Source organism: Coffea arabica, chromosome 9c (assembly GCF_036785885.1).
Source record: "Coffea arabica cultivar ET-39 chromosome 9c, Coffea Arabica ET-39 HiFi, whole genome shotgun sequence".
Classification (NCBI taxonomy): Eukaryota; Viridiplantae; Streptophyta; class Magnoliopsida; order Gentianales; family Rubiaceae; genus Coffea; species Coffea arabica.
The window spans coordinates 3,907,713-3,973,640 of record NC_092326.1 but is presented as its reverse complement, the minus strand read 5'-3'; the positions used below and the strand labels follow the sequence as shown (position 1 = coordinate 3,973,640).

General features: G+C 34.4%; 2 protein-coding genes across 2 annotated transcripts; one reads left to right on the top strand and one right to left on the bottom strand.

Annotated features, from left to right (window-relative positions):
• Positions 1-5,395: 5,395 nt before the first annotated feature.
• LOC113708797 (uncharacterized) lies at positions 5,396-12,833 on the bottom strand. Its single transcript, XM_027231397.2, has 4 exons — positions 12,337-12,833; positions 10,911-11,890; positions 10,707-10,804; positions 5,396-5,764 (listed from the first exon to the last, which is right to left on the bottom strand). Exons 1-3 carry the CDS (start codon positions 12,455-12,457, stop codon positions 10,712-10,714), a joined length of 1,194 nt encoding a protein of 397 aa, XP_027087198.2. The 5' UTR covers positions 12,458-12,833; the 3' UTR covers positions 5,396-5,764; positions 10,707-10,711.
• A 29,973-nt stretch (positions 12,834-42,806) lies between these two features.
• Positions 42,807-50,909, top strand: LOC113709093 (SH3 domain-containing protein 3). The gene is made up of 10 exons (XM_027231833.2): positions 42,807-42,987; positions 43,265-43,387; positions 44,530-44,599; positions 44,766-44,911; positions 46,650-46,751; positions 46,904-47,101; positions 47,176-47,238; positions 47,320-47,409; positions 47,495-47,569; positions 50,514-50,909. The coding sequence occupies exons 1-10, from the start codon at positions 42,928-42,930 to the stop codon at positions 50,631-50,633; spliced, it is 1,047 nt and encodes a 348-aa protein (XP_027087634.1). The 5' UTR covers positions 42,807-42,927; the 3' UTR covers positions 50,634-50,909.
• The last annotated feature ends 15,019 nt before the right edge of the window (positions 50,910-65,928 follow it).

Here is a 65,928-nt window from a genome sequence, read left to right as displayed (position 1 = left end):
AAATCAAGTTCGAAGATCCAGATGCAATGTTTGAAGGCTCGTCGAGTCTTATTGAGATTTTTAATTTTAATTTTTTAATATATTATTATTATTATGAAATTACCCTTATGTCCAAAACAGTGATTGAATTTACGAAATGTTTTAGCTCGTATGAAAATTTTTAAAAGGTAATAATGTCTTTTCGCTAAAAATTGTCAAGAAAATGAAATTTTCTGACTCGAGCTCAATAAGGCTCGCATTGACTTGAGCCAATGCGAGTCGAGCTCGAGTTTTTGTGAGCAATGCATCGAGCTCAAACTCGAGTTCTAATAATAATACTCGCTCGAGTTCGAACTCGAGCTCGACTCTAATAATAATACTTGCTCGAGTTCGAACTCGAGCTCGAACATCCTTCTTGTATGTCGAGTCGAGCTCGAGTATGAGGATACTCAAGTTCGACTCGACTCAATTACATCCCTAGTTACAGGATATGATCATCCCTAGTTGTAGGATAGGATCTGCGCAACCGAATGTAGAAAGGATGGATCATCAGTTCCCATCATCAATACTTCATTGACACTAGAGTCACATCTAAGATGACCACTGATCGCCGATCAGTCTCATCCTCCTTGTAATCAATTTCCAGAATTGTTCCTTCAATCAATTCTCTAATTGATTCATCCAATTAGTTCGGACCATCTCAGTTCGTCAATTTCCCTTTTTTTCTGCACTTGGTATCCGTCTAGCACTAGCACTAGTACTTTCGAAATAAATGAACCCAAGGTTGATTCACGATTGAGCCCAAAAAAAAAAAAAGAAAGATTCAACAAGATTTTTGTGTAGTTACAGCAAGAATCTAACCTAGGTATAAACCCAAAAAATACAACAAGTGTTTATAATTTCAATAAAATTGTCAAAAGCTGTAAAATAAGCCTAGGAATGCCTATTTATATGCCACAAGTAATCTAAATTGAAAAGGAAAGAAAATACAATGAAAATAGAAAAAATGACTAAAATCGTGAAGTGCACCAACCATTGGATCCACAGACGAATCCGAGCCAGCAAGCCCTCGGATCCTGTTTGACAATTTGCTGACGGATTTGAAGGCCGTATTGCATCCAGAATGTAGGTCGAAACCTTTCATCCACTATTTCTTCGGGCGATTCGTTATTGACCATGGTTCGAAGACAATTCTAGACGAGATCGCAACGAATCGATATCGAAATACGTGACTCACCGAAACGTGAAGGGTTGAAACGGTCGGGTCACATCGAATCACTCTGAATCATCTCGAGTTATCCCGAGTCAACTCGAATTTTAATTATTTTTACTAATTTTTTTAATTATTTTTGTTTATCATATTTTTTATAATTTTTAGAATATTAAATATTTCAAAAATTCGCGTCTCACCGAGACCACGACTGATATGCTGAGATCGATGTGGAACGGTCCAGATCACGACCGTAACCGCGACCGCGACTTTGAACCATGTTATTGACTTGTTACAACCAATAATAATAATAATAATAATAATAATAAACTAACTAGAGTAAAGTAATAAAAACACTACTAAAAAAAATCTACCTTAATTAAGAGATACAGATGATGGGTTTCTGAACCCGGCTTTTCGTGTTTCGTATCAGACTTCCCCACCTAAAAAAGAAAACATCCTGAAATTTCATGGAAAGCTTGATGCAGAAACCATGAGAAGAAGCAGCCACGACCCTCCCCACAAATCTTCTAGGACCTATGCTTGCATACGAATCTCTTCACCTAATGACTAATACTCTTCTCCATTTTCCACGGTCACAACAAATTTTGACCATGCATGTGGGGATGATGTAAAATTCAACTTTCTTAGACTTCATAGGAAATGTTTTAGCTGCGAAAAATTCATCAGATATAATTCCTGCATCAAGTGTGGTATTTTCTTGACCCGGAAAAACAACTACAGCCATTGAATTATCCGACAATAAATCTATTAGGGCTGGATATGTTGGTGAAAAATCATGAAAATTTTCGTCAACTTCCAAAGCCTGAAATTCTTCCAACCCATCAGATTCCAAGATTGAAGAATCAAGAACTCCATCAATCATCAAAGAGTAAAAAATATTGTCAGTTTCTTCCTCCTCAATCTCGGGCTCACAAATATACTCCTCCTCATTCACCTCAAGTTCACAAATAACTTCTTGCACCTCCTTGCTCCTGGGCTTTTTTTCAACGGGTTCATATATTATTACATCAACTGGAGATGTAATCTCATGGATCAGATGGCTATTTTTGTTTGATCTGGCTATTATTCTCATAGATCTGATAACTGTGAGAGCATGGAAGGACGACCAAAGCAATGCGTTCATCAAGAGCCACTCTCCCAACTGCATACCTATCCATAAACGAGTCACCTATGACCTATCTCTCGCTGCTGCATACTCATTTTGAATACATCACTTGAAATAGCCTTGTGCTTCAAACCCATCAAGTGCTCACCAAATCTTGTTGCACGTCAGCATAAAGAGATCAAGCCAAGGATCCTAGCGTAGTGTGACAACGGTCATCGCAAGAGAAGCCTACTCTGGTAGTAGCTGACTGTTGACACGGTTGTGGAAGTGCGGAAACGGGAATAGTTACATGAACGAATATGAATAAATAAACCAAGAATCGATTCACGGTCGAATCCCAAAATAAAAACACTAAGATTCAACAAGAACTTTCTCTAAATTTAACAAGAATCTAACCTAGGTACAAACCCAAACATACAACAAGTGTTTATGATTTTAACAAAATTGTCAAAAGTTGTAAAATAAACCCTAGGAACGTTTATTTATAGGTTACAAGTAGTCTAAACACGAAAAGAGAGAAAATACAACAAAAATAGGAAAAACAATGAAAAATTGCAAAGTGCACTGACCAAAGGATTCGCAAACAGATCCAAGTTAGCATGGCGTACGTGGATCCATGTGTTACTACTTACTGCCCTTCACAAAATATTACATTTATCTATCTCTCTTGAGGTTTGATCAAATTACAAAAACCCTAAAATTTGACCAGTTGAATAACCAAATATTGGTCAAAATCTCTTAATGTGATCCACAAATGAAACACAAACTAAAAGAAAACAATCATTACTAACTACTACAAAATGGTAAACAAAACAAAACCAAAAAAAATGAGAAAACCTATTCCTTTCTCTTGCTAATGCCTACTTATTTTCCCGTTTGCTACCACACTTTCTCAATCCATTTTACCGTATAACAATCATTTATTATATTTCAAAATATGATTTAATGGAATAATAAAATTATTTTTCTCCTCAATACTATATTAAACTCTTCTCCTCAATTCTAAATAAATCTTTTTATTTGGTCTGGTACTTCAAGTTTCTATATCAATATCTCTGTCAACAGAAATTAAAACTCAATATGCAGAGATAGATTTCAAATTAATAGTTTATTTTATGTTTTAAAAAATGGAATTTTATTTTTTTGTACATTAACATGGAAAAGGGTTCGTAATATCAAATAATAATAGGTGGTCAAATAAACTGCATTGGTAACCAAAATGCTATTTTTAGTTTTATCATAAAAAAGAATAGGCATCAGTAACTAATGGGTATTTTCAAAATTTTATTATAACTTTTTGTTGTAATTGACTGGTGGAAATTGCTTATTTAATAAATGTTTGGCTTTTTAAAATATGGACTGTTTTGCACAAAATATAGGGTTCATCTTGTCATTTGGACAAATTTTAGTACAAGTAAATATAATTTGAACAAAACTTAGGGGAGCCAAATGTAATTTAGACAAAAACTCGTGGGAGGTAAATGCAATCAACTCAATTCACAAAAGGATATTCTGGGGCTCTTATGTTGAGGCAAGCAATATTTTCAAATGGCGATTCATGTTAGGGGGCATTTCATAAATGTTTTGCCATTTAAAGGGCTTAACTGTAATTTGACCAAACCATAGGTTGCATTTTGTAATTTGGCTAAACCACAGGGATGGTAAGCGTAATTAACTAGTCTGATCTATAAATTGCAATGTACAGTTGCACTTGCAATGCACTAATCGTCGCTTTCATATGTAGTTGTGGCATGCCTTTCTCTAGACAATGCACAGCCAGTTCTAAGGGCTGATTGTGAATTGTCAGAAAGAAATGAATGCTTGTATTTGAACTGGGAAATTTTGTTTTAGCAGGCAAACTTTAGGATATCAAAAATTAAGTGTGTGAAAAAAATATATTTTTTTTTCAAATTTTTGCAGGAGTAAAAGCTTTATTTATTTTACCAAGAATTTGGTCCCTCTTGTTCCATCTATGATGAAGTAGCCAAGGAGGCTGTGTACTTCCATTCGGTATATTACAGCCTGAAGAAAGAAATGAAAGATTTATGCTTTTGATTTTGAAATTAATACAGTTCAACAACTCTATTGTTTTCATTTCTTTCCATTTTAATAAATTGCCCATATTCATGTTTTGGGATGATATGAGCAGAGCACTATAATCATTTGACTGACTGCGTTCGATCGATCGATGACCTATCGGCTGAGACTTAAGAAAATAAATTTAGTTTTGAAGATGTACTGTTATCATACAGACAGAAGCTCTAAGAATTTCAAGTCAGAATGAAGGCTGTTCTTCTAGTGCAGCCTTTTGAAAGATTCCAACTTCTGCCAGAAAGAGCATTTCCCCTGCTTCAAAAGCCGAAGGAGGGGAATGGTTAGAGAACTCTGGGGAATAATATATTGTTTAGCACTTGGACGAAAGCCAATCTAGTCAATCAGATTGTGAGGAATCCAAAAGGCTGAATGGAAATTCATACAACGCAGTGCTCTTCAATCTCCAATTCCGATACTTGATTTTTCTGAAATCCAAAAGCCTGAAATCTAGTATAGGTCAAATGAAGATTAAATTTCCTGTTATAGAACCCATGAAAGAGTGGTATAAACAATAAGCAATCCAATACAGCACACAAGCCACTTCACCTCAACAGGTTCTGCCAAAAGAGAATTTTCCAATCCTGCTTTTCCCAGAACAAAGATGTTTGAGCACTAGAATACACTGATTGAGGCATTCAAGAGCTGCCCCTTTTTTTCTCTCTGTCTCTGATGGCCGACTACTCTAGTAGTAGTTGGTTTCAAGCATTGTTTTATTCAAGTCTCATTTATCTCTTTTCATAACCATGATCTGCTTCAAAACTTCAAGAGATCTTCTAAGTACTGTGATTGTTTGGGGGGGAGGGTTTGATTGGATGATAAGGTGAGAGGTGTTATAAGTAAGAGCTCTTGGATTCACGTCCTCTCACTTACCCCCAAAAAAAAAAAAAAAAAGACAGAGAGAGAGAGAGAGAGAGAGAGGATAAAATATCCGGAAGAAGAACCCATTAGCAAGTAATGCTAGTTTACCGGCGAACAAAAATGTATTGACTGACAATATCATAACTAATAATATATATAAATTCATAAATCTTCAAAATTTGTCATTTCCCTGCTATGCTATGCAATGCAAAAATCTCCCTTTAGTACATCTAAAAAGCTCTCATTATCTTCCTCGACAGGTAAAACAAAATCACACTAAACATGGAAGGAGACACTATAGAAGACTAGCACAAGCATCTTTTGGACCCAAAAAAAAAATTACAAGCATAAACTAAACCAAGAAAGTCTCAGGGGTTCCCAAGTGATACTTAACATATATATATAACATAACCTGAGGTTAGTTCTGCAGAGAGATTTTCGCTTATTTTGGTAAGCTCTGTCACACATTTCAGCTTTACTCCATTCTTGGCTCCCTGAATCAAAGAAAATAGGATTAGAATTATACGATTCTAAATCTTTTTCTCCAGATATGAAAAGGAAACAAGTTTGACAGTTTTGCATGCAAAACTGAAGTCTGGCACTCATTGCAAATACAGCCAATCACGAACTCACAAAATCTACACCGGCTATGGTGAGCCAAGTCTCACCAACATACATGCCTTTATCTTTAATTATTTCGAAGGTAAGCTTTAGGAAAATTGTGCCATTGTCTTTCTTACTCTTCGTATTTTGTTTCCTTTTATGTGTGTAGGGTGTTCCTTGGCAGGGATGTGAAGATTTCATGCAGCCGACCACTCTCTGGTGTATTAAATCCTATGACAATCCAATGGAAGATGATGTCTAAAACCTCTCTCAGACTCCCAGGAGAATAGATGTGATTTATTATTAAAGATGACATTCATGCAGTAAAACTTGCTTCTTGCAATTCAATCCAGTAAGGCCCACATGAAATAAGATAACTGATTGCAATATACCGCACAACCTGGTTTTGAAATTTGAGTCCCTACAGACAGAGAGTTTTCTTCCCAATCTTGGAAAGCAAATTAACTTCAAGTGTCAGATACCCAGGACACCCCCCCCCCCCAAAAAAAAAAGAAAAAAAGAGTAATGGATTGGAAGAATACATGCTCAGATGGAAAAAACTAGCTTGCTTATCCAGCTTGAAACCAGATTATGAGCAGACAGATCTAGGAAGCAACTGGTTTTCAAGAACATCCAAGACATGCTTACAAGTGAAAAGGATTTGTTAGGCTTTGAGGTGCAAAATTTGAAAAGAATAATTCTTTAACTGAAGATACTGAAATGGCATTTCATGAAATAGAAAGGCTGAGACTTGCTAGGCTAAGGAAGAAGTTTTTCTTCAAGAGCAGTTCACATCCCCCACTTTATATGCATATAATCAAGTCAAATGCTATCTACTTAAACCTACAAAGAATTGGGGGAAAAAGTTCATTTGACGGGTGAAATTTTTCTCTTACAAATCCCTATATGCACTCAAAGCATCTAACTCCTATTGACTGTTGACCCAAAGCTATAGATCACAACATGATTTTATCCCATATTTTAGCAATAACTTTTAACTGTCTTCACGCACCACTAAACCTCATCTACCTCCAAAGTAGTTATTTGGGCACATGCTACAAATGCAATAAAGTTGAATAGATTTCTCAGTTTTCTTTTCCATGATATGGTATTAAAGTGACTATTCTCAACAATAGATGAGCATATAAAAACCAAAACCATATCAACTTGCTCTGTACAAAAGTTCTACTGATGTGCAATCCATTAAAAGAGAAAAACAAAACAGGAGGGTGGATGGTAAATATGGTGAATTAATACTTCCCACCGAAGTATTTGCTTCATCTTTGCACACAAAAAATAAACCGAGTTCCTTTACAAGATCAGCAAGTGACTCATTATAGTGCAAGCATCCTCACGCTTAGTTGTAGAGTAGAGTGTTTACTTGATAACTTAATCCCATCAAGGATAAACACAAAAGATCAAATACATATCCTGTTCATCCTTTACACAAACAGAAGGCTAAACACATTAATATCCTTCCACAGACATAAATGTCAGCAAGAAAAGTTACTATTGATGTGTGTTGAGCATAAACATGATACAAGGAAGATAACTGAGTCCAAGAAAAACAGTATCCATCTCTAGAAAAAAAAAATTTCAAAAGACTGCAAACTGAAAACACCAGTTAAAGGGGTAGAATGTCATACAATGATTTTTTATTACTGATGCAGGTTGCGCATTGAGCGAGCTGCCTGATAACTACCACGACCATCACAAATATCTTAAACACATTAAACTACCAATGCACATGCATGTTACAAAAAGTTGAAATGATCCATTATTTTTTGCATTCAGCAACAAGTTTCCACTACATTCAAAAAAGAAGGTATTACCAAACCTTCAGAATTGACTGAATATAAAAACCACGAGGTACTAGTCCAGTTAGAATAAAAAATATTTATGCAAGTAACTGCAGCAGGTATTTAAGGAAGCAATTACATTTAATCACTAGAGCAAGACATGTAGGAGTACGAGGGAAATGCAGTAAAGTATTCATAATAGACAGAGAATAATCGACAGAATATTAACTTGGCGTCGCCATAGTTCCATCGAATGTGGGAATTAGCAAACCAAATTATTTCAACTACTGTATAAACATATTTCACATGGACAATCAGATTTTGCTGTTGGAATAAATTTGTTACCGAGGATAACGAAAACTAGCAACCTATACTTGGTAAAAGATCTCAGCAAATTGCTTATGGTTGAATGACTAACCAGTAGATTAAGGTCCAGCACATAAATTTCCCAAGTACAGAGTAATGACCTATTTCAGCTCCTAGGCTAAGAAAATACGTAAAAGCACATCTAAGGCACCATGCAACAACCTTTAACCCCAAACTTACCACTAAGATAGAAGTGTTCAGTGCCTAAGACACAGCATGATGAACCTGCATGGCAGGTTAAGAGCATAAATGCATATAACTGTTGTCTAATGTCTATGGACACCTAATACAGGCATCACAACAGCAACATAAAAGTCAAGCTCCATAAGATTTGATTTCACCAAACAGTGACAACAAAATGGAACAAAGCTCTTGAAAGCAAAATAGAGATAACTGACAAGGGAGGAATAAATCTAGGACTTATTGCCTGCTGATCAGTTTGCACATGAATGGCCTTTGGGAATGTTCGGAAGCCAATTTCTACGAAACCAACTCTGGAAAGAATATGTTTCTTATCATAAGTAACGATGTGCTAATTCTCGCAGGCATGGCCCCATCTAAGCACATATCAGGATAAGCGGTTACACTCAATAAAAAGGTAAAATTATCAGCCAGCAATCCGATACTACTCCACATCCGCTGAAAGTCATACTTCAAACTGCTCATTAGTTGGCCTGTGCCAGTCTAGAAACCTCAGTTAGTCCTACCATTGATTCCTTTGGTATTTAATTAGTTCCTCTTCTTGAATGGCTTTATGGCACAATAATAGATAGCCAAAAGTAATCAAAAGTATAGGCATTATCCCTTACCCAGACCACATCTGAAATCTCAGATTAGCATTTTGATTTATAAGATATGAATTCAGGAGCTTCAGTATACCAATCGAAATTTTCTTTGCAGTTCTCTTCAATACAAACAACTTAGAGAAATTTGAAAATGAAAATTGGTTCTATATACTTTTGCCCCACGATAGAACCAGAAATTATGACAAATTAAACAGCTTAATGCTAGTGGGATCTACCGGGACCATAATCCTCCCAAAGTTGCACCAATACCTGCCTTATTCCCATCCCCAGTCTTAAAGATGATTTTCACCTCAAGACTCATTTTTTGCATATTTAAGAAGTGAATTTTGCTCGCTAAGATAAGGCAATATGAAAGAATATAAAAAATGAACCAAATTTTCATATGCCGTAAAATGGATGTCCTATTTACTTCAGAAACTTAACACTAAAACCCATTATATGTCTTCTATCTTGTAGAAATTACATTTTCAGCTTCAAAATTCCAAAGTGCTAGGAATGTGTAATGATTTTCTTTCCACGTTTTCACTTGCAGTAGAAAAGAATATTTATTTCTGTTTTAAAATTGTACATCCTACAGTACACCTGCGGTTGGGTACAAATTCAACTTCAAGGGATCCCACCTTCTCTAAGTTATGAGGTTTCTCTATGCTTGAAAAAAAAGGATATGACAAAGAAGCAATTGATATAGTTTGTATACCTAGATTTTTGTTTTTCTTTTATCTATTCTAGGTAAGGTTAACTTCCATTTTATTTTCCTGCAGTTAATCCATAATCTAATCAACCTCATTAAACTCATAACTAACTCACAGTCACTGTAGTTATCTAGGAAATCCTGAACTTTTATGATAACGCATAAAATATATAACTTATTTAAAGACCACGTAGTTGAGGAGTTGGCTACAATTTTTAAATTTCTGAACACCTAAAAACTAAAAACTGGGATATAGTGTGATAGTTAAATGTTCAAAATTCTTTCTGAAATGCGTTATCGTTCCATTACTGTTCCATTACTTTTCAGTTTGCATTAACTTTGGTCTACTTTTGAAGAAACCTTAATGACTTCGCGAAACAAAACCAGAAAAATTTTGCCAGAAGTTAAAAGACGAATCATCTAATGCGCAAAAAACTACAAAAGTTGTTCTAGTTGTAAGAATGTAGAGCTTCATGGGCACAATTACTTAAAATGGAATGTATGCTTCAAATTCTGACATCCCAACCAAAACCTAGGAAGGTAAGTTAAAAGGTAAAGGTTCATCAAAGTAATTGAGAAAATCAGATGACAGAGAAAATGCAATGGAGAAATACATTCAATTTGCTCCCTCTCTTTTTTTTTTTTTTTTTTTTTTTTTATTTGAGAACACGTAGTTGTTTTGATGATTACTTTCTTGCACATCACAATCAAAAGCACTTCCTGGTCCTTTAATGTAATTTCATTAGCACCTCTAAAAGATTTTTTTCTTTTAAGAAGGGGAAGTTGAATTTTTCGAGTAAAATTAAGCATCCATGACCCTTATTTTTATGTTTAACTTTGTCCTCATCAATCTATCATTGCTCTATTCTTCAACCAACAAATGGTTTAGATGAACAAAAACTGTCTTAATAGTAAATCTTGAATTACACTTTGCGAATAAAAGCAACACATATCAACTTCTAAAGCCATCCACAAGGTCATAAAGCAACCTTCTGCATTATATCCAGAACAGAGCAATCATTTGAATCTACAAGCAAGTTGATTTTAAGCAAAGAATACTGTCAGTTTTATGTACAGTCAAAATGGAAAGAAGATCTATTAACAGTAAGGGTATACCCTAAAGCATTCAAGAAAAGAAAAATAATATCTAGAGTTCAAGACTTAATCTTACGGGCATTATCTACTTGATCCAGCGAATGCCTCAAACAGACCACAGCAACTCATCCATGAAGTTCTTTGCACAGGTCGTATAGCAGAAGCAACCAGCGGCTACATATTTCATCAACACAAAAAGCAAATACAAAAGTTGTTATGTATCAGTTAAAAGCATGACATATTCAATATATGCCGAGCAGGAAAATAAGAAAACTCAAACCTGTGTATCAGAGTGCCCATGAACTTCTGAATCCTTAATATGGTGTTCACCATTACTAGCATGACCATAATTTGCAGCTTCATCTTCAGGAGCAGTGTACAAATGCATCTGCTTTTCTTCAGTTTCTTGAGTAACTGTGCCCCTTGCCTCTAAAGCTCTCAAAGCATTACCTGCTAGAATAATTGCTTGATCCCTCTTATTCTCTAATCCCAAGTCCACAAGGACTGGCAAACTCCTATCATTCTGATCCATCACAGCCACATCTTTCTTCCCATTTTCATGCATTTCTGTGACTACATTAGAAGTCAACAAACTATGACCTGGACTACTACTATCTCTGCTAATCTTCTCCTCTGGAACAGTATCAGAGTCAGGTTCTGCTACTGAACCATAAACTTCCCCAACTGGAATGGGATTAGGTACTTCAGCCAGACCTTCACAGAAGGAATTAACTGCTTCTGCTGAACTACCAAATGGAGAACTATCCACCACAACATTTGTCTTGTCAATGAAGCGACATTCATCATTACGATGCTCAGTCAACACTCCATCATTGTGTTCCTTCTGCGGTTCAACATGCTCAACCGATGCATTTACTTTTTCAAAAAGTTTCAATTCCTTTTCAACCTCTAAAGTACTCTCCCCATCCAGACTCTCAGATGCAACTCCATTACCTGATTCCTTCTGAATCTTAACGCGCTCCTCACTTATGCTATTGCCATTCAATTCACCTGCAGGCTTCGGTTCCTTCTCAATCTGAACAACACTTTCTTCAGCTTTTGCCTCTTCCACTGCTACACCATTATCTTTGTGTTCTTCAATGGATTTGCTCTTCTCACCAGATAATTGAACATGTGAACTATCTTCTACCTTCTTCACATCTTCCTTCTCGCCATCAATGAACTGATGCTGATGACTGGAATGGTCTTGTGAGGCTGGAGAACTAACCTCCTCACCCTCACTTTCTTTATCATCATTTTCTGCCATAGATTGATTCATTCAACAAGAAATCAACAAATATCCAGTACAGAACAGAAAACAGCAACCAACATTCAAGAAGCCACAAATCTTAATCATGAAGTAACATGTACAAGAAGCCTGACCATCACAGTAACAAACCACCCTGCATTGATTGAACTACATCGCCATCAAAAACATATAAACAAGTGAAGAAGTCAAGAACTTTCCAACAAAAACACAATAATTGAGCCAAACCCGCAAAATCTTGAAAACAAAAGTTGCTATAATCAGAACAAACAAGAGAATTAAGCCATACCCACAAGGCCAAATTGGGAGACACACAAACTGTAAGGGTCAAACAGAAAAAGATAATAATCAAAAGGGCCAGATGGGTTCTACCTAGAAAGATTGAAAAGGCTTTAAAAACCAAAATACCCCACAAGAAAAGGAGTGTGTGCGAGTTTACCATGAGTATGAGAAACAGCAGATTGTGCCTGTGTCTGATGGTTGTGACTCTGATTATGGGACAATGCCTCTTGCTCCTTCTTTTTCTTTACAGCCTTTCTCTTCTTGGAACCTTTTGGCATGATGACTGATTGATTTTTTTTTGAGCAAATGAATTGTGGGCTGTCTCTAAAACTCTCTAGGGAGTACCCTTTTTTCCCCCCCCCCCTTCTTTCTCAGTGTGTGTTGTGTGTGTGATTCTTTGTGGCTCTCTCTCCTTCCCCAGTCTCCGGGATACTGCTCGTTTTCTTCTTGTTTTGGAGTGGAGGTGAATAGTTAGTAGGATTAATTTGTCTGTAACCTGTACTGTTCTGTGGATTTGAAAATTCGAAGAAAAGAGGTGGTAAATGCAAGGGAAAGGTCGTATTTTGGCAGAACGTAATGTGGGAAAGATATGGCTATATGCCAGATGGGGTCGGCTATTGAAGATTTCAGGAATCTAAAAAGAGGTCTCAGCCTTTTTGTGGCATTGTTGGATTCTAGGAGTATCTCTATCTCAATAGTGTTTTTCTTTTTTTTTTTTTTTGGGCCTTTTTCTAATTATTTTATTGTATATATTTATTATTTAATACTCTTGGCAATGATGGTGTGGATTTTGAACCGGGTTGTTGGCAGATTTTGCTGCTTTAAAGAACTCTTTAGTGTGTTCGTTTAGGAGATTATTTAAAATATTTTTTTGAAAAGAATATTATAATATTATTTTTTTATAATACGATATATGTGAGATAGAAGATAAATAAAAGATAAAAAAATGTAATTTAGAAATGTGTTTGTGATTCAATCAAATAATTTTTTAACAAATAATAACATATTCAAACAAATCTTTTATTTTTTTTGTGTGTTTATTTAAAGTAGTTTCTGTTTTTATAGACTGCATATCTTTTATCAAATTTTCTAACAAAGCTAACTTTTTTTGACAAGTGGAAAGTTTTTACTCATCAAATTTTTGTAAAATACCTTTTTCTATGTATGTTCAAGTTAAGAGTTCTAATTCCAAGATATTTATGAAGCAAAATTTTGGTGTATGGTAAGATTTGCATTTTTGTATGCGCAAGTAATTCAAAGGAAGGTTAGAAAGGTCGGTGCATCTTTTACTTTTAAGGTTTTTTTTTTTGTGACTAAGTCAATAAAAATGAATAAGAAATATAAAATAAAATATTGATTATATTGACCTTCTTTAATTTTTGCAATTGTGGAAAAATTTTACTTTTTTTTATACAGTCGAAAAATCTTAGTTTTATTGTTGCAATTAAATACAATGACATAACCTATAAACTCATAAATATGTCATAAGTCACTTTATTTTGGCACATAATTCAAGAATAACACAATAGTTAGCCCTTATGCCTTTATCGAGCTTATTTTACATTTATCGAGGTCATCATTCATTTAGATAATCGTTTAAAATCTTCTTCCCCGCCAACTTTAACTTTTCTCCTTCATTTATAGGCAATAAATTAAGAGTAAATTTTATATACACTATCACAGTTGGATACATGACACATATGTAAAATTTAGATTTTAAATTCAAATTCGCGTTATATGTCATGCATCAAATAATGAAAGTATATATACTGTCAGTGTATAGATGATTAATCCATAAATAAAACTCTATGCATGAGAACTTTTCAAAGTAGTTAAATTATTTAGTTTAGTAAAAAATAATATATCTTCGTAATTCAAAAGAGTTTGTCTAGTGTTTCTAAACCCTCTTACAGGCAAAGTACAAAATGCAAGAACTAGAGATGAGCGTGGAAATCAATGAAGGATCTCGCAATTTTATTATTATCATTATTATTATTATTGTTGTTGTATCACTAGATCCTCTTAATTTTAAGAGAAATATTATTTGCACTCCATTTTTTTGTTATTTACACTTCTATCATTTGTTTTATCATATAGTCTAATAAATGAAAATTATATGGTTAAAATGATGGTGGGAGTGTTAACAATAAAAATTGAAGTGCAAATAACATTTTCCTAATTTTATCTCTAATTGCATTTATCCTCTTCAACTTTTTCTTAAAGCACTTTTCCCTTTCTTGATTTTAGGATAAAAGTGCCTTTTCTCTATTAATTATTTCTCGATCTATAATTTATTCTATGTTCTTTCTTTGTTTTTTCTTTTCCCATTCATTTTCTAATCATTCCTTTTCATCCTCTCTCACATGATTACCTACTTCCTTTCCTTTGGTATTATTATTTGGACATTTAGATTAAAAAGTTTAATCTACTCAAACTTATTCTTTTATATTTTATCTTTTTCATTTATTTATTTCCATTAATAATAATAATCACAAACCCTATGTTATAAGAATATATATATATATATATATATTAGATATATGCAAAGCACATTTGACATAGTATTTTATTATCCAAATACATACAAATAAATTAAAGCTTAGAATTTATCATTTATTAATAGTAAAAGTAATAGTTAATTAAATCATAATAAAAATAATGTTTATCAACTACGATTAGTAAACAGTAAAAATGAACAAGAATACTTGTTTTGTTTAATTGTTATTGTTTTTAAATTAAGTAATCATAAGCTCTTGCCAAAGAGAAATTTTACCATCCAACCATATCCACACTTTCCAATCTTGATATATAATATGTCCACCCAATATTAAATTAATAAAACTAACATACACCCATCTCATTTTTATATAGTGTCGAATAAAAAATGTTTTCCAATTATTTAAAATTATTTCATTAATTATTAACTACTTTTTCATCGTTGAGAAGTACGCAAGACTAAGCAAATCCATAATGATGTATCAGAAAATACAACATTTTTGTTTAGGTGAAATTAAGGGAAAAAAAAAGTTAAGAAATTGTACGTATTATCTGTTATAAGTGTAAAAAATCAAAGTAAATAGACAGATAAAGAAATGGTGGATTCCACCGTTTCTACGGTGACTTGGCATATGAATATATGTGCGTGTGTGTACGCGTGTATTCAAGTTCTGCCGACTTTCACAAATTTGAAGTCACAGTCTAATTAGTCTCATCTACTTTATTCACGAAGCTAGTCAAAAAGTTCATAATTATGTTCTTTCGTTAGCCCTCCATCTGCACAGGTGCACATTATAGCTTTTTGTCCAAATCGACCCATGGGTGAACTGTTTAACGGACAAGTTTGAAATTACGTGTCAGGAGTGTTTGGAGAGTAAAATTATCTCAAATAATATTTTACTTAGATGATAAATATATTTTTTAATTCACTTTCTTATATTTCTAATTATCTTTTTATCTCACATACATCACATCATAAAATGTATTACAGTAATTATTTCAAATAATACCCTGTTCAAACAAACCTGTATAAGACCATGGGGAAGAAAAACACCAGATATATCTGCGAGGGTGTGCGTGGGAGTGGGCTGGGTTTGCACCATCCCACATCGAAAGATCGTGGAGTCTTTACTTTGGGTTTAAGGTCCATGAAGAGCCCTTCCTGTCATCAATTGGATGGATAGGATTTCTCTGTGGGTCTCCCTTAGATTGCGCCGATTTCTCATGCTTCCTGCGTCGTTGAGTGTAAGTGTGTGTGTGTGGGTTTCTACCAGAAAGGAAGAAAAACAAACCTGTATAAGACAAATAATATTTCAATTCCTATACTCATAAATAGGAATTGTCTTTTAAGAATTGTGGTGGAAACTGACAATTGCCTTTTAAGAATTGTCTTTAAACTCTTTATTATTCTTTAACGGAAAGCCAACATGATGGCTAATGCACTTTACACTTGGCACCAAGCTAATTGTTCTTCTAAGCACATAAATTAATTCAATGTTACCTCCAAGATCAAACTAACTCAACCAGAAATGACAGGAGAAAGCGACTTTTGGATAAGGTGTTTGAATAGAGAAGGAATGAGATGCGCAAACACGGAAGCATCTAACACTTTCAAGGATCAATGAAATATGAAATAAATGCTAATGACATTTTCATGAAGATACTAGACAAACAAGCGGTCAGAACTAGTGGTGCCCATTTTGCCAACCCCACCCCCCCCCCCTCCTTCCCTTGTCAAATTGGCTAACTGTTTTTTTTTTTTTTTTTGCAAGTTCTTTTTCAAATCATAATCACCTTCCCTTGTCAATTCGTTTAACTGCTTTTTGCTCATTAGTACTTGAAAATTTATTTATTGATAGACCACCTTGATGGATTATGTGCAGCCACATGGCAACTGCTGCGTATTTAAATTCTTGAACCACATGAAGATGAAGTAGGCCGACATATATTTTGACCCTGATAGAATTACCAAAGTGACCTAATAATTTTGTTTGAGTTGATGAGGCCTTGGTTTAGTGGCAGAAATCCCAAGAATTTGAGATTTTAGATTCAAATTTCCTTGTCTCGTCTCTATTTCTTAAATCTCACATTTTCTCGGGAAAAAAATATTAATGGGAGGTATGAGTCTTGTTTAGGTATACATACCTCGTGCAAACTTTGTTTAGGCCAAAGGATTGCACGATTGGACATGGTACACTAAATTTAATCATCAATATGTGGTGCTTTTAACCTTTTTCAATTAGGGGTGTCATCGATTAAATGGCTAGCAACCATCAAGCTAGTTAATTTTTTTTTAAAAAAGTATATTAACGAATTTGATTTCCACTTTTTTCCCTTTTCAATAAGCTATCTCTTCATATACCTTGCCTTAATTCTACCAGCCCGAGCACCCTTATTTCTTGGGGGAAATGGCGAAACTTATCCTTGTTGATTTAGCCAAGAAATTGTATTAACTCATTTTGCTCATGCAATTTCACTGGACAAATTTGAGCAAGCATTTTTAGTTTCAGTTCTCAAAATTGTCTTAACACCATCATACACATCTAAGCTCAAATTGGATTAACTTGGATTTAAGTTGGTGGATCTTGTCTCAAGACTATTATACGTCAAAATTTTTCTTAGTTGTTACCTTAGTATATTAGTGGAAGATGATAGGTGCCATTGCCAAAGAAAATGTTTGGACTGGCCGACTAGGTTGTTTATTTCAAGTGCAGGACGGAGGGCTGATGTTGCCTTATAATTCCTGCGACTTGACTGACTCGTTTGCTTTTCGCAAGGACGAACCCAACCTTTGCTTTGGTCTACCAGCCGGTTGGCTTCTTTGCCTGAGTTAAAACTGGGAATGAACGGGGAATAAGTGTGACACTACCGAAAATTCGTTCCTTAATATAAACTACTTACGTTACAAAAAGAATTAATCTTCTATACACTGATAGTCTGTATACTTTCACCATTGAATATATGACGCATAATCCGAATTTGAATTTGAAATCCAAATTTTGCATATGTATCGTATATCCAACCATGATAGTATATACATTGTCAGTGTATATAAGATTTACTCTTACAAAAATAGTGGATGTAACTGACTTCATAAAGTATCAACTTTTGAGTAATGAAAGGGAAAAAGAAGAAGAAGAAGTTAAACTAAGGGTGCGTTTGTCATAAAACTGAAGTGTGAAAATTGAAATATGAAATCTGAATCTACTAAATTATTGAATTATTAAGTATTAAATCAAATATATTAAATGTATATAATATTCAGTGATAAATGAATAGCTTATCACTTATTTTTTAGAACAAGTTTTGTTTAGAAAATTCAATAGCACTTAATTAATTTAGATATTTAATTTTTGGTTATCAAATATATTTTAATATATTAAGATCTAAATACATTAAATTTTAGTGCTAAATTGCGATATCAAACGGGCTTGTTTAGCCATAACTAAGAATGAATTGAGCAGAGTCCAAAAAACATGCTAGGGTTGGGCCTAGTGTTTAGTGCACTGTAAAGAGAGACTTTATCATGGACATGCCTACTGACAAGAAAGTAGTTACTTTATCACGGAACATTCCTACTAACAAATATATTGGTAGGAAGGTCCGTAATAAAGTTTCTCTACCAAGGCAAAGACACCTTTAAACAGCCTCATTAAGGTTTTGTTTGATAAAACTGAATTTAAATTCTGAAGTTTGAATTCTGAATTCTGAATATTGAAATAATTAATTTGTTGAATTTTAAGCACTGAAAATAAATATATGAATGTCTGAATTTTAATACTAAACCTATTTATACTGTTTGATAAACATTTATAACTGAATGCTTAATAAGTTAAATTTGATAATTTTGCCCTTATATCTTTTCATCCAAAAAAGAAATAGAACCTATAATTTAATTAGCTAAAAATGTTAGGTATGAAAATGATAATATTTATTTTTAAATCAAATTAATATAAAAGATGAATTATGTTATATGAGGAGTATGGAAAAGAAGTAAAAGTCATTCAAAAGGGAGAAAAGAAAAATAGAAAATCATTAGATAGAGAATATTAGATTGTTTAATTATATAAGAATTTTGAATATAATTAATAAACAAGGGTAGATTTGGTAGATAAGATAAGGTAGTTAAAGTAATTCTATTGATTCTTATCAGAATAAAGCATTCAGTTAGGATTCTTGTGCTGAAAAAATTACACACAAGTTTAGCATTACTTAACAAATTCAGCAAATGGCTTTTTATTTATCAAACACTCAAAACATCTAAATATCTGAAAAGTTCAGATTCAATATTTTTTTATGTTATCATACAGACCCTAAGCCTCTCTTTTCTCGTTATTCTGCTACTTTATCAATACTAAATATATTCGGAAAGAAAGGTTTGCAATAGATCGTGGCATGTTTGTGTTGTGTTATTGTCATGTTTGTGCCGAAAAAATCTCAATCTAGTTCTGATCCACTAAACTTTCGTATTGTATGTGTCATGATGTGCTCATTAACAGGTTAACACAATCCAATCCATTTAACTCATTAAACATTTTGAATGACAATAATTGTTGTTAAATGAACTCGTTTAACACACGTTCTAATCCATCTAGTCTTGCTGTTGAAGAGTTTGAAGAGTTTTCAAAGATAAGATGCACGATAAAATCTTCAAAGTTTAAAACATGAAAGCAAGTGTCAAATTTCAGCATCCGCTTTCAATAAAAAAAAAAAAAACTCATTACTGATGCACAATAAAATGCATAACTTAAAAGTCTACAAGTTTTTTTGAAGACACAATACCTAGTAAAGTCTTCAAAATACAAAACAAGTTTCAATGTTTAGAATTCTCAATAGAAACAAAGTCTAATACTTCCATACAAAATCAGACATTAAAGTTATAATAACAAATAATAGAAGGGACAATGTCTGTTTTCATTCCTAAACTTTGGGCCGTTGTCAAATTTCATTCTCAAACTCTCTGGCGTAATATATTTATTGTCTAAACTGTTATTTTTATCAATTTTATCCTTAAATGGAAAATTAATTAATTTGAATGTAAATTGAGCATGTAATGAGCATGAACCCATTAAGTAAAAAGATATGCACGACTTAAAATTAGCAAAACAAAATGGCTATCTTCACTCTAGCAACTCCAATACCATTCTTCCCAACTCCAATTTCCATTCAAATTGACTAATTTTCCATTTAATGATGAAATTGGTTAAAATTTGACAGTTCAAATACTAAATGTGTTTTGTCAGAAAGTTTTGAGACGAAATGTGTCCATAGTCCAAAGTTTAGGGATGAAAAACTGGCATTTTCCCAATAATAGAAAAAAAAAACAAGTTGAGAGATGATCCATTAACGTTCAACTATCATCAAGTTAGTGTGTCAACCTATGAGTTGACCCAATTTGACCTGCTTACAGTCATATTCTTGCCAACCCAATAATGATCCACTTACATCTAATTCGTAATAAATCTATTAATATTAAGTCGTATTTGAATCGTATTATTGTGTTGTGTCAGAAATTACCACCCTTATGAGAGAATTAGTAGCCAAGGGGAACAAAGAGAAAAAGAAAAAGTTTTGGATGTCTTCTTGATGATAAACATTAATAAGTTACATTTTCTTTCTTTTTTTTATGTTTCTTCAAAGAAATTACAGGTGGCATTCATATTAATTCGTGTAAACTTGCATAGAAGCCTAGTTGATTATAGGGATAATTTCAGAAACCTCATAGGGATAATACAGTTTTGTTACCCTCTCTTGAGGTTCTAAAAATATGACTAAACTCCCTTGAAACCAACTTTCTTACAACAATTTAACCCAATTCAAAAAAGTAACAATTAAGAAAAATTTTAGGTGTGAGAAGATTTATTTATGCCAAGAGTGCTCCTCAACTATTATACTAGTTGGATTAAATATTTGATCTAACTTGTTAATTTACTTATGGGGCCATTACTACTCATGGTCAATAAAAAATTTCCATCATCCATAACAAAAATAACAATTTTCAAAATTTAACAAAACAATTTTATTCCATACCTTAAGATTCACGTTGTTACCACAATTACAAAAAAAAAATTAGTCCAATTGAAATCTCTTTATATTTGATTCCTTTTATTTATCAAGTACATAAATTGGAAAAGGGATGCCTAGTATTGGATCCCTTTTTAGAGGCCAAATTAGATTCTCTTTTTTACATATCAAATTATGGTTAATTTAGTTTGTAAACGGTTTAATTATTTCTCATCCCGAAATCCTTAATTTATCAACTGCATTACAAAAATTTAAAAAAAGCACCTAATATTACCTCTATTTTTAGATGGCGAATTGATTAACTTTTTACAATCCAAATTATGGTTAATGTAGTTAGCAAACATTTAACTCTTTCCTTCAAATATATGTGTAATTATTATAAATTATAAGGGTAATAGAGTCATTTAGCCATTAGCAATATAAGCGTTGGGTCCCGAATGATTAACAAGGAAGGCAAATAAAATTTTTAAAATCTTAGGGGAGGGCAGTGAAATTGTCAAAAACTTCAAAGGAGGTTTCTGAAATTATCCCTTGATTATAGTCTTGGTATGTTTGTATGAATTTAAGCAAGACAAGTTTTTATCATTTTATGTAACCACTTTTCAAGTAATTTTGTGCAATACTTATGGAATATTTGAAATCCATCTCTTATATACAAAAAAGCTAACTGCTACCATGAAGGATTTCTAAACAGCCACTAAGTCCAAGGGTGGAATTGCCACAGCTGTTATTGCAACTAGGGTTGCTTGTTGCTACCGCCAACTATACATGGTGGCCTAGCCCGCCGTTACCTTCTTATGCATGGTTTTTGTGGTGGCAAGGTGGTGGTCGCTAGTGGTGGCAAAATTAGTAAGTGTTGGGTAAAAGGGATATGAAATTTTTTAAGAAAGTTGAGTTTTCAAAAATTGATTTCTTGTTGTTCGAGAAGAAAACTTATTCATGATTTATCTTTCATGAAAATCCCAAATTGCCATTAACAACTTTTCGAACACAATATTTATTTGTTTGAAAGTATTTCTTCTAAGAAATCCCTTGCTTTAATGAGTCGCTAAGTGATTAGTTTTAAAAGAAAAAGTAAACTATTAGTTTTTGAATTTCTAGATCATCATAAAGAGGGTATTTATCAAAGCTTAAATCATGTTTTAAGGATTTTTTTAATTTATTATGTAATTTGCCATGAAAACTCCATGATTTGACAAAATAGATGGAGTTACTTAATACGCAGCTCCTTGCTCATCTTATTTGGTTATATACTTTGTTAATGAAGATAAATTTGACTAAAATGGCTATGATGAGGTGTGGATTAGTAGACTGAGTAGAGTCTTTGAAAATTAGTTTGAGTCTTATGACATTATTTCTAAACAATGTCAAACTATTTTTAAGCATAGTCTTTTTTTTCAAGTATTTTTAATTAGTTAGTTGGTTGTCAGTCTAGGCTATGATATATAGATTTATACTTTGACAAATTATCGAGCCTTTCTACTGCAATGACAATTATACTTCTCCTTCAACCTCTTTTTCTTGCGCATCCATATATTAGTGTTACTTCAACAGCAACACCAAATTCAACAACATGCCAATACTTTTTAAACATCAAGATGTTCTTGATTACTATACTCTAACGGTGATAGTGACCATCAAAATTTAGAATGACTAATTGCATAAAACATTTAGAAACCATTTGTAAAATTTTGTTTTTATCTCTCTTGCTTGAGGACTCTTACTTAAAAAACTCCATTATCTTTTATTTGTACTAGTATTAATAATAGCTTAGAGAGATAGAGAGAAAGATAGAGCGAGAGAGAGAGCAAACAAGAAGTTCTCTTAACTTTTACTTTTTAGGTCTGCACACCTATTTCCTTCACCGTATACATGTTGTATTTTGACTTGCTATAGCCTCCTATTAGCTCTTTGCAATTATCAATGATGGAGGATAAGATGTAAGAACCAGAACAACCGTGTTCAATTAAATTATGAGATGTGCATGATATTTTGTAAAGCCAAGATGATTCTATCTCTGATTGCCCATTTCTCTGATGTTGAATTGGTAGCAATTCCAATGTTTCTGCTAAACCTAGCCAATCACTATCCTAGATGATATCTCAAGAGCCCACCAATACCTGCTTTCCCTAGATTACCTAGTGAGGCACCATCTGTGTTCAACGTGACAAAATGGGCAGGGGAAAAGGACCAACAAATAAGAATTTTAATTTTCAAGAAACTTCGTTGCTTGGAAGGTCCAATAAAACAAAATTTAGATATAATGAATAAATAAAGTCGTAAAAGATCTTTAGTTCTCTTAATAGGATAAAAAATGAACATGTTTTAGTCATACCATAAATTCCAGCAAGCAAAAGGAAATAATGTGCCCTACGGGATAGGATACACACTTGCTCTTGTGTTTTGAAAGCAACCCATCTTTAACTAGTCACAGAAAGAGAGATTAGTCATAACGATGCTCTAGGAATTAAATCTAAGAGAGTTCCAGAATTGAAGAGCCTTGGAGCAAAGTCTAATTACATGCTCAGAGGTCTTAATATGTCACAAAAAGGACATGAATTATCAGTAATGATATATCTCGAATACAACATATTTTTAGTAGGCAGTTTGTCAAGGAAACACAACCAAATAAAGTGTTTAACTCTCAATAAAGCTTGAATGCTCCAAACCCAAGAAGCATTGAGTGGTTGAGAGATAGACTGATAAGGCTTAGGGAAGTGGAAAGAGAGCTTGCAAGCTTTTTTGGACCAGAATTTGCCAGCGGAATCAACAGCCCAAATAATGGCTTCTAGGCCATGATTAGCTTTTTCTTTGGAATTGCTTTGATTTCCTGAGTGATGGAGTCAGGGAGGTCAAAAGAGATAGCATGCAAATTCCAAGGCTAGTTTGGACCAAAATAGTTTTTAACAAGGAGTACATCATTTCCTTGAGCAAATGGACCTCGAATGAGATTTCTAAGGAGCCCCATGCTAGTACAATTGTCATGCGAGAACCTAATGTGAAGGCCATTTTTTATAATTCAATGTCTACTAACATTGAAAAGGTCAACCCTTTGGAGAAGGCAATTTTGTTAATGGATCTAGGGCCTTTTTTGAGAAAGAGTTTCCTATGGATGGTAGAGTTACCTTGATCTACGTATTTAGCCCTAAAAATGGTGGCCTATAAGCTGCTATTATCATTGTAAAGTCTCCAATTGAGCTTGGCTAAGGCAATCTCATTTGTGGCTTTCATCTTCTCAATGCCAAGATCTCCTTGATTTTTAGGTTGAGTCATAATGTCCCAATTGGTAACACTAATTTTCTTATATTTATTAGCACACACCAAAGGAAACGCTTGTGAATTCTACCAATACTCTCACAGAAGGAACTAGAAAGGGGTGCATATGAATGTAAAAAGAAGGAATTGCAAAGATGGCTTAATAGATAAGAGTTCTCTTAGCAACTAGAGAGAGGAGATTGGCTTGCCAACTATTGAGTTTTTACTAATTTTTTCTACACTAAAATTGAAATAATTTTTACTGACTCTCTCATGGATTAGAGGAAACTCAAGGTACAAACCAAGATTGCTAGCCTCTCTAATGCCTAGAGCATTGGAAATTTATTGTCTAGTTCCTTGATAAGTGTTAGGGGAGAAACAGATCCAAAACTTGTCAATGTTGACTTGGAGACTAAGTTGAGAACTCATCTAACATTTCTCTCATAGAGCAAATTTTGGAGAAAAGTATGACATCATTAGCAAATAGGCAGTGTAATATGAAGGATCTATTTTACAGATAGTAATTGGTTCCCATTTCTTATGACTATAGACTTATTGGATCTTAATAGAAGGAACTCCATTAGGTTTCCAAATTTCCCTCATTCTTAGAAAGAATACCATCAAGTAGTTTTGGCTAAGTCCAATTATTCTAGTTTGATGGCTGATGTGCGACCAGATCCTAATCGCCTTTATTTTTGGGTGTATTAAGATGTTTATTTTTTTTCTTCCATTAGCCTTACTGTTTAATACCGATGTCGAGCTAAACTTTTGCAGAATTTCTATTCTTGGCATGGTGCTCATGTTGTGACATTGATTTGGAACTCCTGATCTTAACGTTGGTGAGAGAGAAAGGTTCATTACTATTGACTGCACATCCTTCCTCTAGTTCTATCTCCCCTGCATTTAGGTGGTGCTGCTCATAGGAGGGGTTAGGATCTGCAAATTTAGGTTCATCTACATAGAGCAAATTATGATGTTTATGCATCCCATATGTTCATGCCAGGATCTGCAAGTTGGAACATTCTCTTTTCTAGTTTAAGCATTCGGATAGGTAGAAAAAGTTGAATCATAAGAATCATTAGATTTTATTTAACCATCAGTATGTCGGATCTGGTTGATTTCAATGTGTGGGACTAAGACTACCATATAAGCGTATTACATAAGTTATTTTTTTTAATCTTCAATGTGTTTGTTAAAATGATAAGGTAGATTAGGGTATAATGAAAGTAATTGGCTAATCATTCCTAAATTGATTAAAATTATGGATAAGGTATGCACTCGATGATATGAGTGAAAGATATTCTAGAATTGTAGTGACATTTTTTTTTTACTTTCTCTCTATTCATCATAGGCTAGTGACCTTTTGTAGATAACTTAAAATAGAAATGAATAAAAAAAGGAAATTCCTCCATCAATGCAAGAAAATGAAAGGGCAAAAAAATAAAGATTTTGCTTAAGAAAAAGTTTACATTATTGGTTTATTGTTTTGCTAAAAAAAAGGTAACACTAACTTCAATTAGTAGTTAAGGCAAAGAAGTTTCTACCTAGTGATGGGTTTTATTTTTTCCTAGTATCTTCGATTGGTAAGCCGAAAAATCAATATGAATTGGCTATTTTTCAATGTCATAATATGCTCCCTATACTTGGACTTGGGAGATGCTTTAATTGAAGTGATAAATTAAATAGAAGCAAAAAATTTCAGACAATAAACAATTATTGGGATGTAAAGGCCAACTAATTTATGTGTGGCTTTGGTGATCAACTATGAAATATGGCAAGATTATTTGGCTATATTATCCAAATAGTACTGTTCTTTTTTTAATAAGTTTTCTCATAAATACTTTTCATTAATGTGCTTATGTTTATTTATATAATTATAACAATGTTAAAGAATCCATTTGCAGTTCAATTGTGGGTATGCAGATGTAAAAAATGGTGGTAGTTGCTTCGAAAAAGTTACTCGAAAGTAAGAGAGTTTTTTTATAGCACAGTATACAAAAATGAGTTAGCGCTCTTAAAGTATAGGAATCTTGAAGTTGGTCATAGGAGGATATGGCAAAAGTGGAGTAAGAGGGTAAAAGATACATTTTGTTATACATTTTTATTTTATATGTGTTACTGTATTTAGTGTACAATGAGATGTTCTTTAGCTATTCTTAGAAATAAATGGTAGTTCATTTATGTTATTGTTGAAGGTAATTTGACCTAGTAAGATGCACCTGTTTGGTGTTCTCTTTCAAGGGTAGGCAATCTTTTGAAGGGATTGGATAAAGAAAAAAAGCAAACTGTATGGAAAATTAAATGTAGTGGCTTGGTATATGTCGATTCAATTATAACACCTAGTTTCTTTGTCAATGGGTAATGAACAATTTTAATCCATGGACCTGTGAGTTGTAGATGAATAGAGGAATTAGCCAATGAAAGAGATAGATATCTATACAGTAGTTGGACTACTATGTAGCAATCCTATCCCTACAAGGTGCTATAAAAAGAAGATTCTTGCAGGCATAAAAGATTATTAAAAACCAAAGACTTACAATGTAAACTGTAAAGGATGACAGTCAAGCTCAAATTCAAGATAAAGTTTGTGCTTTTTTGTCTATAGGTGTTTTTTGTTGCCTACATCAAAGTTGAACATCTTTGTTTCATTATGGTTACATTTGGTTAATCTTGATTCCATTATAAATATGAATTGATGCTTGTACATGTTAGATTTTTATGCATCTACCCGAAAGAATGGAAAACTAATAGTGGAACTGATGATAACAAATAGATTCTCAGATGTGTATTCTTCTTTGTGGTAAGGGCCTAATTTGTTATTCATTTCATATGTTAAATTTTGTAATGGCTAAGTATTAACCTTAAAAATTGATGTATTGAGCAAGGTGCTATACTTCGATTGGGTTGACATTAAACACCACAGCATAAGAAAGACAAGTTCAGCTGTGAGGGCCTGAACTAATGAAGCATTTAGGTAACGATATCTCATATAGTTGAAGCAGCATAAGAAATTTGGTCATGCAAAAGTATGTGATAAGTTATTAATTGAAAGTCTATTTAATCATTGCTAGCTATTGTTGTATTAATTATTCAATTCATTTTTTTTACTTGATGGCAATTGTAGCATGGTCAGCCGTACAGCTCTACTGCTGATAGTCTTATATTAGCTAGCTGCAAGGCAAAGAAAAATACAACAATAGCTAGTCTTAATATTGATGCCATGTCAATACTTGAGGATTTAGAACTAGGAGAACTTGTAGTATGACATTATTCAGCCCATTGTATGGACAATAATTGAATATGGTGATACTAAAAGTTGTATGTGGTTCTAAGTGCTAACTCTTTAACTTGTTTCTATAGCGATCTATGAGAGCTATGTTTAGTATGACATTTGATCTCACAATGGTACCAATAGCAAAGGAAGAGCTTGGTCGAAAGGCAGTGAAGGCTCTTATATTGAAAGTATTTCATGAAAAAGACATACAGTTATTGGTAGATGGTCATAGTTGGCCGAAAAAATGAGAAGGCGGCTAGGAGAAGGAAGAGGAATAGAATGAAGGCAATGGAGATAAAAACTAGGTGAATTTTGATGTCAAGAATGAGAAGGAATGCAATAAGGAGCATACTAAAGAGAGAGAACCCCCACAAGAGCCCGTGGCCAAATAGTTTGAGATTTATAAGACTGGTAGCAATGATATCAGTGTCGAGGGATCAATGACAGTTAGTGAACACACAGCTCTGAGCATATTGACATATACATTATTGCAACTAGAACTCCCATGTGATAACTAGATGCAAGCAAAAAGTGAACTACATGATCGGTTCACTCCTCTAAATGACAAAGGTAATTGCACAATAAATTTCATGTTATTGACTAGCCAAATAGTCGTGCATTTTATGTTGTTGCAAACTTAATGTAATTTTATGCACTATTAGTATGATTGATCAGATGTTTCAAGTTTTGTACTATATTGATTATTGGTTGTGGTCATCTGTCATGATGCAGTTGAGAAGACAATGGTGAGACAGCCTTGAAAGCAATCATTGTCATGAGGGGCGGCGATGCTATAGAAGGATGAGAAACAATGACAAATCCCAATGGTGAAACAGAGTTAGCCGAGAATATTCCTGTGCTAATAAATGTTCCTATATAGCATGAATGCATCATATACTACATATTCGCCAAAGATTCCAATAGATAGATAATTTATGGTTGGGAGTCGAGTGCATTCATTTGAACATAATGAATCTCAAAAAATTTGTGCCCAATAGACAAGTTGTTTATTGTGCAAGCATTGCTAGCTAAGTCCACTTTTGAATAACAACATGCAAGTAAAAGAAAAGTTACTTGGAAAAATGATTGTTATGAGTACATGATTTTTGTCAAATTTTTATAAATAACATATATTATCTCGGTGGTGATAATCATAAATAATCATTGCTATAACATATCTTAGTTAAAGTGGGAGAGGTCAGGCGTAGAAGGATGACAATGTGAAACAAACGTGTAGAATTAGTCGACTTTTGTCAAATTTATAAGCAATTAAACACTAGCTGGATAGACCATCAATTTTATTCTTTTATTTTGTTGGATGGGGTTGATCATGGGTAAGATTGTGTGTAATTATTAGGAGTTTCACCTGCTCAAAACTATATTCTATAAGTGACATTATTCACTTGTAGTTACAAGTTGGTGGAAATGCCTAGGTTTTCGCTTGTAGAAAGGACTTCGTACCTTTTTTTTGGTAAAGAAATCATTTTATTCAGTATAAATGCCGATGTATTATAGTTCTTTCTCTAAATCTCTGGTTTTTGTAGTACCTTAACTTTCATTGACTTTGAATGTAGATTATCCAGATGTATACGCGCATTTTGAATAGGAGAAAAAGGAAAAGAGTTTAACAAGTTTTTTTTGTGTGCTAATGCTGGTGGTTAGTAACATCTCGTCCTCAACATTTTGCTGAGAATTAGAAAAAATTTCTTGTAGTTACTAGTTTTTATGCATAACCATTGACTAAGTTTTGTCATATTTTTCTATGTATGATGAATAACAAGAAAGAATTCATTTGCATAAACATTTGGAAAGAAAGGTTGATGCAATTCTGGCAAAATATTTTCAGTCGATTTCATAATAAATGATACTTGTGTTGACCTCTCAAAATGTGAAATTGTAAGATTTTTTTGGATACTCCAACATTGGAATCACATTCGTAGCCATCAACATTGCTTATTTGACATTGTCACCAAAAAACTTTCAACCAATCATGTGAAAGAATCAATTGTCTCATCATATAGTAGTGCCGCACCAAAATCAACAATTTGTCGGTGATGATTGAAGTCAATAAACGCTCCAAGTGGCCTGTACTCTTTGTTTGTCCTATACATTGTGTCGAATGTAACCGTCATCACCGAAGAACAAATATTCAACTCTTACTTGAGCATTTGTCTAAAAATCATTTGTGATATGTTCCTCATAATCTAATTTCATAGTATAGAAATAATTAGGGTTATTACCAATCTATCATTTAAAGTGCCACATCAAGATTCCTATCTTACTATACATTAAACTCCTCCTCTTACTAGTCCATAGGTACCTTCTTATATCCTCCCATGTGTAACTCAATTTGTGTGCTCCCCTTACTTGTTTCACCATTAAGTTATACATTTTGGTAATTAATATATCCGAAACTTCTACAAGTTCAGCCTCAATTGCTTGTGCCTTATTTATCTTTCTCTATGATACAATCAAGTGCTCGAATTCTAGGAGATATAGTTGGTGATTATGTTCAGTAGCAAAATCTGAAATCATATACTTCTTTAATTTTCTATTCAAGATGATACCTAATCGTAGATTCTCCTATATTTTGCCTTCCTTAGTGCATGTGAATCTCCTAGACATTGGCGCTTTATTGCTATTTCTATTGCTGTACTCCCTTCGCATACTAAAGCCTTCAACTGTTGCGTAAGAATTGTAGAATTCAGAAGTGTTTTCGTCTAAGTTAAACTCCATTTGCAAACTTGGAATGCTGCAACTAAGCAAATGCATCCCCTTATCCTTAACATGATCCATGCCCTTGATTTATAAAAAATAAAATATAAAGTTGTCGATACTCCTTTCATTTCAAGTGCTTCGGTCACATTCTTTTAAGTTCAATTGTCCATGATGTGTATAGTGCGTGTTACGTGAAATAACTGCTTATTTACACTTAACCACTGCAAATTTAAACTATATCACTAGACATTTTTTTCTTTTTTATCCCAAATAATTTCTAAACTAACTTCAGTTAGTTAGATCTCCCATTATCCTCTATTTTTTCTTAGTTCTCAAATCACTAGATAGTGCTCATACATTCAACAAAAAAGCCACACAAAAGGGATCAGTCTTTGCTATGATTAACTAAAAATAATTAAAGGATAAAAATTCTCACATTATACATAAAGTAGTATTCAGCTCCTAGAACAATTCTGACCCAAAAATAATAATAAAAAATAAAAATAGCAATTTGGTTAGATTACAATTTTTTATTGAACTTTTGATACGTAGGTATCAAAGTATTCCAAACATTTTGAAGCTTTAAACACTTCCAAAACAACATCCGTAACCATCCTTTCTCCACTCAAAGATTTTTCTTATTTTATGACATAAAGTAAACTCAATTCTTTATATACATGTATTTGCATCTTTACTGCTCACTAAGTCTTCCCATTCTCATACTGTATAGGATTTGATTAAAAGTTTGCTCATTCACTTTTCATCTTAAAAAGATATATATCACCAGCTTCAAGTCGGGGATGTATTGCATACCAGATATGAGATTTGTTCTTAACATTGGTTGATAAAGCTTATGCCCTTTGAATTTGATAGTCCACCAAATCTGGGATCCCCAAATCTAATTTGATAACAACACTGAATGTAGATCCACTCTTTTCTTCTTTAATTTTCCTCTCAATTTAATCCCATGTTTTCTTCTTTTGCTGCCAATAAGATAGCTCAAGAAAAAGAAGCAAACAGAGCACAATAATAGATATATTTTGTAAAACTTGAAGTTGATTTTTGGCTGTAAGCAGATGATAGCCTCTGTCTGCTATTAATTTCATTCATCAAATTTCAAAAACGCAAATCAATTTTTTTCCCTAATTCTAAAGACACAAATTTATTTGTGTAACAGGTGTGAAACACCATTTGTTAGTTTAGCCGCATTTTTCATTTTATTTTTTTGCTCAATATTATGTTGTTTTGGCTAGTTTTAACTTAAGGCTCAGTGGTCTAATCTGATCCATCTATTTTGGCCTTTTAATCTCATCTACAAAATTGCTGGAAATGGAACTTACGAGGCCACGTTCATGATCCGTCTACCCACCTTTTCTCTCCTAGATTTCATTACTCCATCCCGCTTGCCCTTTCTTCCTTACTGCTTCCTTTCCCTTCACTTTCTCACCAACTTGCCCTTTCTATCTTTGCATCCATCTTCTCAAGAAAAGGGTATGAATATGGGAAAAAAGGGACCCCCTTACTCTTTTCTCATTTGCCTTTGCTTCCTTTCTCTTCCCACTATCTCACTAGCTCATCCTCTTTCCTTACATCCTTCTCCTAGAGAAGGGGGATAGATATGGGGAAAGAGGGGATGGAAGATGAGAAGAAGGATTGGAAAAATGGAGCTATGAAGAGTGCAAGAAAAGAAGAAGTAGAGAAAGTGATAGATGAAGGGGTGAATAAGAGAAGTAGGTTGCGAGAAAAGGGGTTGTAGGGCAATGGTAGGGAAGAAAAAGGTTGGGAAAGGAGAGGGGCAGTTCGAAGATGGAAAGAGTAGGAAGAGGGATGGTAAGAGGGGGAGGCATGGGAAGTGTGAAATAAATAAAATACTCCAACACCACATTTGGTATGCCAAAATGCTCAAAATAGATAGGTCTTTCCACTCAAAATGTCATTGTACTTAAAATGATACGAAAAAATTAATTATTCTAGAATTCTCGTATGTGAGTTAGAATGGAATACATTTTCAATATTTGTATAATATATTTTTAGATGTCAAAAATGAAATAAAATTTATAATTTTTGGCTTAATTATCCTAAAATATATTATAAAATATTACATTTTTTTTTTAGTTTTTGTTGTGTTTGTTTCTACTTTACAAGTAATTTTGATTTTTTATATTTTAAGAATAATTTATGTACACATTGAAACATTGCAATTGTACTATTTTATTAATTTTGAAACATGAATTACCTTTTGTTTCCATTAGCAGTATAATTACAACTTATTAAAATTAAATTACATGAAAACAAACATTCATGACTCTTTCTTTATTATGCTTTCATTGTCTATATCACTTGAAAAAAAAGATCTTGATACATTTTCAACAAAAATGTAGAAAGATGATATCTTAAAATTGACAAAGAGAAAAAAATTTAAACAAAACTAGAATCATCTGTCAAAATAAATTATAGTTAATTATTGATTTAATTAAGAAATAGCATAATATTTAGTAATTGAGTAAAGAAGTGTATAAGGGAAAATTTATGACGACCCCACCTCCCTCTAATGTGTATCCAAGGGTTTGACGGACTGTCTGTTCAACTCTCGCCAGAACTCACTACATTAACTACATAAAATTCTCAAAATAACCGTTCAAACCTCCAAATTAACATCAGACTTCTACAATTTAACCAATAATTCAAATTTAATTACAACTCAAAAGTGAAATGTAAGATACACCATCAAAGATAAAAAATACTATCTGTCTACTAAAAGTACATGTGCAAGAGGATCAGCACAGGCTAGTTCAAACTTATCCGCTCTGGACCTCAACTCTTGTAAGAAAAATAAACTAATAGGATAAGTTTACGCCTAGTGAGGTACCCAAACAAGCATCCAAGCAAAACACCATTCAAATCACAAAAAATATTTCATTTAATAATTTCACACACTTTGTACAGTAATAAACAGTCTCAAAACATTCAAGAAATAACATTCAATCATTTAAAGGATACGAGTTCATTTGGAGCCATTCATTCAGTCTCCGCCCATCCCTTCTTTGTAACTTTCAATATTTGAAAACAAAAACTCTTACGGTGATCATTTAATTCAGTTAATCATTCGGTCATTGCATTTCATTTACTGACCAGTACTCCACCCGGTTTCGTGGTCATACTCGAGTATATCAAAACAGTGGCTCAGGATTACCAACCTACCCAACCGAATCCACTTCTGGCTCGAATAGGCTAGCAACGAAGGATAAGGGTCCAATTCAGCCAATGTGATAAAAGTACACATGGCTTACATTCATACTCAAGTAATATTTAATCATTTGATTATTAAAAAATTCACATTCACTTAGGTCGAGTGCTGTAAAGTATACACTCGCCAAACAATAGTATAGTGATCATTGAAATATATTTAACAGTCAAATAGGTAAATAACCACATAATCAAGGCATCAATTCATAAACACAAGGAACACTCACCACTTGACTTCAATGTTTCCACTTCAAACTCTGATTCGTCTGCTCAAGTCCTGTGGTCATATAAGCTTTTAAGAGTCTATTCATTTAAAATCAAGATAAATGAGAAAATATGAATTCGAAACTTCACTTAACAAACACAGAAAATTGCAGGTTTAACCCTAATATAGCTTTCGAAAGGGCCACAATCTCTTGTTCAAATCAAGTTCAAATCAAGGGAAAACTACATGTATGAAGTCTATGTTTCAAGTATAATATGGAGCAAGAACATGTTAATTATAACCAAGAATTTTGAAGACAACGGGACAAGATTTTCGAGGCACAAAACTAGAAATTTCGAGCAAGAAAAACATGTTGAAGAAAACTCATTTTCCTTCTCTTGTCTTCTTTGTTTTGACTCAAATCCAACATATAAGTGAAGATTTAGATTTATCAAAGTATCTTGAGCAAAACATTGCCAAAATCACCCCCAAAATTTTGGAAATCAAAGCTAGAAAATGGCCATTTTCTAGCTGGCCAACTCTAATAGAAATTACAGCAAGTTTTTTTTTTCAAATTTTCTAACAAAACTTCCAACCTTATTTTCTTGGCGAAACCACTATCAATCAAGATATCATGTCATGATATATATGAACCATTTTCTTAGCAAAACAAACCCATCAAAATTTCACATATTCAAAACTCTAAACTAAACTAACTAGATTATGCACCAAAGCTAAAAATTGCAACATAATCTTGACAAACCATGAAATCTTCCATAAAAATCATGCCTTTGACCTTATAGAGTATCATCCATTAAATAGACGCAACGACAAGTGAAGAAAGATAAGATTGCTATCAAGTTTACCTCTTAAATCCCACAAAATGAACCTGAAAATTCACAACATAACCTGAAAATCATGAAAGATAAGGGAAAATTTGTGAGAACCCGTAAAAAACCCTAATCTTTTCCGAGGGTTTTATTTCTTTTAATAGCATGTTTTCTGCATTTCCTGGCTTAGGAAATTTTCCTGAGGAATTTTTATGAGTAATTATAGTTTTTAGATGATTTTTCTAGTATTGGAGAGTTTTTGAAAAATTAAGAATATATATTGGACGTGGGACCCACTAGTGCGAAAAGTTCGGAAAAATTCGGCCAAAAATGTAGTTTCGGGTACTGTGTGAAATTTATCGGGTGTTAAGAGATAAGTAGAGAGTGGGATTTGAATGATGTGAGAGGAAAGGAAAATGATAGGAGTGCATTTATGAAGTGCCACGTGTCGCTTGGTGATTGGTTTTGACTTAAGAACACTATTCACCTTTTTTGACTTTTGACCAAAATTGGTTAAATATCTAAAAATTTCACAAAAAATCACCATTTTCTTTCACCTTGTGGCCGGCCCTCTCTCTTGCCAAGAAGGAAGAAAACTTCTTCAATCTTCAAGCTTGCCACTAGCTCAAATCATCCAAACCAATCACACAAACTAGTTTCCACTCCATACAATCTTTCCATTTAGTGTTAGTGGTGAGTTTGGTGAAGTTTTTGGAAGAGCTAAGGTGGTCTACAACTCCTCTTCTCTTGTTTACTAGGTAAGTGATGATTGAACATCCTCTTATATCTAATGATGCTTATTTTGTGCCTAATGGTGGCTTGGGTGATGGAATGTGTGATTTATTTCTTGATTTGAAGTGATTTGGTGAAATTTTTATTTTATTGAGGAATTTTCTGGTTTAATATGAATGGGATGTTGTGACTATTTTTGATGATTGGCAATGGCTTATAATGACTCTAGTAGGTGTGAATTATTGATAATTGCAATCAATTTTGGGTTTGGATTGAAATGAGAAAAGTTAGGGTTGATAACCCCTAATTCTGTCCGGTTTTGGATCATAAGGTTAGAGGTCGAATTGGACTTTGCTCAAAACATGAAAGTTGTAGGTATTGATGAGTTTGAAGTGCCTGCAAAATTTCAGGTCATTTGAATTAGTGTAGAGTGAGATATGTCGATTTTACTGTTGCTGTTCTGGGTTGATCAGAATGCGAAAACTGCACTTATAATTGGCCATTTTGACTGGAATTGCTTTGGATTTGGATGTTGGTGTCTTCTGATGAAATGTAGCTGAATGTCTTAGCTATCATATGCCCTTGGAATCAATGCATTTGGACTTGTATAGACTGAGTTGTACTGATTACAGCATTGTGTGATTTGTAAACCTGTTTTTGGTGGTTCTGGTTTAGTATTTGGCATATTTGACCTAGTTGTGCTAGGATTTGGTTTGGGTGGCCTTCTACATTGTTGTAGCCCTGTTTTATAGCTTCGAAACGGTGGGTCTTACACCCCCATCCGATAATCGTAGTGGACTTGGTGCTATTACCGCATAATGGAGTCAAATACGGTTTCTTTGTTAAGGCTTAAGCTAAAGCCATTTCTTAATTTCTGGTTACCAATGATGCTTATTTATGCATATAAACCCTATTGGGGGTTATGATTGGCATTGCTATATGACTCGTTATCGAGTCTCATTATATTTGTTTACGTGTTCTAGGGCGTGACGGTGGTTCACGACATTCTCCTGACGGAAGTGCATGAAATAGCACTTAATTGATTGGTGAGTATACTACTCACTTAATTGTTACAATGTGGCTTTGTTATATGTGAATTTGATGCCTTGAAGGCTTACTTGGCTATTGGAATTGATAGAGGTGAGGGTGTACTTAACCGCCCTCACCCCTTGTGATCTTCATGACTGTTTACCGTTTACTGAAATACTGCAATTGATATATGAGATATTGAATTCCTTCCATGAAAACTGATTTGGTGTCGTTTGGACGAATATCCAACGGCCTTACTGTATTACTGAGCTCAACCTCATTGGTGGTCAATTGAATCGAGCCGGCGAGGGCTTGGTCGTGAAAATTGACTTGCCACGGGGACTGTACTGGGGAATCTTGTAGTAATGAGACTCTTGGTTCCGGTATACTCAAGTATTACCAAAAGCTACTGAATTGGAGTGCGGGCCCGGTTGGGGTATGTTTGGTGGAAGGAATGGAGTGAAGTGAGGTCTACGGTCGGGTATTCTTAAACATTGACGGAGGGTCAATGAGATTGGATCAAGAATGTAAGCGTGGAAATGGGCTCTTGAGAGCCATCCGTATCCTTTTACTGACTTGTTTTAATTCTTAATTGTGTACTCGAAATGAAAGATTATGCTTATATGAACCTTGTTGCTTATGTGGTAGTAACTCACTGGGTTTAACCTCATTCCGTTCCATTTGTTTTCCTTACAGGAAAATGACCACTTTTGGAAAGATTATACTTGTTGGTTGTCAAGTTGAGCTCATGTAAATGTATCTTTTGGATAGCTCTTCGAATGAAACCCTAATGTGTATTGGGTTCACTTTCTTTTGATTGGCAAACCGAACATGTATATTTGTAATGAATGGTTTTGATATGCCGCTTTGGCTTGAAAATGTTATATTTCAATGTGTGTATGTTTGGTTGAATTTCGGATCAACTCGTATTTCAAACGACAAAAAGAAAATTTTGGCTACTCTCGGCCTAGTATCTGGATTCTGACGTGGCCGGCGTTGTTCATCATCGGCGCGTTTTCATTTTTTTATTTTGTAATTTTGACTTGTTTACGCGCGTGGGTATGTTTCGGAACGTATTAGATCGACGTGAACTAATCCGTAGTCCTGGCGAGAGTTGGGCAGGCAGTCCGCTAACCCCTTTGGTTCGCCTTAGGAGAAAGTGGGGCTGTTACAAAATTTCTATCAAAATTCACCGCTTTACCTCCAAAATCTTAGATGGACAGCCAAGCAAGAAGTACTCAAGGGTTTCTTCCTCCAAAACTTCTCCAATAGCTTCTTTCCAAGTTTGGTTCAAGGTTTGTCGGAATAGACTACGGTTTTCTCTTGTTGTCTCTCACTAATCAAGCAAGAAATCAAGGCTTGAACTTGGAGTTGGTTTCCTCTCAAGTATTTCGGCCAAGACAAAATAAAGAAGGAAGAAATACTGAAGAAAGAAAAGAAAAGAAAGAAAAGCTTATCTTGGTCAAGGTCTTGGTCAACTTTGGTTGGCTATTTGACAAATGTCAAGAAAACAAGAGATATCTATCTCTTTGTCTCTCTATTTGTCTCTCTATTTGTCTCTCTATTTGTCTCTTGTTCACCAAGATATTTAGGGTTTCTCCAATTAATTCTTAACACCTCATGTCACATAGTGTCTTTTGCGCAAAATTCCTTCTAATCTTCCAAATTTTTGCGCAAATCATAATGCAACCATTAAAACAACAAAAAATTTAAGACAAGTAAATTCAAATAAAAACTATAAAGACAGGTAGAATTTCGGGTCCTTACACTCTCTCCCCCTTAAAAGAATTTCATTCTCGAAATTCTAACCTTTGTTCATTCTACAGGATTTCCTCCAACTCTCAAGGGGCTTCCCCTCACTCGTGGTGCTACCACAAACTTGTCTAGAGGTAAAATCTTACTAACGTAATGGCTAAATTAACATGCTAAGAAAGATCAATAAAGGTGTTAAAAGGTGCAAGGTGATATAAACTTAGAAGTCAATGAAAAGAAAAAATTGTAACTACGCAACTTGGTTGCTACTTTTGTTAGCTCTTAACCTCATACACTATGCGTTGTCAAATCGTCCACAATATAAATCCCCTATCATCTCTACAATTGTATCACTAGGCACATATCAGCCTCTCTAATCAAAATTTCTTCCTTCCTAATCACAAATAAAAAATTCAAGACTAAATTGCCGCAATTGACTCATGGATAGGGATTCAATGCCAACCAAACACAGACAATTAATATCACTAATACAAATATCAGGATTCAAGTTCAAGATTTATACCTGGATTCTAACGTACTACACAAAACTTTCGCTCCATATAGTTCAATAGATACAACTCTTCCAAATAAAACATCGTGAAGAGCTAATTTCGACTAAAACTGCAGATTTTCCCTTTTGCGAAATACATTTGTTTCGGACAGTCTCTCATTTGATGTCCAAGATTGCTGCACCTAATAGCTTGCCAGACAAATCAAAGTACCTAAGGGATAACTAATCACAATTCATTCGATTCCAAGCTATCCATGAACAATTAATCTTTACTTTGCAACTTAACTAGACAAGAAATCTAATACAAGTAGGAATCTCGAGATACTATGACATGTATTTTTATTCTTGGTATGGTACAAAATAGTTACCCTTCTCGTTTAGAAATTACTCCTATCCGCTTGATTTCAAAGTTCCACACCTTAACTCACTCTCTATCACACACTCATCTCCAATAGACTTGCTCAAGGGTAGTCTATCAGGGGCCAAAATCTATTACAAGGGATCTACATATGTGGTTGTAGTTAGACCACTTTAAAATTAAGTAAACACTTAACAAATTTGCACATTCATAGGAGAAGAGAAATAGGGCTGCAGTGCTAACTTCTCAAACAGGTACGACAATTTAGCTATCATCTATAGAAACCCTAACCAGACATTTACTAGACTAATCCATGATGGCACTTCACAATCCAATCTCCTCAATTGGTTCAATTCCTAGGTCAAAAATTAGAATCTTCCGCGCCTTGACCTTTGCTATCAAAACTTTTCTCAAATTCAATCGTGATATCGACTCTCACCCTAATGCTCTCAATTCTTTAGTACTCGGGTACAAGAATCCAAAATAGGATAATTTACAACTCGAGTGTGTCAGATCTAAGAGTAAATCAACTACATTTAAGCTTCTTATCTGACGTACATATCTAATTTTCTCAACAATGGCAATTTATTCCACATTTAACAAGTCATTCCCCACAGTCTGAGAACCCTTTTCCGGCATAAGTTCATTAAGAGTTCTAATACCACCTGTGACGACCCTACCTCCCCTTAGGATGTACCCAAGAATTTGGTGGACCACTTACCTCACTCTCGTCAGGACTCATTACATTCAATACATACAATTCTCAAAATAATAGTTCAATCCTCTAAATTAACATCAGAGTTCTACGATTGAATCAATAATTCAAGTTTAATTATAACCCAAAAGTGAAACGTAAGATACACCATCAAAGGTCAAAAATACAATCTGTCTACTAAAAGTATATGTGCAAGAGAATCAGTATACGTTAGTTTAAACATATTCGCTTTGGTTCTCAACTCTTGTAAGGAAAATAAACTAATGAGATAAGTTTACGCCCAGTGAGATTCCCGAACAAGCATCCAAGCAAAACACCAGTCAAATCACAAAAAAAACTTCATTTAGCAATTTCACACACTTTGTACAATAATAAAAGTCTCAAGGCATTCAAGAAGTAATATTCAATCATTTAAAGAATACGAGCTTACTTAGAGCCATTCATTCAGTCTCCGCCCATCCCTTCTTTATAACTTTCAATATTTGAAAACATTTGAAAACAAAAACTCCTACGGTGATCATTCAGTCAGTCATTCAGTTATTGCATTTCATTCACTGACCAGTACTCTACCTGACTTCGTGGTCATACTCGAGTATATCAAAACAATGATTCAGGGTTACTAGCCTACCTGACCGAATCCGCTTCCTGCTCGAATAGGCTAGCAACGAAGGACAAGGGTCCAATTCAACCAATGTGATAAAAGTACACATAGTTTACATTCATGTTCAAGTAATATTCAATCATTTGACTATTGAAAAATTCACATTCACTTAAGTCGAGTGCGGTAAAATACACATTCACCTATCAATAGTATAGTGATCATTGAAATACATTTAACAGTCAAACAGGTAAATAACCACACAATCAAGACATTTAATTCACAAACAAAAGGAACACTCACCACTTGACCTCAATATTTCCAATTCAAACCCTGATTTGTCTTCTTAAGTCCTGTCGTCATATAAACTTTCAAGAGTCTATCCATTTAAAACCAAGATAAATGAGAAAATATGAGTTCGAAACTTCACTTAATAAATATAGAAAATTACAGATTTAACCCTAATATAGCTTCCAAAACGGCCACGGTTTCTTGTTCAAATCAAGGAAAAATCACATGTATGATAGGTCTATGTTTCAAGTATAATATCGAGCAAGAACATGTCGATTATAGTCAAGAATTTTGAAGATAACAGGACAAGATTTTTGAGGCACAAAACTGGAAATTTTGAGTAAGAAAAATAAGTTGGAGAAAACTCATTTTCCTTCTTTTGTCCTCTTTGTTTTGACTCAAATCCAACATAAAAGTGAAGATTTAGATATAACAAAATATCTTGAGCAAAACCTTGCCAAAATCACCACAAAAATTTTGAAATCAAAGTTAGAAAATGGCCCTTTTCTAGCTGGCCAACTCTAATAGAAATTACAGTAAGTTTTTTTCTAAATTTTCTAACAAAACTTTCAACTTTCAACCTTATTTTCTTGGCAAAACCACTATCAATCAAGATATCATGTCCTGACATATATGGACCATTTTCTTAGCAAACAACTCATCAAAATTTCACATATTCAAAACTCTAAATTAAACTAATTAGATTATGCACCAAAGCTAAAAATTGCAATATAATCTTGACAAACCATGAAATCTTCCATAAAAGTCATGTCTTTTACCTTATAGAGTATCATCCATTAAGTAGATGCAAAGACAATTGAAGAAAGATAAGTTTGCTATCAAGTTTACCTCTTAAATCCCACAAAACAAAGCTGAAAATTCACAACATAATTTGAAAATCATGAAATCCATATCTTTGTCAAGGAAGAAATAGTGAAGAAAGAAAAGTTTATCTTGGTCAAGGTCTTGGTCAACTTTGGTTGGCTATTTGACAAATGTCAAGAAAAGAAGAGATATCTATCTCTTTGTCTTTAGTTCACCAAGATATCTAAGGTTTTTCCAATTAACTCTTAACACCTCATGTCACACAGTGTCTTTTGCACAAAACTCCTTCTAATCTTACAAATTTATTGCACATACCTCACTAGTTAGTCACATTAGTATATTGCACTATGAAACTTAACATGCACCAAATTAAACACGTACCAAATAAATAATACAATAGGAAAAAAATCATGACGCAACCATTAAAGCAACTAAAAATTTAAGACAAGTAAGTTCAAATAAAAGTTATAAAGACAAATAGAATTTCGGAGCCTAACAAGATTTGACTTTAATAACTTTGGACATTCTAGGATATAGGGCCTGTTTAGAAGTCAGGTTTTTGGATAAGTTGTTTACCTACAAGTTTTTTAACAACTTTTGTTACAGGAACCCCAAAAAATCTTCTCAAAGTTTTTTACCTACACACTTCAAAATACCCAAAACACACAAAAAAAATTTCCTTCTCTTTTTTTCTTCTTCCACCCCTATCCCAACCCATACCACCGCCGGTGTCGACCACCACCGCTGTTTTGTCCCCTATCCTGCGGAGATGCGCCTGGCTTGTTGATGGCTGTGGAGAAGGTGCATGTTGGGGAAAGGGCAAGGGGGTGGCGGGGGAAAGGGGTCGGGCTGGGGAAAGGGTAGGGGGTGGCAGGGGGAGGGGGTCGCCCTGGGGAAAGGGCAGGGAGGGTGGCGGGGCACAGGGGGTGGCGGGGAAGAGCGGGGGAAAGGGATGGTGGGCATAGGAGGGTGGCGGGGGAGGGAGGGCAGAGGGGAGGAGAAGGGGAAAGGGAGGAGAGGGGTGGCGCGGAGGTTGCGGGGCGTGAGTTGCTGTTGGGAGGTAACAGGGAGGAAAGAAAGAAAGAAGAAGAAGAAAAAGGAAGAAGAAGAAGAAAGGAAAGAAAAGAAAAAGGAAAGAAAGAAAAAGAAAGAGAAAGAGAAAAAGAAAAAGAAAGAAAAAAAAGAAAAGGAAAAAAAACTTTTTCACTTTACAAAAACTTCTACAAAATTTTTTATCTTATAAAAACTTTTACAAAAAATTTTTTCACCTTACAAAAATTTTTACAAAATTTTTTCAAAACTTCTTCAATGTACTACAGTAAAATTTTAGACAAACTCCCAAAAACTCAGATTCCAAATAGGCCCATAATTGAAAAGAGGTTTCCTTAAAATTTTGTGAGGGATGGGATTTTCAAAAATAAGAAAAGATTTTTTCAATTCGAAAGTTCATACATATTCTAAACGATTTTTACAGGATAGATAAGGGGAGAAAGTTTTAACCCCTCCCTCCAAAATAAATAAATAAAGAAACCCCTTGAACAGCACACATTTTTTTCCAAAAAAAACTTTTTCTACTATCAAGTTCTTTAAAGGACACCCCAAGAAAATGCCCATTGATTTCTGTATATTAAATGGAAGATTTGGTACATAAGTCCTCACAAAATGAGCAGTTTAAATTTACCCTTTCAAGTTTCAATGCATTGGTAATGCTAGCGGACCCTTTTTACTAATTAACAAAAATTTGCAGATGACCTGTCAGTAGATCTTAGCAACATTGTTGTTTCAAGAACTCTTTCAGTCTCTACTCTCGGACAAAACTCTTCCAAAGTTCTAAAACACGCACAGCACGCACTGACTGGGAGGGAGGGAGGGAGCTGCAAGCAGAAGCAATGGATGCCTTGAGAAAGCAGGCCAGCAAGCTCCGAGAACAAGTTGCCAAACAGCAGCAGGTACCCCTATTTTTAATTTTTCTATATGCCAATACCCTGAATTATTTGCCCAAAAAAATGTGTGAAATTTTGAGTGGCTCTTGATCCAGTAGCAAAATTGGATTGCATAAGTGCATATTTTCTGGGATTGATCATAAGATTAAACATTTTGTCCAGAAGGGTTTCTTTCTCATATATCAAGAATATAAGTGATGGTTGATGCTGAATTCTGTAGCGGGTTTGGCAATTTTATTCGTTTACATTTAATGAAGATAGAAAAAAAAAATGGAACTTTCAGGCTGTGATAAAGCAATTCAGTGGCAGCGGATATGAGAGTTCAGATGTGATGGTAATTGATGAAGTGGAGATGCAAAGGCATCAGCAATTAGAGAAACTGTACAGGTCTACTCGTGCTGGAAGGGTAAACATTTTCTTGATATTGCACTAATCACAGTTTGATGCTAGTTCGTTAATGAAATTCTATGTAGATTATTTGAATTTCACGAGGTTATTTGGCGTGATTATTGATTGTGGGATGTTGGATCAGGTTACTTCTTGTAGGCCCGAGTTAGTTGCTCAGTTTTGATTGAGCATTCATCTGGTCTTGTTGTCCCAATGTATTTGTTGTGGCCCTATTTATTCATCTGGTCTTGTTGTTATATAGATGTGATCAACCAAATGCTTAATTGACACTTTAAAAATCATTGAAATGTTGGGCTCATTTGGTGAACTTTTTCAAAACACTTATTCTGAGGCAATTGATGGGATTAATACTCTGGCATTTGATCTCTGCTTCTACCCCAAGCACTGTTACCAATCTAAAACAAGCGTTTTCTAGTTTGTTCTGTCCCTGATGTGCCTATGATGACTGACACTTACTTTTAATATGTATATGAAATCAAATTTTGAACTTTGGAGTCCAAAGTCATCAGAATTTCATTTATTTGGTTGGACGGAGTGACATTGGAGGCCATAATTGAAAAGGGCAGTGTTTGCATTTTCACTGGATTTTTGCTGGCTGGACCTTGTGTCTTAGTGTAACTGTGTTGTGCACCTAAATTACTTTTTTAAAGAATTAGTTTTCAGTTAAATTTGGTTTTGCCTTGTACATAGATGGAATTTTAGTTGGAATATTTTGATTGCAATTGAGATGTATTAAAAAACGGTTTGTGTAGCAGAATCTCAATTGATCTGTATATTACTGATAACTTGGTATCTCTTTATAATACAATAAAAAAGAACTAATGTTATATACCTCAGTTTCACATTATGACAATTTAATTCTCTGTTCATTTTGGTTAACAGTAAGGTAATTCTTTTCATGACGACCATGAACCCATGTACAGAAACCAAAAGGGTGGTAATTGGTAAACGGCTGCATTCCAAGTATAGTGCTTTAGCAGATTTTGAGATCACTTATTTGATCAATGAGTTTGAGGGTTCTGAGCTTCTATAACCATTGTTACATTCCTATAATATCTAGCTTAGATTACCTCTTTTTCAAAGTTTAAAATCTTTCATACTATATATGCTTTAATTGAATATCAACATTTATCCATGCAGGATTTTCAGAAAGAAATCATTAAAGCAGCCGAAACATTTACAGCCATAGGGTATAAGCATATTGAAGCAGGTTTGAATTTGATCTTCTCTGAACTTCTATTATGGTATATCTATCCAGGAATGTATCTAAAACTATGGTCTTAAACGTTTATATTTGAACTGGTCCTTTTTCTTCTTGATGGCCCATTTGTGCTATCAGAATTATCTCACTTGGTTTGCTTTGAAATTTTGTTTAGGCAATAAATTATCTGAAGATTGTTGCAAATATGGAGTTGAGAATGGTCATGATGAAATCCTAGCTAAGGCTGCAACAATCTATGGTGATGCTCGTAAACATGTGGAAAAGGAGCAGGAAGACCTGAACAAGATGTTGTTTTCAGAGGTTGGTTGTCTGCATAACTGAATTAGAATTTCTATGGTAGACAAAGTAGCTGTAAAGATGTAGCGTTAGCATACATGTCTTCGAAACTAGCTGAAGTTGCTGAGTATTCACAGTTAATACTGTGTTAAGAATTGTTTCACTTTATTCACAATCTTCTGTCAACCATTCACCCTGCTCTATCATTTTATATATTGTTGAGACTATGCTTTTATCCTTCCTTATTGGGTTGAACTCTTGCTGAAAAGTATTGGATTTAAGTTCCTTTATCCAAAAATGTCAAATTTAAAGTTCGCTGGCTAACACTGTTGGCACAGAAGAGGTTGAAGCTGACAACCGTGTTGACCATTTCCAAAAAGAAAATCTAAAATGATTACCTTAGGAGGTTTGTCATTTTTGCTGCTCTTTTGGTCCCCCTTGTATAACTGAAGTGATTGATGATCATCTATCCTTTATGTCCAACTTTTATTACCGGTTTATGCGCAATTATCTTAGATGCTCCTCTGTGGAGAAGATCAATTGATCTTTTACTTTTCTTTCCTTCTACATAGGCATTAGGATTAACTTCTATCATATATCAGAATGCTGGTTTTTGTCTGTCTTAAGGTTATCAATCAATTGACTTGTACCAGTTGTTAAGATATTGAGTTTCTGTTGTTTAATAACAGCGTAGGATACAAGCTTTCATTTGTATACAGTTAAAATGATAGATATTGGTGGAGGACATTGCAGAAATGCTGATTACAGAATATAAGTTGCATAAGATAAAAGTAAGAAGAAACTTAGGAGACTGAGAGCACTATTTACTACTGAATGTGAGCATTATTTCAACTCTGATGATAAGAAAAAATTGATAGATAGAAAGACTAGTGACTATGATTTAGTCGAGGTAAAAAACCGTTTTAGTCATGCCCGTTCATGCCACAAAATCAGTGCTCTACCATTGACCTTGTATTAATTCCTTGTTCAATATAAGCGCATATTAGTTAAGCGAGGACTGCTAGATAAAAGCTCATGTGTCCAAGAAGAAACTTGCTGAGTATTTGCCTGACTTGTCATAAAAGATGATTGTCTGGTTGTGGATCTTTATGCTGGAGTCTGTACAATGTGTCAAAGATGAAACTTGCTGAGTATTTGTCCAACTTGTCATAAAAGATGATTGTCTGGTTTTGGATCTTTATACTGGAGTCTGTACAATGTGCGACTATTAAGTGCTTACAGCAGTGTGACAAACACATAACTCTAAAGTTCCATTAAATGTGGTGAGCTGCATTTGGGTGGGTTTGGAGTTGGTACTTGTTTATCTATCGGTTTATGATGCTATGATCCTGGTTACTTTAGTACTTCTTTTTAGCCCGAATATATTGATGAGTTTGGTTGTTTTTCTGACTTCTAGTACCATTCTTTTCAGTCCTGTTGGATTCAAGTACCTATGCATTCTGCTGTCATCTAACGTTCTATTTGTCTTTCCCTCTACCCAAATTTAGCTTCTGTTACATTTACAGCTGTGATTTTCTTTTTCTCAGTTATCTTGATTGGTTAAGTTGTACCAGTGATTGTTGCAAGAAATTCCATACTATAAATTACCATGAAAAGATATCAATTATCAATACAAGAGATTTATCTAGTACAATTTAGAATAAAGACTATATAGGTTGATATTTGCATGCAATTAGAAGTGCAGTGCTATTATAACTACATGTCATTAATTTATGACTACAAAATATTCTTTTGTAACCAGGTTTTAGAACCCTTGCGAGCAATGATAACAGGCTCACCTTTGGAAGAAGCTCGGCATCTTGCTCAACGTTATAGTCGAATGAGACAAGAAGCTGAGACCCAGGTATTACAGATCCTTTTTTTTTTTGGCTTTTGAGCAGGTATTAGAAATCTTGGTATAACCTGTTTTTGATTATTCATAATATCTCAGCTTTTTTGCTTTAGAATATGAGTATTTTAACCAGAAAGCATGAATGAATTTCAAAAACCGAACAGGCGGTGGAGGTTTCTAGAAGACAAGCACGGGTAAGGGAAGCTCCAATTCCAGAAAATGTAGCAAAGCTGCATGCAGCTGAAGCTAGAATGCAGGAGCTCAGAGCAAACATGGCAGTACTAGGCAAAGAAGCAGCTACAGCATTGAGTTCTGTAGAAGCTCAGCAGCAGAGGCTAACTTTTCAGAGGCTTGTAGCAATGGTATGAAAGATCTGTTACCATGCTGTTGGGATATTGAAGTTGCTTTGGTAGTTAATTATGCATTTTGTTTTAAGGTCGAAGGAGAAAAAATATATTACGAGAGGATAGCTGCTATTCTTGGTCAGATTGAAGCTGAGGTCGGTAATGCACTTCTTTTTTGATGAAAGGATGTTTAATGAGCAAAAAAATTTTGGTTGATATAATTTTTATGGCAACAGTTGGTATCAGATAAGCAACGGAAAGAAGCTGCTCCTCCTGTAATTCCAACTGATCATGGATCTGAAAAAACCAAATACTTTCTGGCTGAGGTAACTAGTTATTTGTACGCTTATAACATTTGTCTTTCAATTATTAGTAAAGCAGGATTTGCTCACTTGTACTTGTCTCCTGCAGGCTAGGAATGCTTTTGATGCTGAGACTGAGAAGGAGCTGAGCTTGGCAGTGGGGGATTTCGTTGTTGTTCGACAGGTTGCTTCACTCTCAAGTTAATTTCTTGTTCCTGTTTCTTTTAATTGAGGTTTAGCTTTACAGATCAGATAGAATTAGGTAAACTATACCTATAAGTGCCAGAGCAAAGACATTCCCCAACCCTAGAGAACCCTTGGAGCTGCTGAGGAGTGGTTGCCTTTCATTCTCTATGACAACTTATACTCCCTGTTATCAAGAAACAGAATATCATTCAGTAAATAGAATTCCTCATTTTGTCCATAACAGAAAACAAAAAGATATCTTTCACAAAGCTCTCCTGGGCTGGGGTGAACCTGGGAGGGGCCTGGCTGCCCAAGATCCAAAAACTTGTCCTTTTCCTTTAAGATTTTGATAATAAGAAAGCCTTTTGGAATTCGAAAATGTGTGCTGACGAATTCTTAATAAATTATACATTATGTTAAAAATCTTTTCAAGTGTAAGTTCTATACTATAGCCGTGGAAATTTAATCTTGCTGCGCCTTCAATAATTAGTTTTAGAGCCTTAATTTTCACTGTTGAAGCTACAAAACATAAATCTGGAGGTGATATGGACAAGAAATCCATACTAAATATCTTAAAATACCTTGCTAGAACTTATTAAGTAGAAAGTATTTTCCCCAACCACCCTTCTTTCATTCTGACCACCAGCTTCTGCTCCCTCTGGTCAATAGAGCAAGTCCTTGCTCCATGCCTCTCTTTTCCCTGAAAAGCCCTAGTGCAATCTGCGAAATTGTTCCATCTCCTACAGCCACTGGCCCGCCGCTCCCCTCGCTGCCTGGCCCCAAATAGGACCATTAACACCCAGACTCCCACTCAGAATACAGTCCACCCCATGACGATCCCCCACATCTGCATTGCAAATAAAATTCAACAACACTAACTCCTCATTTCATTGCCTCCTCTTCTGATGTCTAACTCCTAGGACATAAGTTTCAATCACCTCTTAAGCCACCAGTGCCCTTATCCTACCTCCGTGCAGAATAAAGATTGCCAAGTTTTAGATCTTTGTGTTAACATATTAGTTTTGCATTAGGACACAAGTGTTGCGTACTTAATGGTCAATTTCCAGTTATATATCAGTATGATTTGGCTTCTTGTACAATGTTTTTTTTCTGTATGTTTGTGTATCTAGCCTTGCATTTGTTGTTGATGTGGAGACGGTTGGTTGAGGAGAAGGTTGCGAGCCTGTGACAAATGGCTGCAAAGGAAGGAGGGTGGGGGGCTGGGCAGGGAGGAGATGGGCTGGTCAAGGGGGTTTGGATATTGCATGGTGGCCGGGGGGGGGGGGGTAGGAGGTCAGGCAAAGATGGGAGTGGAGAATGGAGGGCAGTTGAAGGAGGAGACTAGGGTTTGGGGAGTGGGGGAAAGGGCGACATGGTAGTTGGATTGTGGCATTTCTTGTTCTTCTCTTTTTGCTTTTGGAAGTTTGAGTATACATGATGGTTACTGGCGTTTTGCATATACAAGGGAGATCAATCTTTGTAATTATGAAAACCACAGGGGAAGCCACTTAATTTTGATAAACCTCAAAGTACAATTTTGTAAATGTAAAATAACAAAAAATAAAGAAAGATGAAAGAATATGATAAAAGAGCAATAATGAGTTCAATCTTGAGTTAAAACTGACTTAAAGAAGTTATGTTGGTTAATTTATCCTTATTGTACTATGGTTTTAGGGAGATTAGTTCAATTTTGTGCAAGTTTTCTCAATCTTTGTTGGGGTAAGCCATAAGCATACAGATGATTCTGAATTAGATAAAGAGCAATTCTGAATTGGTCTGGATTTGTCTGTTGTTCTGATTTTGTGTTCTTTGTTGAGAGCATTCATTTACTGAAATTACTCTCTTTAGAGATCTGAATCCACAAGATTATCAGCCAAAACCAAAATCAAATCAAACTCTATGCAGAACTGTAATTCCAGATGATCAAGCCAGTGCACTCTTTAGTCACTATAAAAACAGTCAGTGGAAAAGTTGATTAGTTTGAGATTCTTGTATAGAATACAAAGGCACAACAGGATGACCTGATCTAAACTGAGAAGAGAATGTTTGGGATTGAACTTATGTAAACTGTAAAACTCAGAGCAAGCAACACTGAAAATCAAAATTTGAGAAGTGAATCTTATCCCATAAGCCCACCATAAGCCAGTTTGAGTCCATGGAGGTTGTGCTTGTAATTAACAGGAAAGTACAATGCTGTCTGTTTCTAAGGAGCACAGAAGCACAGCACAAATAGCTTATGTTCACCGAGCAATCAATTTGAGGGAAAGAGGGAAGGGGGCATGTAACAAGTTGCCCTAGTGGTTAACTATGCACGTTTTATGTAACCAAAATGGAATTAAGCTTTATTTGCACCAAAAATTATTCCCAAGAGATCAAGCAAGCTTTAGTTGATACTACTCAGTAGATACTCTTTTCCTAAGGAATGTAAAAATAAGATGCAAAATAATTAATGGGTTGAGGAATGACAGATGTGGCATGTAACACAATGCGCTTCCTTTTTGACAGATATGGGGTATTAAGGTTTAAGTTGCACATACGCTCACTTTAACCTAGTGATCATGCTTGTGTGTATGTAATGCTCCATGCAACGATCACATTTTAAAATGCTTCATGAACAAAAACTTTATGGTTTGTTTGGATTGAGCATTATTTCCCCAATTTTATTTACTTACATCATCATTACAATTTCCAATACACTTTTTTATCTTTCCAATTACCTTTTTATCTCACATACATCACGTCAAAAAAAGTGTTACAGTAAAAATATCCCAAATAACTTACAATCCAAACAAACCCTTTTGTTTTTTTGGTTGGCTGTAACTAAATTGATTTTGTATTGAGCTAATTGATAATGCGCTATTATGAAATTGAGCAGTAATATCTACAACAGAAATCGTACTAGTTTACTTGTATAGTGTTCTAAAGTTTCAAGACTTGTCCAGGTAAGCCCATCGGGATGGTCAGAGGGGGAATGCAGAGGTAAAGCTGGTTGGTTTCCATCTTCATATGTGGAAAGGCGTCACCGCATTCCAACAGACACTGGGGCCGCAGAAGTTTTCTAGTTATACATTTGGCTGGTGAATTGAATTCCCTTCCTGGTTTGAAATGCAATTGGTCTGTCTATGTAATACAGCTCCAATTTGATAGTGTTAGATAATGGTTGTTTATTCCATGTTCCTTATTCTATTTTGATGAGATTAGAAGGTAAGCAGAATATTGGCGTATACTTGAAATGCATGTATCTTTAGTTTGCATCGTTTTGGGTGACATGTAGAATCTATATATTTTTTTGTTGTTACACGGTGTCACATAATCTGGAAAACTATTTCATGAGAAAATGGTCTCTGTGAATTTCCTATTCTTTCTTATTTTTTTCTCTATCTGAAACAGAAGAGAGAGCACAAATTCGATGCATTGCCTAACCGGTTGTTCTTCTCTAAGTGTTGCTACGTCTTGTGGGTTGACCGCACATGCATCTGTGTAACCTTTAGATGTATACATTAATGTGCATGAGTATTGTTGTGCCTATTGTTGGGAAGAGTTCTGATGCTTATGGCAGGATTAAGGGGGTTTTAAGCTCTTCTAGACATTATGTGGTGATAGCAGCTGATTTAATGTTATGCTGCTGAAATTGGTTTAGAAAGAATGTTAAATCTGAGAACATGCATGTGTTGTAAAGGATGCAACCAAATCAAGTTTGTGTCAAAAGAAATGTTGTAAAACAAGATCAAAAGGCTTACATTTGTATGCTCCATCCAAAATAAGAAGGGTGTTCTCCGAAAATATAATAGTGGCCTTGCAGCTATTGTGGCTACCAACCAGTCATTATTCCAAAAGAAGAGCACTGGTGCAAGTGAATCTGGATAATTGAATTGAGCAGAGCCAAATATTTTGATTTGTGTTAACGAAGAACTTTCTCATCTTTGAATGAATGGTAAATAGACTCTTCAACATTTTTCAATGGTTCAGAAGTTTGAACGTCTGTTGAAGTTTTGCAATTTGACAGCTTGAGATTTTGATCATTTGTTCAAGTTTGAATAAGCTCTTATTAAACAAAATGGTAATCAAACTCAGCCTACTTCAGCTAAAAGAATTTATACTTACCGAGCACTAATAAATAAGTTAACTAGCAGCAGACTTGTTCAATTTTTTTGCCAATTAGCTTTGAACTCTTAACGAAATTCTTTTATAGTCAATTTATTAGTACCTTGGTCATATTTTTCAACCCTATGTTGGCAATTTCATTTCTTAACAAAAGCTGCAGGATGAAAACAGAAGCTGCAGGATTTAAACGTCAACAACTTCAATATGATTCTTGAATGAGCTTAGTTCACAACTTCTATCCTTAAGCCAAAAAGTACTGAAAAAGTATAACAAATCAGACAAGTTCTGCCCAGAAAAGGGATGGAATGAATTGGCTGAGAGATTGCACAATCTTCTTGCCACCTTTAGCCCAGAATTCCTTTCATATTCAACACATAGCTTGATCTAAAAGTAGAAAATGAGATTTGCAGTCACTCATTCTTCTATGAAGTTTAAGAACTAATGCCAACTTTCATTATTACGGAAGTAATAGCTAACTTTAGAATCCTGAATATCCAAAATAAGAGCTAAGACTGGGAATCAACAAAAGCACTAGGGATGCTATGTACTAATACATGTCCACAAGATGCAGCAAACACCAGCAACTGTTTGATTTTTCTCCCCTTTTTTTTCTGGTTTCATTTTGAAGCCTATGAACAATTTCATGTTAAAATCTATTTAATGACTAGTATTATTTTCTTTCGGTTTTCAAATTCGGGGGATTCTTTTCATATATTTTAATCGTTTTCTTCGTGCACGTAGCACACGTTTAGACCTATCATCATTGTCTTATTACTCACCATTCTCTTAAAATCTATCAAATAGTATTGAAAGTAGAACAAAATTTATCAACTACGTTAAGGGCACATATATATATATATATATTATATTTCACACAAATATTGATCTCAAATGAACTTCTAAAACAGTCACAAAAAGGGCTTAAAAAAAAAAAGGCCTCCACCCAATAAAGGAGAAAGGACTTTAGGTCCTCATGAAACTAGTTTAGTAAAAAGGAGGCAGCCTTTAAAGCAAATAACGATTACAATTATCACTTTAAATGGTGTTGGATTCTGTCGGTCTTATTTTGTTATTCTGTTTAAGCACAACCCAAAAATAGGGAAAACAGGTTTTCCTTGTCTACGCTGTTTAGGGTTAATATAACAACTTTCATATTTCTAATTTCTTTGGTTTATGTTTGTTGAATTTTAAGAGCAAGAATAAAATCCGGTGTTCCAAATCTGCTAATGAAATTGATCTTGAGAAAGGATATGTCTATTTGGTGACTTAATAAAAAATGGTCCAGGGCTTATAATAGAAAGATGGTCTAGGTGTTATTTTGGTGCAAAAGGGTGACTTAATGAAAGCGCCGCCAAAAGAAATTCTATTAGGGTTTACTCAAAAAAAAAAAAAAGAAATTGTCGAGCAAAAGAACGAAGGAGAAGAGTCGTCTGGACTTAAACCGGCTGGTCTCCTATTCGCACGAGGAAAGAAAAAGATCCCTTCCTTGCTTTTTTATCCTACTTGGGCATTACTAATACAAAATAAAAACGAGAAGATTTGTTTGAATTAGGAATTGACAACATCTTGCAAGAGTTCCAACTAATCAGCGACAATTTCATGGGATGCGGGCGGGCCACTTCAAATCCCAAAGTATCCAGAAGTTACCACAAAAGAAGACGTGCCCACGTCATATTGACAGAAAATTTCACTTGTAAGCTCATTTGAATGGTAACTTTTTAAACATTAATATCAAAAACAAAATATGAGTAAGGTAAAGTCTATCAATTAATATAATATTTTGCCAAAATTAAAAGATAATATTCACAAATATGATGCATAATTAGCCTTCTATCACAATCACATATTAAATGCCAAAATTACCCCAAGGCAAAATAGATGATCATTTAGTATACTTTTTGGATAATATTTTTTTTTTATACACTATCAGCGTTGCAAGAATTTCATTATACTAGTGGGATTATATACATACTAATGATTTTTATTTAAATTTAAAATTCAGTTTTTGTACATGTGACATCTACATCCATTAGTGTAAAAAAAAAATCTCTATGCTACTAGTGCATAAAATATTAATCTCTTTTTTAATGTACATCTCTATGAAGCTTTAAAATTTCCAAAAATGACAAATTCTAACATGGTTTAAAGCCATTGCCTTTCTTGTCTGTAATTCAGATCCAACAATTTTTGTTCTTTTTTGTCCAAGCGAGACTGTAAACCTTAAAAGTGAAGAAGGGAAATGGAGGGGTTTTTAGTAACAGTCCTACCAACCGAATTAGATCATTAAAAGGCATTTAAATGGTCAAGTTTTGCCCAAATTGCTAACGTTCTTTTTTCCTTTTAAATCACTATATGCAAATGACTAGAAGTGATTAAAAGCAAAATTCAAATTGCATAGCAACATTTATTTACTAATATAGAGAGACAAACAAAATGGGAGGAGTTTGAAGCACACGCAAGGTTGAGTGTTAGATGGTGATGAAATTTTTAAATAAAATAGAATTAGTTGAATATAACATTATGTTTTCTTATGAACGGCACTTTTAGATTAATTTTGTCACTTGAAAAGAATAATTGTATTAAATTTATGTTATTCTCGATTCCTCTTTTGTTTTTTTATTATTCTTTGTAGCATATTGTCTCTTAACTTTTGAATTCATAAATTTTAGGGATAATTTTAGAAACCTCCTCTAAGGTTTTTGACAAACCTGAAGTTTGTAAAATTATACAAACCTCCCTTGAGATTAAGTTTTTGATAACAAAATTAGTGCAATTAGAAAAAGTAACATTAAAAAGTATTTTAAGGAGAGAGATGAAACTTTTATTCCATAAATACCTCTTATGCATGCATATAATTTGTATCAATAAAAGAATAAAAATAATTAATATACACATTTCACCACTCAAAAAGTTTACATTTAATAAATTAGATAATACAAATAAGCAACAAAACTCCACTAATGATCACAAGATTCAGTAAAATGGACTAGTCATCCCTTTTAACATGATGTTTGTTATAATTCTTGTGATTTTGAACCAAAAAATATTTGAACATTTGAAAGAAAGGAGGGAAAAAAGGCAAAATTTGAAATTTTTTCGTTTAAAATCACAAGAATCATAGCAAACGTCATGTCAAAAGAGATGACTAGTCTGTTTTGTTGAATCTTGTGATCATTTTTATGTTGTTTAATTTTATTGAATGTGAACATTTTGAGGGGTGAAATGTGTGTATTAATTGTTTCTAACTTTTAATTATTTTCATTTTTTTACTAATACAACTTATATACATGCATAAGGGATATTTATGAAATAAAAGTTTCATCTCTCTCTTTAAAATACTTTTTTAATATTACTTTTTCTCATTGGGCTAATTTTGTAATCAAAACCGGGAGATTTGTGTAATTTTGCAAACTTTAGGAAAGGCTAATAAAATTATCAAAAATCTCAGGGGAGGTTTCTGAAATTATCCCTAAATTTTAATTGGATATCATGGACATGCAGATGAATACTTATTGAGTACCCTAAATTATCCCTGTATTTTAATTGCATATCATGGACATGCATTGGAGTTTGGATTGGGTCTAATGCATCTAACTGAAATCCTACTTATTGATGCTAATCAACATTTTCATTATTGTTTGAATACAAATTCCGTGGAAACAAGTTAGGCATTCTAGTGGAAGCACAAAACGTACACAAAACGGTTTAGGCCCACAAATCAAGAATTCTCTAGCAGACCCCTTCTTTGGAGCCTAAATTTTGGTGTCCTTTATGTTTCATAAGGAAAGAAAAATATAACAATCCTTTTTAAAAGCCTGAACTTCAGAACATTTTATCTTTGTTGAAGAGATATTAATTAGAATTTTGACTTAAAAACCATATACGTTTGCCTATGAAGCTCTCCTAAATGGACTTACACATTAATTTCTTGGAAACAAAGTTAGGCGCACGTTTGCCGAACATAAATTCTAGGTTCATAGCCTACTACAATCAAAACTTAGCAGTTTAGACTTTTCTCAAATTCAATATGAAGTGGAAGAAAAGTCAACAATTGATCTGCATTGTTTGCACTAAATCTCCGAATTCTCACTTTGAATCTTAAACTTCAAAATATGACACTTTAATCTCTAAATTATAAAATTTGTCATACTTTAGTTTCTAAAGTATAGAACTTGTCCATTTTAATCCCTAATGTATTAAATATGCTCAAATTTAGTCCCTAAAGTATACCCAGATAGGCATAAAATCTATCTCACTTCCTTAATGATATTTACTTAACTGAGAAAAATTTTATAGTTTAAGAACTAAAGTATCCATATTAAAGTTTTAAGGATCAAAGTGAAAATTTGGGTATAGTTGGAGGGTATAAAATGGAATTAACCATAAATAAATCCTTTCCTCCCGTCATAGCGCATCCTAAGTATGTGCTCCGTGCTCGCCCGCCCGTTTTCTTTTCTAGTTGGACGCATTGATCGAAAGCTGTAGAAAGCTATAGTCCAAGAGGCAATGGGCAAAGATCTTTTATAGCTAGTTTGGGAGATGGGATTTGATAGGAAAAGAAAAGAAAGTGGGAGGAAGAAATATTTTTCTTTCATTTGTGAGTTTACTCATGACAGAAAACAAAAGATTTGGCCTAATTTGGAGGGATTTAGTGTGCTGTTACAGTTGGAAAACTTTTCCGCCTACTTATGGCCTGATTTAGATTGAGTGTCAAAGAAAGTCTAAAATTTTTTCACAATACCAATTCTATCCTTAGATGAGCATCAAACTAAATTTTACTGACATATATATTCAAAATCATTCTATTTCTTTCCTAAACTCCCAAATAACATCAAAATCGCTACAATTCTTTTCTCTTATTTTCTTTTCTTTCATAACTTAAGTTTTCTCATCTTTTCTTTTATATCCTATGCTCCCATACTAGCCATTAAAGAGCTTCCCACCGGAGGAATTTTTTCAATGGAGACACTGGCTGAGAATCCATTGGGTACCCCTAGAGGTTGAGGCAATGTAGCAGAGTTTGATAAAAAAGGATCCACACTTTTCTACGCAGCAATGAGCAGTTCGTTCCAAGACCCCAAGCCTCGTATAGTTATGGTTGTTTTGGAGCCTCAATTTTTTTTTTTTTTTTGTATCTTTATGTTTTAGGAAATTAGAAATACGATATTAATCCTCCTTAACCCCCTTTTTTTTGGAGGATTTCCTTGTCCTATAAAGGATAATTTAGATTAGATGCTTATACATGAATTGCACTTGTATAGAAAAAAAAATTAAGGCTAAGCCCTTCGTGCGCTTAGATTGATAATATTACGGCAAAAAACCAAATGAAATCGCATAATTAATACTATGTTAAGCCTATTTCGCAGGATTGAAAGGGAAAAGTGGAAGAAATGCCAAAGATTCGCCACTTGCCAATCTTAGAACTTGTCCATTTTAATCCCTAATGTATAAAATATGTTCAAATTTAGTCCCTAAAGTATACCCAGATAGGTATAAAATCTATCTCACTTCCTTAATGATATTTACTTAAGTGAGACAAATTTTATAGTTTAAGAACTAAAGTATCCATATTAAAGTTTTAAGGATCAAAGCAAAAATTTGGGTATAGTTGGAGGGTGTCAAATGGAATTAACCATAGATAAATCCTTTCCTCCCGTCACACCGCATCCTAAGTGCGTGCTCCGTGCTCGCCCGTTTTCTTCTCTAGTTGGACGCATTGATGAATTGATAGGTTGCAATTTTATCATTTATTTTATTATTATTTTCCCCTATTACCTGATCCGATGTGGATTAATTGTTGAATTTTACTCATTTTTAATATTTTGTATTTATTTCAGGGAGTAGAACAAAAATAGGATAACAAGTGCCAATTTTACAGAAAAAGAGTCCAAGTCACAGAGCTTATCCTAGGGACATTGTTGGCAAAGGAAAACTTCTGCCCATTTTGGTAATTGCTGGGGAAGAGAGCGCAGAGAGCCTTCTTTTTCCGGGGAGCCACCGCACATCTAAGGGATTAGAGAGGAAAATTAGAATTAGGAACAGGAGATGAGCACTACCTTTAATCTTTGAGCTTTGACTTTTCTTTTGTCACTGTAGTAGCTTTTCCTTCTTCATATAAAGACCTCTAGCTTAGCTTTTTTTTTTTGGACTTTTCCTTCTAGCTTTTGGTAGTGGAGTTCTCTTACGCATGTCAGGAGCCTTATGAAGAATTGAATCATTCTCTGTAGTTGCTTGTTTTTCCTTATTCAATCGAACAAATTGAATTCTCACGAACAAGGCCAATGGCTGCTACTGTTGCTTCAATTTTTTGTGAATTTTGTTCATCAAGTATGAACTAATTTTCTCACTCTAGTTAAGGGACATCGGAGGCTTTGGTTCGCCTAAAAATTGTGAGATCGATTTAATTTTATCTTTTCCTATTATTTATTGGTATTCGCATATTTCTTAATTGCAGTACTTTTGATTATTTAATTAATTGACTATCTTGGATCCGGATAATTAGTTAACTTGATAATCTATTGTCAATTAGGGCATTAAACTCGTAATTGTTTAATTGTCTCAAAACATATTAGGTTTGTGTCAGGGGAATACGTGGCCTAATCTAAAATAACCCTGGTAGTGCGTTATTTGGTTAGAACAGGGCTCCTCTAATACGTAAGGCAATTGAAAAATTAAATCTTATAGGGGTATCTAAGATTATTTCTCAATTAGGGTAATGATTAACGGGCGTACCTTAATCACCGGCACAGTAAGGAGGGGTTGACTGTCATCGCTTGTTTGACAGTTATAACATATTTATTAGTAAATAATTGGAATTGTCTTTATTTCAATGATCAATTAGGTGAACCATTGCTGAAATTATTTCTTAACTAGATCATGAGTTATCATTCATTTGACTTTAGTAAATTGTTATTTAATTTTTAGTAGTTTCTTGAATTTTATTTGTATTTATTTGATTGTTGCCTTCTACATAAAAATATCCCTTGATTACTGTAAATTTGAAAAGAAACAGTTACACCCAATCGCTGTGGATTCGACCATACTTACCACTATTTACAAAAACTAACTTTAGTTGAGTAGGTTTTTATTATTGCACATGCCCAATACCCTGTCAATTTTTGGCGCAATTGCCGGGGACTGATGCCAGATTAATTTGTTTCTTTTTGAATTTATCTTGTTTTCATTTTCTATTTATTTTTCTCTTATTTTTTTATATAGTTTATGGCTGCTAACATTCCGTATTTTGATGATAGATTGGACTTTATTCTTGAATGGGATTATAAGATTCGTGTTTTTCCTAATGATCAATTGGCTGTTGCAAATTATGGAACTTATTTTGTTTCAAACTATTCAACCAACATATGCCCTGCATTTCAAGATAACCTAAGTACTCCAATTGATACTTTTGGAGATTTTCCATCTCGATTTCAAACGTGATATGACCCTTACTCAAACAGGTATGATCAAGGATGATGGAATAATTTCAATTTTAATTGTACAACCGGGCCAATGTAGTTTCAATAGCAAGAGTCTCAACAACCACCATCCATGTCAGGTATGTCTCTTGAAGAAATGATTGAATTACTAGCTACTAATACATATCGATTTCATCAGGAGACACAAACGAGTATTCATAACATAGCGGATCAAGTGCAACTATTGACATCCGGGATGGCGAATCAAGTGCATCTATTGACATCCAAGATAACGCAATTAGCTTCTCACATGTGTGAAGAATTACCCTCACAGACCAACATCAACCTTGAAGAAGATGAGAGTGCAATTATCCGGGCAAATGACATGGAACTGCAAGAGTTTCAAGAAAATGGATCTAAAGATGCAGTTGAAAAGAAAGTTGAAGTGCAAAAAATGAGACCCTAGTATCAACTCGTTCAAGTGAATGAATCCAATGAACGATTTCCAAATGCGGTGACATCTCCTCCATTCCTTAATCAATATTCTCCTGACTCTTATTTTTCAATTCCTGTTAGTGAAATTGACTTTATTATACCAGTAAATTTTGAATTTCATGACTGGAATAAATTAAGAGTAGCGATGGCAAGATATCTTGGACCAATAAATGCACGTGAGGGAGGAGTGAATGGAGAATTCAAATTATCGTTGACTTGTTTGGCGCCATTTGTTAGTCCATGGAAGACTGTAGCTCGTGTGCTCAAGGATTACTCTATTTACGAGGGTTATAAGGACTATATAGAGGATGAAACATTAAAATGACCTATAAGATTTTATCCTCCCTGAACAAACATGACAATGTCTAGCCAAAGACGTAAAAAAAAGGCGCTCATTGGAAGACAATCCAATTTCTTTTAGTCATTTGTTCGATTTTGTTTCATAGTTTAAATATGTTTTCCTTGAATTTGACTGATTGTTTGCTTCAATTTTCGTTTTTGATGATTCGTAGGTAACTATCTAACATGACACGCCCGCGTCAACTGGGCGCGTGGCACATTGCGACTTCCTGGTGCTTAGTAAAAAGGGTTTCGATCCCCTTGACGTTCCCGCGTCAAGTCATCCAAGGAGCTCATCGTCAGAAGGGTTCTGGTCCTCATGACGTGCCCGTGTCAAGTCACCTGGAAAGCTCTTCACTTCGTGCCTTCATGACATGCCCACGTTATGTTCACGGGAAAGGTGGGCATTCAAAACCTCAGAAAATTTTGATTTCCTTTTAATCTCAAATTTTGAAGTAATACATTTTGCCTAAAAAAAAATTTAAAAATTTAAAAATTTAAAAATTTAAAATTTTAAAAAAATTTTTTCCCTGTTTAGTCGTAACTTCAAATTTTGAAAATCAACATTCTTGAAAAAAAAATGAAAAAAAGAAAAAACCAAAAACTATTTTATTTTTCTTTTCCTCTTTTATTTTTCTTCCTTTTCTTTTCTTTTTTTTTCTTTCTTTTTCTTTTCTTTCTTTCTTTCTTTCTTCCTCTTTTCTTTCTTTCTTCTCCCTTGTTTCTTCCTCCTGTTCGACTGAAACTCCGCACGCCGCCGCCTTTTCAATCCGTAGCCGCGCCGTCGTCCGCCTTCCCCTTTCATCACCACCGTGCAACTACTCTCCACCCTCTCCTGGTGTTCGTAGCTCCAATCTCTCTCCCATACCTCCACTCTCTCCCTTTTTATGCAGCTCTCTTTTTCTCTTGCCCGTCGCCTCTCCTTCTCACGTCGTGCTGCCACTATCAGCGCCCGAAGCCTAGGCGACGCGCGTCTCCCCTCGTCGCTCTCTCTCCTTGCCGCCCCCTCCTTCATTGAGACCGGGCTAGCCGTCTCCAGCTGTCGCGCCATTGCCTCTACTGAAGACCACGAGCCGCACCGCCATCGCACCAGCACTACTCACCCCACCGCCTCCAAGCTCCGCAGCCGTGCTGCTGCCAACAAGCGCCGCCACCCATGGTTTCTGTACCCCCAGCCACGCAGCTCATACTCCATCTCTCGCACGCCTCCACCAGCAGCCCCGCTCGTCTCACCACCTGTCCTTCTTTCATAGGTGGAGTTATTGAAATTTCTCCCTCGTTAATCTTTTTCTGGGTCTCAAATTGCTGGATTTTGTTGCCGTTTTCTTGGGTTCCTTGGTGCATAATAGCAGAAGGTGACTAGCTTGTTTTTCACTTATGCTTTGTTTAGGGCTTCTATAAGCATTTTTGGGTAGGTCATTGCCATTGCCTGTGGTAGTTCATTTGTTTGGGAGTATTTGGGGGGTGATTTGGGAATTGATTACCAATTGATTCTCATTTTGATTTCTTCTAATTTTCGGTACTCATTGGTGTGTTTGGATTTATCAAGTGATTTGGGTTGACTATTTGAATTGTTTCCTACTTGTGCGTTCACCAGTGGCACTGGTTGCGGTAGTTGCCCTGTTTTGTTCTTGTCCGAATTTTGATCTGCTATTGCTGGAATTGTCGATTTTGCGTTACGATATTCACTATCCAATTGGAGACTTTGTTGAGATTTTGGGTGGACAGAGTTTTGCATTTGCTGGTTGAATTGAGTTACGATGTTTCAGAACTTGGGTGCGTACTTCCACCACATCGGTTTCCCTCCACCATTCCCGCCTACCCCTTAGCCACTTGAAAGGGAAGTTTTATTGTCCTCTTTACTTTAGTTACTCCATTGATGACAATGTAGGATTTAGGTGTGGGAGGGAGCAGTTATGGTGCTAATTTTTCTAGTTTTTAGTTTTCAAATGTTCTTCTTTTATTTTTAGTTTGTTATTTGTCTAGTTTTCGTTTACTTTCTTTTTTTTTTAATGAATACCAAAGTTTGATGTTGGATTGTTGACTCTATATCTGCTATTGCCAAGTTTTAGCAATGAAAGTGTATCAAGTGGATGTGGTTGAGTCTGAAAATATCTCTTTGGTGAATATCGAGGATTGTGTGACTTTTATGATTTTTGATTAACTTTTCTAGGCATAGGGAATGATTGTTGGCAGTTTCATGTAAATTAGTCCAGTTATTAACTCTAGTTCTCTATGTTTGAAGAAATGAGGTTAGCTGCTGCTAATTTTTTTTTTTTGCTATATTATTTTGAGTTATTGTGTTATTTGGCTGTGAATAAGTTTAACTGTACTCCGCTAGTCTTTACTACTGAGTAACCGGGGATCCTCATCTAAAGTGTCGATTTTCGCGTCAAAAAGTAGTAATTTCTATAAGTGCGTAGTCGTATAGCGATAAGAGTTGAGTAACCGGGCTCCTTCATCTTAAAAATATTGGAGTTCGCGTCAAAAGACTCCAATGGCTAGAGACCAAGTCTTTTGTGCTATCAAAAAAAAAAAAAGAGGAAAAAATTAGAAAACGTGAAAAACAAAAAGTGAAGGTGGTGTTAGTGTGTGTGACAGAAATCAGCTTGCTGATTTATGGATCTAATGTTGAGATTTTGGTTAATATTTGGACCATTTGCTGATAAATGTTGTGCATCATTCCTTTTGTCTTAGATTAGTTAACCTGGAATTGAAGGAGTCTGTGGTTTAGAAGCTAACCGGGGTGATGTTTCTTGAATTTTGATCACCGATGCTTGATATATGTTTTTTCCTTGATATCTTGGCAATATGGTAGATTGAGCAATGGCCATTATCAAATATTGGTGTTTGTTTACTGTTCTCATACCTGAGGACAAACATGGTTTAGGTGTGAGGGGAATTGATAGGTTGCAATTTTATCATTTATTTTATTATTATTTTCCCCTATTACCTGACCCGATGTAGATTAATTGTCGGATTCTACTCACTTTTAGTATTTTGCATTTATTTCAGGGAGTAGAACGAAAATAGGATAACAAGTGTCAATTTTACAGAAAAAGAGTTCAAGTCACAGAGCTTATCCTAGGGGCATTGTTGGCAAAGGAAAACTTCTGCCCATTTTGATAATTGCTGGGGAAGAGAGCGCAGAGAGCCGTCTTTTTCTGGGGAGCCGCCGCACATCTAAGGGATTAGAGAGGAAAATTAGAATTAGGAACAGGGGATGAGCACTACCTTTAATCTTTGAGCTTTGACTTTTCTTTTGTCATTGTAGTAGCTTTTCCTTCTTCATATAAAGACCTCTAGCTTAGCTTTTTCTTTTTGGACTTTTCCTTCTAGCTTTTGGTAGTGGAGTTCTCCTATGCATGCCAGGAGCCTTATGAAGAATTGAATCATTCTCTGTAGTTGCTGATTTTTCCTTATTCAATCGAACAAATTGAATTCTCACGAACAAGGTCAATGGCTGCTACTGTTGTTTCAATTTTTTGTGGATTTTGTTCATCAAATATGAACTAATTTTCTCACTCTAATCAAGGGACAACGGAGGCTTTGGTTCGTCTAAAAATTGTGAGATCGATTTAATTTTATCTTTTCCTATTATTTATTGGTATTCGCATATTCCTTGATTGTAGTACTTATGATTATTTAATTAATTGATTGTCTTGGATCTGGATAATTAGTTAACTTGATAATCTATTGTCAATTAGGGTATTAAACCCGTAATTGTTTAATTACCTCAAAATAGTGTCAACTGGCATATTAGGTTTGTGTCAGGGGAATACGCGGCCTAATCTAAAATAACCCTGGTAGTGCGTTATTTGGTTAGAATAGGACTCCTCTAATACGTAAGGCAACTGGAAAATTAAATTTTATGGGGGGTATCTTAGATTATTTCTCAATTATGGTAGTGATTAACGAGCGTACCTTAATCACCGGCACAGTAAGGAGGGATTGACTGTCATCGCTTGTTTGACAGTTATAACCTATTTATTAGTAAATAATTGAAATTGCTTTTGTTTCAATGATCAATTAGGTGAACCATTGCTGAAATTATTTCTTAGCTAGATCATTAGTTATCATTCATTTGACTTTAGTAAATTATTATTTAATTTTTAGTAGTTTCTTGAATTTTATTTGCATTTATTTGATTGTCACCTTCTACACAAAAATACCCCCTATTACTGTGAATTTGAAAAGAAACAGTTACACCCAATTCCTGTGGATTCGACTCTACTTACCACTATTTAAAAAAATTAACTTTAGTTGAACAGACTTTTATTATTGCACAAGCCCGACACCCTGTCATTGATCGAAAGCTGTAGAAAGCTTATAGTCGAAGAGGCAATATACAAAGATCTTTTATAGCTAGTTTGGCAGATAGGATTTGATACGAAAAGGGAAAAAAGTGGAAGGAAGGAATATTTTTCTTTCATTTGTGAGTTTACTCACGACAAAAAACAAAGGATTTGACCTGATTTGGAAGGATTTAGAGTGCTGCTTGAGTTGAAAATTTTTTTCACCCACTTATGGGCTAATTTGAACGAACGAAACGTCGAAGAAAGCCCAAAATTTTTTCGAAATATCAATTCTATCTTTAGATTAGCACTAAACAAAATTTTAATGATATATATATATATCCTAAATCATTCTATTTCTTTTCTAACCTCTCAAATAATATTAAAATCGTTGCAATTCTTTTCTCTTCTTTTCTTTTCTTTCCTAACTTAAGTTTTCTCATCTTTTCTTTTATATCCTATGCTCCCATACTAGCCATTAAAGAGCTTTCTACCGGAGGAATTTTTTCAGTGGAGACTCTGGCCAAGAATCCATTGGGTACCCCTAGAGGTTGAGGCAATGTAGCAGAGTTTGATAAAAAAAAGATCCACACTTTTCTCACTCAGCAATGAGCAGTTCGTTCCAAGACCCCAAGCCTCGTATAGTTATGGTTGTTTTGGAGCCTCAATTTCTTTTTTTTTTTTTTTTGTATCTTTATGTTTTAGGAAATTAGAAATACGATATTAATCCTCCTTAACCCCCTTTTTCTTGGTGGATTTCCTTGTCCTATAAAGGATAATTTAGATTAGATGCTTATACATGAATTAGTCATTTTGGATTAGTCATTTAAAAAAAAAAAAAGAAGAGAAATATTTTTTTATACTTATACTACAAACACGTTTTCTAACCATTTTTTTTATCTCATATATATCATATTGCAAAAAATTTAAAATAGTATAATCTTCTATCCAAATAGAGTCAACTAATAGCATATGGTTACAACTCTTCTGTCGATTTTGAATTGTTAAGCTTAACAAAAAAATCAGTTGGATAGATAACTAGCTAGGTTAGTGCAATTGGCTAGAGAGTCAGTCACCCTTAAGTTACTCTCGCTGCCAAGGTTGAACATCGCATCTCATTCTTGGCAAGCAGGTTAAGGTTTTTCCCAGTCTAAGTGGGCTGCTAGAGCCACCATCTGTGTAGTAATGCTAGTCAAAGTTGTATTACATTTGGATTCATCCTTTGTTACTTGTGCTCCACTCTATTCTGGATTTCGATTGTAGTCTTGTACTCCTATATTGAAAAAAGAAAAAAAATAGTTGGAGAGTTAACTTAAAAGAATACAAATCTGAAAAAAAACAAAATAATTGGAGAGTTAAAAGTATACAAATTTGAAATTTCGAGAAGATCTAGGTCATTTGCCCTAAAAAGAAAGAGGTACTCTGTGAAAACGAGGCGAAAGGGTTCCAACAAAAATTTTAACATGTAGAGAAAATCCTGCAAACTTGAGCTTGAGCAACACAACTAGACGAATGAATGCAGAATAACTAAGCAAATTGTTGTTGCTAAAAAGCAGTTTTTCGTTTAACCAATAATTTCCAATAATAACAAGACAGACAAAACAAATTTCCAGCCAGCAATGACCAATTGATTTTCAACTGTTCTTAAATTTATTATCGTTCATTTCTTCTTTAAATAATTTTGCTAGTAATGATTTTGTTACCACTAC

Bases quoted from the DNA above. Each gene is read 5' to 3' on its own strand.
- LOC113708797 (XM_027231397.2), bottom strand. From the start codon at position 12,457: ATGCCAAAAGGTTCCAAGAAGAGAAAGGCTGTAAAGAAAAAGAAGGAG. The intron at 11,891-12,336 runs GTAAACTCGCAC...AATCTATGGCAG, and splicing joins TGCTGTTTCTCATACTCATG to AAAATGATGATAAAGAAAGT. The intron at 10,805-10,910 runs GTTTGAGTTTTC...TGAAATATGTAG, and splicing joins ATGGGCACTCTGATACACAG to CCGCTGGTTGCTTCTGCTAT.
- LOC113709093 (XM_027231833.2), top strand. From the start codon at position 42,928: ATGGATGCCTTGAGAAAGCAGGCCAGCAAGCTCCGAGAACAAGTTGCC. The intron at 42,988-43,264 runs GTACCCCTATTT...TGGAACTTTCAG, and splicing joins AAGTTGCCAAACAGCAGCAG to GCTGTGATAAAGCAATTCAG. The intron at 46,752-46,903 runs GTATTACAGATC...AAAACCGAACAG, and splicing joins GACAAGAAGCTGAGACCCAG to GCGGTGGAGGTTTCTAGAAG.